This window comes from Crocodylus siamensis, chromosome 2 (genome assembly GCF_052110815.1).
Source record: "Crocodylus siamensis isolate JL-2025a chromosome 2, ASM5211081v1, whole genome shotgun sequence".
In the NCBI taxonomy this organism is placed as follows: Eukaryota; Metazoa; Chordata; order Crocodylia; family Crocodylidae; genus Crocodylus; species Crocodylus siamensis.
This window is the reverse complement of record NC_143396.1, coordinates 116,291,392-116,363,480: the sequence shown is the minus strand read 5'-3', so window position 1 is coordinate 116,363,480 and position 72,089 is coordinate 116,291,392. Positions and strand designations below refer to the sequence as shown.

Genomic DNA, 72,089 nt, shown 5'->3' with positions numbered 1-72,089 from the left:
AGGAATTCGGAAACACATCTTAACATGTTATGAAGAAATGGCTTATGGAATTAAGTCCATACATGCTGAGGTGAATGAAAGTATGCTTCTCTGTATTCAGAGCATAATGAACTCATACTTTTTAATGTCTAAAATTATAACAATAAAGCCAGCAGATGTTATGGAATTATGTTTATAATGTACTTGAATAGAACAGATGAAATTCTGCTCACGGTTACGATGAGTAAATGAAGTCAGTAGACAGTTATTCCAGATTTGCATCTGAATAACCGAAGGCTGAATTTGGCCCAATGTATCTGAAGTGTGAAAGCAATAAATATAGGGCTAGATTCAATACAACATCCATCTGGGTTTAGCACAAAGCTGCAGAACCCCTCCATCATTCTAGTCTTTGAGACATATGCAGCCACATCAATTAGAAAGCCTGATATATTTTTTAGCTCAGTTTAATAACACAGCATGGTTCCCTTAATACAAGGCCCACGTGAAGTGGGCTCTTGAGGACTTATCGGACTTTGGCAGAAGAGGAGGGTTAAAATTCCATCTTCTTTGAAAGGAGGATTATGAATTAATTTCCATATTACATCAGATTTGTCACGAGAGGGAATGTTATGTTGAAGTTTCTTATTAAACTATTAGCAATCCTTCACTGAGGGCAAGGTATCTGGATGTGAGAACAGTATATTTTATAGTGTTTCTTTAAAACTAGGCATGTCTGACCACCAGCTAGATGAGTTAATTTGAATGAAACAACAGACAAACTTCCCCAGTGATGAAAATAAATTCAGATAATATTGTGATATTTGATATACCTTTGCTCTGGGAACAGCCCCAATGACTTCGGTTGAGCTTCATGCAGCGCAATCTATGAGTAAGGGGTTTCTAATCCTGCCACTTGTTTCCTAAAAACATTAAAATGTCTAGACTATCTGGAATTATATAGTGCTATAACTACTCTCATAACTGCTTCTGTTTTTATCACACCTGCATATAGCTAAGTACTATGTATATAGGACTTGGGAAAGTACTATATACTTATATATACTTATATATAGTATAAGTTTGGTTTGTTTTGTGGACCTGGCTCACTTCTCTAGAAGGTTCCAACAGAAAACATTATATATATTTTGTATTTCTTTCCAAACCGAGGGCTAATCCCAATTTCTGGGATGTAGATAAGGGAAAAGGCATAGGGACCCGGACTAGGGCTGGGTACAGATGTTCAGGAAGACTAGGGGGAGGTTAGATCATGTTAAAAATGGCCACCTGATCTAACTTAGTTCACCCAGGTACAGACCTTACACTTAGACTGACCTAAATAGGGGCACCTACAGATGTTTGGGCAGCCTGTCAGGGAGGCAGTCTAACTCATGGCTCTTTACACAAAGTGCCATGAGTTAGAGCACCACCGAAGGGTAGTAATCAATGGCTAGTTGGCAGCTGGTATTGAGTGGAGTGCCCCAGGGGTTGGTCCTGGGGCCAGTTTTGTTCAATGTCTTCATCAGTGACCTGGAAGATGGCACAGAGTATACCCTCAGCAAGTCTGCAGATGACACCATGCTGGGAGAGTGGTAGATACCCTGAATCCTAGCCTAAAGTCCAGTGCGACCTGGACAAATTAGAGGTTTGGGCCAAAATAATCTCTTGCAGTTTAACAAGGACAAGTGCAAAGTCCTGCACTTAGGATGGAACGATCCCACTCACTGGTAAGGGCTGCAGGCTGACTGGCTGGGCAGCAGCTCTACTGCGGAGGACCTGGGGGTTATGGTGGACAATAAGCTGAATACGAGCTAGCAGTGTGCCCTTGTTGCCAAGAGGGCTAACAACATACTGGGCTGCATTGGTATGAGTGTTGCCAGCAGGTCAAGGGAAATGATTATTCCCCTCTATTCTGCCCTGGTGAGGCCACATCTGGAGTACAGTGTCCAGTTTTGGGGCTCCCACTACAGAAAGTATGTGGACAAATTGGAGAGAGTCCAGCAGAGGGCAACAGAAGGCTGGGGCACATGATTTATGATGAGAGGAGGAGGGAAATGGACTTATTTAATTTAGAAAGGAGAAGACTGAGGTAGAGATTTAATAGCAGCCTTCAACTCCCTGATGGGTGATTCCAAAGAGGATGTAGCTAGACTGTTCTCAGTGATGGCAGATGATAGAACAAAGAGCAATGGTCTCAAAAGTTGCAGCAAAGGAAGTAGAGGTTAGTATTAGGAAAATTTTTCTTACTAGGAGGATAGTAAAACACTGAAATGGGTTACCTACAGAGGTTGTGGTATCTCCATCCCTGGAGGTTTTTAAGACCTAGCTACACAAAGCCTTAGCTGGGATGATATAGTTGGGGATGTTCCTGCTTTGAGTAGGGGGTCGGTCCCTGCCAACCCTCATTTTCTATGATTCTATGAACCCAACAGATGTTCCCCTGTTGGGTTCTGGGCCCTCAAGCATATCTGCATTGGTCCTAGTCAGCAGATGGGGGCATGGGGGCATTCCAGCAGCCTCGCAGGAGGCTGCCAAGCCACTCCTCTCCTCAGCTCAGCACCCCCTCCTGTAATACACACAGAGCATATACAATGTTAAAAAACAAGCAAGAGCTCTGTCAGGAGAGACAAGGTATTTTGCCATGTTTATTGAGAGTACAACGACATTAAAAACAACACACATATACACATTCGTTCACTGTGTAGATGTTATAGTCACTAAAGTCAGTTGCTCAATATTTGTTCTAGGTGGCTAGCCTAGGCATATTGAGATCCCATTGGAAGCGAGGTGTACAGATGCGCCTGTGCTTCCATGAAGCTTGCAGAGTGAGTTCTCCCCTTTATGCTGTTAAGTAGGGACCAGAACAGCCACCTCCCTGCTGGGCCCCCCTCAGGCCCCGGGGGAGGCACACCTGGGCCACGGGTTAGCGAGGATTTAGTTAGGGAGCTTCTGGAGGGGTTGGACGTATTCAAGTCAGCCGGTCCGGATGGTCTCCACCCTAGAGTTCTAAAGGAACTGGCCGAGGTCATTGCAAATCCCCTGGCACGACTTTACAAGCACTCGTGGTGCTCTGGTGAGGTACCGGAGGACTGGAAGAGGGCCAACGTGGTCCCCATCTTCAAAAAAGGCAGGAAGGAGGACCCGGGAAACTATAGACCGGTTAGTCTTACCTGGATCCTAGGCAAGCTGTTCGAGAAAATTATGCTGACACACATCTAGGAGGGGCCAGCAGGGGACTGCATGCTTAGGGGCAACCAACATGGGTTCATCAGTGGCAGGTCCTGTCAGACCAACCTGGTGGCCTTTTATGATCACATCACCAGATCGTTAGACGCAGCGGTAGCAGTGGATATAGTCTTCCTGGACTTCCGGAAGGCTTTTGACACTGTCTCTCACCCTGTTCTCATTAAGAAACTGGGGGACTGTGATGTAGACACCCACACAGTCAAAGGGGTCGCCAGATGGCTGGAGGGCCGCACCCAGAGGGTGGTAGTGGATGGGTCCTTCTCAACCTGGAAGGACGTGGGCAGTGGGGTTCCGCAGGGCTCGGTCCTTGGGCCCGCACTGTTCAACATCTTTATCAGTGATTTGGACGAGGGGGTAAAAAGCACCCTGTTCAATTTGCTGATGACACTAAGATGTGGGGGGACATGGGCACACTGGAAGGATGCAACAGGGTACAATCAGAACTAGACAGGTTACAAGGGTGGGCGGATGAGAATAGGATGGGTTTCAACACAGACAAGTACAAGGTGATGCACCTCGGGAGGAACAACCGGCACCATACCTACAGGTTAGGGAACTCCCCTCTTGTCAGCACGGAGGCGGAAAAGGATCTAGGGGTCATCATTGACTCCAAGATGAACATGGGCCGGCAGTGTGGAGAGGCAGTTAGGAAGGCCAACCGCACCTTGTCATGCATCCACAGATGCATCTCGAGCAGGTCCAAAGAGGTGATCCTCCCCCTCTATGTGGCACTGGTCAGGCCGCAGCTGGAGTACTGCGTCCAGTTCTGGGCGCCACACTTCAAGAGGGAAGTGGACAGCATGGAGAGGGTCCAGAGGAGGGCCACTCGCATGATCAGGGGACAACAGAGCAGGCCCTATGAGGAGAGGCTATGGGACCTGAACCTGTTCAGCCTCCAAAAGAGAAGGCTGAGGGGGGATCTTGTGGCCTGTTATAAACTAGTCAGGGGGGGATCAGCTGGCATTGGGGGAGTCACTGTTCCCCTGAGCACTGCCAGGAGTCACCAGGAATAACGGTCACAAGCTGGCAGAGGGTAGATATAGGTTAGATATCAGGAGGCGCTACTTCACAGTCAGGGCGGCTAGGGTCTGGAACCAGCTTCCAAGAGAAGTGGTGCAGGCTTCTACCCTGGGGGTGTTTAAGAGGAGGTTAGATGCTCATCTTGCTGGGGTCGTTTGACCCCAGTATTCCTTCCTGCCATGGCAGGGGGTCGGACTAGATGATCTGCTCAGGTCCCTTCTGACCCTAGAAACTATGAAACTAAGTCTCTTCTCATATAGGGATTCAAAGTCTTTGTCTAAGACTGGGGTACTTTTCCATTCTGGCATGAGGTCAAGCCTATGTATCATTGCCCCAGGTGCTGGTATTACTCAATGTTCCTCTGTTACATGGTGTAGGCCATGTCCATCGCACAGGGAGTCCTTTAGCCTTGGGATATTGTGCAGGCCTCGTTTTGATCTAGTCTCCATTGCTTATCTCTTCTTTACCTGGCACCAACTGGTTCTTCAGCCATCTTCAGTGTGACCCACCATTTGGTAACTTGCTTACTGACACGTATTCATAGCTTGCTCTGCTTTTACCACTTATTTTACATTCAGTCATCCATGCATAAAAGAATACAAAAGAAATACTTACATGAAAATATAATAATCAGAGTATAGAAAAATAATAGTAACTTAATTTGTCAATTTGACATACTATAAAATGACTATTCTATTTATCCTAAGCAATACAAAATGGAGTCTAAGCCTTGTGTTGCATAACTATAAAGCCTAAATTAAACTAAATAATAATAAAACAAATACACCTAGTTGAAAGATTAATATGCTAGTGTCCATTCAACACCACTTCCTCCACTCCTGCTCTATCTCCTCTCTGTGACAAGCCCAGGGGTGGGCACATGTGAAAAATTAACCCTCACAGGGCACCTGACCAGAATTCCCTAAGATGCTGTGCTCTAGAGTGCGTTCAGCTAATAGCTGATTTATTGAGGGTTAATTTTATGCGGTGACCAGCAGTTAAAAAGTGCTCTGCAGCTGTGCATATGTGTTATGTCATGGCTGTAGAGTGCTTTCAGGGGCCTGATCACCTGAAAAATGTAACTTGTGTCAGGCCCCTAAGGCCATGTGTACACAACATGGGAGTTAATGTAGACCACCGCAGAATTTAAACGTGCCCCTTTTTTGGTGCGGTGCAGTTTGTTTGCACAACACAGCGTTCATGTTTGCGCAAATGGCGCTTTTGAACAAATTAAGCCCCTGTGTGTCATTCCCTGCAGATGTCAGTAGACAGAGTCAAATACCAATTTACCCCCTAGAATATGTTTCCTAATACATTACAGCAGGAGGTGCACATGAGCCAACTGGGCTCCCCAGACTCTCATTGGACTCTGACTGGTCACAGTCACCCCAAAATCTTTGTCACTCACACCCGCCTATGCTCGTTCGGTCTGGTCTCTCTCTCCATTAGTACACAATCACAAGGAGCCCTCTCCCAGTCCCAAAAGACAAACCACGTGGGTGAATCCTTCCCTCCTGTTCCTTTTCCCTTTCCATTCCACCATGGAACTGTTCATTAATATAGTGACTTAATAACTACCTATCATAAGAGTATCGGGTGGGTGTTTTGTTGCCACCTGGTTGATAGGTGATTGCTGCCTATATATATGTTGGTGGTCTTCTGACTTTTTTTTCCCTTCAGTTTTTTTTTTTTTGGACTACATTTCCCAGCATTCCTGACCTCTGATCTTCTTTACAGTTTCCAATGGGAAAACCTCCAGTTCCCGGGGCCAGGTGCATCATCTGTTTCTGTAGTGCACATACAGCTTTTTGTAGGTGTGTTATGAATTGTTGTGAATATTTTTATAAATGTTTTTGGAATGTTTTTTTCAAAACGTGGCTCGCTGTTCGGCTTGTTTCCCCCCTCCTCCTCCACCAGCCTAGCCCGCAAAGAGGAATGGGGTCATTCAGATGTGCGTGATGGTGCGTAATGCGCCCCTCCCACAAAATACTATAGACAGACACAGATTTTTTAAAGTGTAAAAGACAGAAATAATTTATTTTGGAACAAAGCACTCCCTAACTGTTGTTCTCAGCAATGTGCCGTGCAAGACAATCTCGCACAAGGGCCACCCAACCAGCCACTCCTTGAGGACATCTCCTCAGTCCCTGTGCTGCTACCCCACATGTCTGTTTTCTTTCAACCATCTGTCATGCTTCTTGTTCCCATGAGTCCTAGAAAACCTCTCCTCAGCTTTTGCAAATATTGTGCAGCACACAGGCTGCCACAATAAAGGGCATTAGATTTTATTCATCCACGTTAAGCCAGCACATAAGCCCTCCATCATTCTTTCAGTTTCCGTTTAGTCTACACATGCCCTAAGGGTCTAAGTGTGAACTGTACAGAAGTTCAGGAAGTTTAGATCAATATAAAAATGGCCAACCCAATCTAAGTTAATTTTACGTCTGAGGTAGTCTAACTTAAATCAGGTCCAGTAAAACTGATCTAAATAAACTTGTGTACAGTTCCCAGTGCAGTCCTGGGGCTGGGAAAGCCCAGCTGCTAGTCCCAACCCTGGGGCTGTGCTTTTCCTATCTCCAACCCCTGCTAGCAATGCGCTGTTTTTAGCTCCCTGGTCCTTCATCCCACCCCAGATGGACAACCTCCTGCCCATGGACCAGCCAGCTCTGCCCCCTGCCTTGAGCTCACCAAACCTCTGTCCTGGAAGTTGCTCCAGTAGCAGATCAAAGTAAGTTGGGGTGGAGGGAGGGGTTTGCCTGGAGAAATTGTTCTTCTGGAGACGGAGGGTGTTGGTGGGCTAAAAATAGCCCATGGTTTGGAGAGGAGAGCCCCCCATCACCCCAAATCCTCCTGCAGACACTACTAGCCCTCGCAATCCTCCTGTTTTCCACACAGACCCCACTGCCCCCCTGCACTCCCTCTATTGGCCGTTTTCTCCCCCAATCCTCCCACTAGCCCCCCCACTAGATCACGTGGCCATTTTAAACTCTATTTACCCTCCCCCTAACCTCCCCAAATGTCTGTATGTGTCCTAGATGAAGTGCAGATGGCTAACCTAACATCATCTACAAGAGAGCATGATATACAGTTTAAGGACCACGTCTATAGCTGACTTAGCCTCAAATAGCAATCATCATCAGTGAAAGTCCCTGCACTCTTACTCGCAGAATGAACAAAGTCCACTCCACAGTTAAACTCTGTGAATAAACACTTTTCCAGTTTGCTTTCAGTACTGACAAATTAAAAATAAATCATTTTGAGCTGACTCAAAACAGGTTGTTTAAATTTCTTAGAAAACCAAAAATGGGGGGGAAATAATTTTATTGTCAACATTTTTTAATATTCTAAAAGTGAAGTACCTTTTGACATTAAATATTGCTTTGAATTGAAAAATGTAAACGTTTCATTTGGAAAATTTAAATTAACATGTTTTGGTTTGGAGGGATGATTTTTTTTCTTTTTTTTTACCATGACAAACTGGCAAATTCAGCATAACTTCTCGAACTGTTTTAGTTGACCTGACTCTGAGTTTTTCTTTGGAAAAATGTTTCAGTCAAAAACTGTTTGCTATTCCCTCTACTACCACAGCAGCATATCACCATGCCTTCTCCTGTCATGGGCAAGAACAATATGGCCTCAGAATACTTTCTTTTGTTAAAACTTGGGCCTCTAGCTATACATACATTGAAACACAGAACACATGGAAATGTTGTTATACTTTTTTTTATTTTTTTACTATTTTTGTTATTTTGCATAAATAATTTACTTTTGCTGACAAAATAGAAAGATGCAACCACATAAAAGAATAAAAAGTCAAATGTTCTTTCTTCAAAATTCAGACTAAACACCTTAAAAACATGTTGTCTTCCATTTGGTAAGGTGCTTAGACAATAATTATGGTCACTTTGTTCTTAGCAGCTTGTACCTCCCTGGTCTCGTATAGGCACTCTCTAGAGATCTTAAAGCACACACCCGGTTCTGGCCGTGGGGTGTGTCTCCGGGACCTGTGCATTGGGTCGCGTTCACCCCCGAGGAAGGCCCCGACACTCATCTGCCACAACTTGATCTTATTTTCTTAAGTGGTGGGGCTCCTCTTCATGGATTCTTGCATACCAGGTGCTGCCCTTTGCGAGCATTCTTGGGGCTCCACCTCCTTTATACCCCAGCCATATGCCAGCCCTCAGGACAGCCGGATTCTGGTTGCCGGCTTGTCTCTTTGATGTTCTTGCCTGCTGTCTTCTCTCTTTGCCTGTCCCTCAATGCCCCTTTATCATGGATGACTGCAGGGTGTGGGACCATCCTTGTCTCTGCGTCTGCTCTCCCTCTGAGGTGTCATGGTCTGCTGCATTGCCTCAGCTCTCCCTCTTGATCCGGGATCACTTGAAGATTCCTTCCCCACTCCAGGCTTAGCGCACCCTCCAAAATAACAAATAAAAGGAAAGAGAAGAAAGGAGTAGGTTGGGAACAGGCCTCAGCCCACCCCACTCATGGATCTGGTGTCTGTGGTCCTTGGGATCTCTCGACACCATCCTCCTTGACCTGGCTGTCCTGCTGAGCTGGGTAGGTACTTCGTTTAATGGATCCGGGACCCCTCCTGTGGGTCCCTGCCCAGCCCCCTGCTGAGCTGCCAACACTGCTGATGTGTAGCCCAGGGAGCAGCTTAGCCTTCTGGCTCCAGCGTTGCTGCCCCCACTTCCATTTCCCTACTGCCAGCTTTTAAATCAGCTGAATGGTGGTTTTTGATGGCGTCGTCTGCCGGTGTCGTTCCCAGCCAGCAATAAAAGCATGGCTCCGCTTCTCCTAGAAATGGTAAGTGTACCCTCTTTTCAGGGCTTTTCATTTCTTTCTTTGAGTGGGTCAGCCCTGCCTTGTGTCCTGCTGCGGGAGGGTGCTCCGGGGCCTCCACTTGTATCCCCCTGGGACACAGCTGGAATGACTATTTGCACTCTCTTTTCTTAGGGAAAGTATTCTCATCTTTAGAAAACAGAACCTGACTGGATTAAGGTCTAACTATTCACAGCTGTTCAATCAGTTCAGGGTGCTTCATTCTTGGGTGACATAGGTGACCTAATTTTGAGAAGTGGAGATCACACACGAATGGATGTTACACTTATTCAAAAGGTGAAAAAGTGTGCCAAAAACTGATCTACTTAAATCAGTGTGTGCATCTACATGTGTGCTTAACTGCATAGTAAACTAATTTGCTGCAGTGTAAAGTGTCACCATCTATATATGTGATGCTATTAGACCACAGTAAACTGATTTTCACCACCCTAAGATAGGGGACAATCCTATCTTATGGCAGTGAAAATAACTGTGCCTAAATGCATGTGTAAATGCTGGCCCAGGGGTACATTGCACCTGGTCAGGCCAGGCAGCAGGGGGCCCAGACCCTGGCCTGCCACCTAGCTACATGTCTTCTCTTGCTGGGGCACTCTTGTGCCCCAGCCAGCCCCTCCACCACCCAGTGCTGCTTCCCAGAGCCCTGTAGTGAACCCCTGGTTCCCCTGCCAGCCCAGGGTGGCTCGCCATGGCTCAAACTGCTGCAGTCCTGGGCACAGCATCTTCATGTGAGCCCTAGATTGCAGCAATTTGTGCATCTACACATGCCATTAAGGTGCCATGATAAACTCTGGCAGAGAGTCTGCACCAGAGTTTCTCACATCATCTTAATGGCACGTGTAGATGCACCCAGTAAGTACTTTTGAATATGTAGGCCTAAGTACTTACCTAAATTCACAAGGTAAAGTTGTATAGGGCAGAGCACAGTCTGTAAAGCAATATCTAAGATAGCTACTCACATGTGGTAGCTCACATACTGGAATTTTAATGTGGCACTCCACCTAAATGACTATACTCTTCTTCAAAGAATTGCTAATGAGTTGAAGTGGTGTCATGCTAACAGAGCTAAACTGATTCTAGTACCCAATTTTTCCAACCCAGCTTTTCCAGAGCTAGTTCTCTACATGGCACTACATTGTGAGGCTCAGGTACTCCTCCTATATTTGACTGTATTGAATTCATTTTCCTATTGTTCAATTTGAGTTGAAAGATGGATTTGCACTCTGCCTTGTAGTTGATCCATTCATTGGTCTTAATGTATTTGAGCATCTGATTGGGCATATAGGTCAAACTTGCCAAAAGGAAGAAGGGCTGAGAAGAGCTAGCTGTGGTTTATTAATCTGAGAGACTGGTCTTATCATAGAATCATACAATCAATGAGTCGGAAGGGACCTAGACAGATCATCTAGTCTGACCTCCTGCCATGGGCAGGAAGGAGCACTGGGGGTGGCAGAGGTCATAAGATCCCAGCCAGGTGCCTATCCAGTCTTCTCTTGAAGATTTCCAGGGAAGGTGAGAGCACCACCTCTCTGGGAAGCCTATTCCAGGCTCTGGCCACACTTACAGTGAAGCAGTTCTTCCTAATATCTAACCTAAACTTATCCTCCCTCAGCTTGTGGCCACTGTTCCCGGTGACTCCAAGGGGGGCCCTGGTGAACAGACTTTCCCCAAGTCCCTGCTGCTGGCCCCTGATAAGGTTGTAGGCAGCCACAAGATCCCCCCTCAGTCTCCTCTTGTGGAGACTGAAGAGATTCAGGTCCCTTAGCTTCTCCTCATAGGGCTGGCCACGGAGGCCCGCAGCCATACAAGTGGCCCTCCTCTGGACCCTCTCCATGTTCTCCACGTCCCTCTTGAAGTGTGGTGCCCACAACTGGACACAGTACTCCAGCTGCGGCCTGACCAGCGCTGCATAGAGAGGGAGCAAGACCTCTCGGGACCAGTTAGTGATGCCCCTGTTGATGTATGCCAGGGTGAGGTTGGCTCTGCCCATTGCTTCGTCACATTGGCAACTCATATTCATCCTGGAGTCAATCCTGACTCCAAGATCCCTCTCTGCCTCTGTGCTGCCGAAAGGGTCAGCCCCTAACCTATAACCATAATGCTGGTTTCCTCTCCCCAGGTGCAACACCCTGCACTTGTCCTTGTTGAACCACATCCTGTTCAGATCCGCCCACTTCTCCAACCTATCCAGGTCTGCCTGGATGCGGTCCCTGCCTGCCGGTGTATTCACTTTACCCCACAGCTTGGTGTCATCAGCGAACTTGAACAGGGTGTTCTCCACACCCTTGTCCAGGTCACTAATGAAGATGTTGAACAGCACTGGCCCAAGGACTGAGCCCTGGGGGACTCTGCTGCCCACGCTCTCCCAGGTCGACATCGACCCATCCACCACCACCCTCTGGGTATGCCCTTGGAGCCAGTTTGCCACCCATGTGACCGTGCATTCGTCAATGCCGCAGTTCCTCAGCTTGCCCACCAGAATTGGGTGAGACACTGTGTCGAAGGCCTTCTGGAAGTCCAAGAAGATAACATTGACTTCCTCCTTCGCATCTAAGCTTTTTGTTACCTGGTCATAGAGGGAGTCTTGATCTTCTGTAACTTCCATAGTCATTTCTACCAGTGCACAATGAGAGCATGGTGGATTTTATTAATCCAATAGGCTGGTTCTCTTGCCCTGAACTGTTTATGTATCAATGCAAAGTGAATTGTATGTGGGTGTCAAATGCTAACTTTCCTATGCAATAATGTTTTACATCTACTTTGCATCATTTTAAATGCCCGTGTAAAATCCAGCACAGAAGGTCATCATGCTTCAGTTCTGCATTTGGCATGGCAAACAATATACGTTGAGAGAGGCACAGGCTTGGGAGGGACATTAAGGTGGAGGGAAGTCCTCTGGGTGAATAGCAGGGGAGCTGGAATGGATAGGGATGGGAAGGAATATAAAAGAAACAATTTATCTTTGTAGAGTGAATGAATACGAGTTGGGAAACCAGGTTATTATTGTTATTGTTACTATTTAAATTATTTCTAGCTCTATCCAGAAACGCTCAGAGCAGCTTACAAGACTGGGTTCAGCAGATGGGATGAGGTGAAAGGCAGCATAGTGGGAGTAGGTGGGGTGTATTGTCTTTGAACCCCAAGGTATTTTTTGAGGAGTCTGTTTTGCCATGCTGTTTTAATTTAATATTTTGAGGCGTGTGCTTTTATAAGTTATTCTGTTTTTATTGTAAGCCGCTTTGAGCTCTTTTGGAGGGGAGGAGCAAGGGTGGCATATAAATAGATAAATAATTGCAGCTGTCAAAACCAAATCTATGGACTGAATTATGCTGCCTATATGTATCTCCCCTTGGCTGAAGATTGGCAGAATTTAGCCCAGTATTTATTCTGCCAGAAAATAATGGATTACAGACTGCATATCTGCAAATGCCTCAGAAAGCCAAATGTCATTAACACAAACATAAATGAAAGAGGAAGGGCAACGGCATTTTGCAACAATATTGACTTTTAGGTTGAAACAGAACAGGCCCATAACATGACCTTCTGTTTCCCATACCCTTTAGGACAGCAGTAGAACTAGCTTGTCTTACCAACTTGCTCTAAAAATAAAGTGCCCGCTCACACAAACTTCCTCTTCATCATATCTGTATACATTTGTAGAGGTCCACATATCCAGGAGGAAGTGATTTTGTTACCGTACTGGGACTTCTACTGTATTCATTACAGCCTACAGTACTAGAGAAGCATACAGTAGTTTGAGATAGCATTTCTTTTTCTACGGAGTTGCTATAGATAGTATTAGTAGTAACCTGGTCATTAAAGAGATACCAAATCATCTCATAGTATTCTGAGGTGTGAAAGTTTGGAAGTCCCATCACGTTGCCGGTGTTATGGCATGAAATCTGTCTTTGAGAAACATAAATAAGTAAAGTTAACATCTTTGTGAATTTATCGGTATTGCTTTTATTTTCTTGCCTTGATATTTTTCTGACAATTTTAGATTTAGTTTGCATTCATTTCTTGACATATCTAAAATATAATACACCGTATAACAGCTAACACCATATAATCACAGGGTATCATCTAGAAACCAATTACAGTGCTGGCTGGTGGCAAAACACCATCTTCTGTTGTGACAGGAAATTAAATACTGCTGTTCAGCCAGCCCTTTCTGTTCATATTTTCCAGTATGATAAGTAGTCTAGAAAAAGTTGGCCTATTTTGAGAAAAACAATGTTAAAATTAGTTAAAGCTGCTGAGACAATTTATGCTCTTTTCTCATTGTTTCATCAATTTCCCTCAGAAAGTCACCAAGAATGGAAGCTTATTCAGAAGTTTTTGAATCAGAGCTTTTTATACTCTTAATTCTTTTCCCATTTTTCATTCTTGTTCTGGTACAAATTGTAAATGGAAGGAAAATCAGCATTTGATATAAGAATTTCATATCAAATCATAGAGTGAATAAAAGGGTAAAATCAGAGGCCAAACACTGGACAAGAAGCAGAATATAATGCCAAATCTTTAAAAACAAAAAAAGCAAAGAAAAAAGAAGAAAACATAAGTAGTTAAGGAACAACTCAAAACTAAAGGGGTGGAGAAGAAAAAAAGTAACATTCTAATACTAGAACAGAGACTGCTACAATTCAAAATATGGTTAAGAAATCCTAAAGAAATGCCTCATTACTGTGGTTCAGAAAGAGTACCGCTCCGCTATATCTGTGACTTATCTGGAAGAAAAGATCTTACTGAGCAGTGAGATGAAGAGGTTTTGTGGGGAAATTGATATTATAATGAATTGATATTATGATGAACTGAGGGGTTGAAATTGATATTATAATGAGTCGATTAAGCAGCCACATCTGAGAAGCAACTGTTCTATGGTAAAGGGTCCCATGATTCCCACAGAAGTGAGGCACCAGATTTCCATATGCTGGGGCCTGAGATTCTGTACTTTAGAACAGAGGTGGCAAAATCACCGTGCCCTCCCAGGATGGATCTGGCTTCTTGTAGGCTGGATCTGGACCTGGCAAGGTGACCAATAGCAGGGAAAGCAATGCTGTGTTGTTCAACAGGATGCTGTAGTCCCAAATTTTGCAACTGGCCTCATCTCTCTGCTCACCCTGCCCTCTTAATTCCCAGGCCTTCCAGAACCTCCACAGTCAAAGGAAATTGTTCCATGGGCCAAATGAGGCCGGCAGGCCATATGTTTGGTGCCCCTCCTTTCAAGTCAATTAATCTGTACTTTAGATCCATCTATCATCTGAGCTATAGTTTTAAATCTCTCTTATTTCCCCATAGATGTTTAACCTTGAAGTCCAGCCAGATTCATGCAACAAACACCAACTAGTACATCCATCCAAACAAAATAGACACAAAGTATAGGTACCCAATATATAACATAACTAAACAAAACTGAATCTCACATTCACAATAATCATGTAGGCCCAGATTGTGTAAGACCCCTGTGTGTGCCCCCCTGCCCTCCACTCCGGACAGCTGTATTTAACTGCCTTTTTGCTAAGGCAAAAATGGAGAGCTGGGGTTTCACATCTTATGCTCCATCAGTGCAAGTGGGCGAGAAGAGCAGTGTGGAATTAAAGTAACTTTTCTCCATGCCTCAGTCACACATGCCACATTGTTACAATATAATATAAACATTTTAAAGAAAACAAAGGCTTTTAAAAATTTCCTTATTTTCTTCCTACAAAAAGATTTTATTTCTGGGTGCATTTGCAACCTCCATGCGGTAAAATGGCAGGATAATGTTTTTTAGCTGCTGACATCCCAGAGAGAGAACTGATATTGCATTGTTAATGATGACACACTGTCCTAGATACCTAAGATGTCACTGGAAAAAAAATATTTTGTCTCATTTTTCACACAGCAGTAAAAAAGAAGTTCTTGAAAAACTGGCAGCCCTGAAGCAGTTAAGGTCTAAGGGGACCCATAAGAGTTTCACAGTGGGAACTTCCCAAGCAAACATTTACAAGGATCAAGTAGATCATGGGAAGATCACTCAGCTAAATCTGAGTGGTCGGAAAGCTTTCTCTTGTGTGTGGATGACCTCTACCTGACTCAAGAAGTCTATGGGCCGACGAGAGGCAAAGCGCTGCTCGACCTGGTACTGGCTATGGGGGACGACCTAATCGGCGACCTAGTGATCGATGGGAAGCTGGGTGACAGCGACCATGAGCTAATCACTTTCACCATCCGCCGTAAAGCTGGCAAGTCAGTCAGCAACACAGAAGTCCTTGACTTCAGAAAAGCCAACTTTGACAAGCTCAAGAGGCTTGTCGGTCAGGCCCTTAGGGACCATGACCCCAGGGAGATGGGAGTTCAAGAAGAGTGGTTGCTTCTCAAGGAAGCGATCCTCAGTGCACAAGCTAAATCTATTCCAACACGAAGGAAAGGCAGCAAGAAGGCACAGCAGCCCTCCTGGCTCTCCAGGGACCTAGCGGACCTCCTGCGGCTAAAAAGGAAAGCCTACAAAGGATGGAGGATGGGATTCACCTCCAAGGAGGATTATTCTGCCCTGGTCCAGTCCTGTAGGGAGCAAACCAGGAAAGCCAAGGCTGCAACTGAACTCCAACTAGCTTAAAGCATCAAGGACAACAAAAAGTCCTTTTTCAGATATGTGGGGAGCCGTAGGAAAAGCAAGGGCAATGTTGGACCCCTGCTAAACCAGATGGGGCAACTGACAACTGATGCCCAGGAAAAAGCCAACCTATTAAATAGGTACTTTGTGTCAGTCTTTCATCAGTCCCATGGGATGCCCATGCCTGCTATGGGACAGGGAGATCCAGGTGATGGGGATCCCCTACCCTCCATAAATGCTGACCTCGTGAAGGAACACCTTGAGAAGCTGGATACCCTCAAGTCAGCCGGCCCAGACAATCTGCACCCCAGGGTACTCAAGGAGCTGGCGAGCGTCATAGCCCAGCCCCTGGCACGGATCTTTGAAAACTCCTGGCACTCTGGTGTAGTGCCTGAAGACTGGAAGAAGGCCAATGTGGTGCCGATCTTCAAGAAAGGGAGGAGAGTGGATCCGCCTAACTACAGGCCCATTAGCCTGACTTCTATCCTGGGGAAGATCTTAGAAAAGTTTATTAAGGAGGCCATCCTTGATAGACTGGCCCAGGCTAACATCCTAAGGGATAGCCAGCACGGGTTTGTTGTGGGTAGGTCTTGTTTGACCAATCGCATTTCCTTCTGTGACCGGGTGACCTATCACCTGGACGAGGGAGAAGAGATTGATGTCATATAACTTGACTTCAAAAAAGCTTTTGATCTGGTATCCCATGATCACCTCTTGGCCAAACTGGCCAGTTGTGGCCTTGGCTCCACCACGATCCGCTGGCTGGGAAATTGGCTCTGTGGTCGGACCCGGAGGGTTGTAATTGATGGCAGTCACTCATTGTGGTGCCCTGTGACCAGTGGGGTCCCTCGAGGCTCTGTCCTGGGACCCATCCTGTTCAACACCTTCATTAATGATGTGGACACTGGAGTCAGGAGTGGACTGGCCAAGTTCACCGATGACACCAAACTTTGGGGCAAAGCATCCATGCCAGAAGATAGGTGGGTGATCCAGGCCGACCTGGACAAGCTCAGCAAATGGGCAGACAAGAACCTGATGGTGTTTAACACCGAAAAATGCAAGGTTCTCCACCTTGGGAGGAAAAACCTGCAGCATCCTTATAGGCTCGGCAGTGCTACGTTGGATAGCACTACAGAAGAAAGAGACTTGGGGGTCATCATTGACCACAAGATGAACAAGAGCCTGCAATGCGATGCTGCGGCTAATAAAGTGACCAAAACGCTGGCTTGCATCCATAGATGCTCCTCGACCAAATCCCAGGACGTCATTCTCCCCTTGTACTTGGCCTTGGTGAGGCCGCAGCTGGAGTACTGCATCCAGTTTTGGGCTCCACAATTCAAAAAGGATGTGGAGAAGCTTGAGAGAGTCCAGAGGAGAGCCACGCACATGATCAGAGGTCAGGAAAACAGATCTTACGATGATAGGCTGAGAGACATGGGACTCTTTAGCCTGGAAAAGTGCAGGCTCAGGGGTGATCTGATGCCACCTATAAGTTTATCGGGGGTGACCACCAGGATCTGGGGAAACGTTTGTTCACCGGAGCGCCCCAAGAGATGACTAGGTCGAACGATCACAAACTCCTGCAAGACCGCTTCAGGCTGGACATAAGGAAGAATTTCTTTACTGTCCGAGCCCCCAAGGTCTGGAACAGTCTGCCAGCGAAGGTGGTTCAAGCACCTACATTGAACACCTTCAAGAGTAAACTGGATGCTTATCTTGCTGGAATCCTATGACCCCAGCTGACTTCCTGCCCTTTGGGCAGGGGGCTGGACTCGATGATCTCCCGAGGTCCCTTCCAGCCCTAATGTCTATGAAATCTATGAACACTTCAGAATCCTCCCAAAGAAGAGCAAGCAGAAACATGCAGTAATGTTTTATTACTCCATGATATGATTATGCATATCAAATTTTAAATTTGGTTTATGATACCACATTTCCCCAATGTTGTCTTGATCTGTTTAGTCTGATCATCATGTCTTCCCTTCCATTAAGTTCCAAATACTGCAAACTGCTTTAATTCACAGAGGAGGTTCTTGGTCCACATATACTCACAGTCTCATGTAATTTTATTATTTCTTGCTTAGAGAATATCCACAGATATGCTGGCCCTGCACTGTCAGGGCCCAGTCACTCCTGGGGTCTCAATGGAAGCTGGCTGCAGTGATACGGACAGGGGCTGCTGGGAAATGGATTTTGTCAGTGGTCATCCAGCCTGTCGGCTGGACTTTGGTGTAGACATATTTTTTTGCCCAGAGTGCCAAAAAACCCACAATGTCTACCTTGGAAGGTGCCTGAGTGCTGGCATGCCAGTGTAGAAATTTTCTACCAAGATCATAGATAATACTGTAGAAATCAACTACAAAGCAACACTCAGCATTTCACGAACACAGCCTGATAAGACTCTGGAATGACTAAACCTTAGTCGTCTTAAATTCTGACGCAATCAAGGATTAGTTAGCATTTCAAAAACAAACACGTAGCCAAAAACCAGTTTGAACCAGTTAAGGGTCTCTCAAACTGACCTGATATCTTGTTTTCTTTCACAGTGGAAAATTCCCACCTGCGGGCGCATCTTGTCTGTTAAATATAAAGTGCCTCTAACAGTTTTATTCGGGGCCTCTGAGTTCGCTCAGGGTGCCCAGCACGCTGAATAAATTTTGAGACAGACAGCAACTCTGTGTCTTTGGGAATAGCTCCGCAAGGGGTCACAAACTCCTCAACACCAGAAAGACAAAACAAGGACATGGCAGGATGCACTGCATATTAGTAATATTAGTAATAATCATAAATGTTGCCCTTTAATGGTAAATACCAGATTTTCTAAAAATTGTAAGCCTGCTGACAATAAATAAGACTTCTAATACTATCTTTGATCTTGTGTATTTGTTTTGTACAGGGCCCCCTACAACAGCCCCCTAGTCCTACTGTGCCCCTTGCCTCCCACCCAAAATCCCATCCCCCCAGCCCTGCTCATGTCCCTTGCCTCCCACCCAAAGCCCACCCCACTCCAGCCCTGCCAGAGGGGGCCCCCAGCTGCCAGGGCTATGGGGCAAGGGACCCAGGTCTGCAGCTCCCTGCCTGCCCCCAACAGAAGGCAGTGGCTGCTGCAGCAGGAGCCAGTTCCCACACTGCTACTGCCTGCTGTCTGCTGCGGGTTCAGGCAGTGAGTGGGGCTGGCTCCCAGCAGTAGTGTGTACTCCCAGGGGGCAGGGAGGACCTGCGCCGCCCCAGATCTGTGTGAGGGGCAGGGGCAGGCCAGGTGTGCACTGCATGCTGCCCTCCCCTGGGCCCTCTGGAGCACAGTGTCTGTTACCCAGTGTGACAGCACAGAGGGGCCTCACACAGGAAAGCTGCCTGCTCCTGCAAGCTCAGCACTGCCCTGGTCACACTTCCCCTGTGTGCATGGGGGCAGCACAGGCAGCAGCGCAGGGTTGTGCCCCTTGCTGCTGCCCCTACCTGCAGGGGAAGTGTGGCCAAGGCAGCAGGGAGTTTGAAGCGGTAGGCAGCTTTCATGCACCTCCCCACTGTGCCCTGCTGCTCCGGGTTCCACCCGCTGCTCTGCAGAAGCAGTGGGGAGGGCAGCACCGTGGGGAGCATCGCCAGCACCTGCTGCCTCCCTAGAGCCAGGGCCTGGGCCTGGGGCAGGGAGGCAGCTGGGGCTGGGGCCGGGAGGCTGCAGATGATGCAGGCTCTGGGTAGCTGCTGCCAGCCATGTGTCCTGGGCTGCTTTCAGCAGGGCTTGCATCCTCCCAGCCGCCTGCTGGGAGCAGCCGTGGCTATCAGCAGCTACCTAAAACCTGGGCAGGCTGCTGCCTGGAGGCTGCAAACAGCTGCTGCCTCCCCGCTCTGGCCCCAGCTGTCTCTTGGACAGGCAGGGGCCAGCACTGTGCTCATCAGGGCCGGGGCCAGGGCAGTAGCTGTTTGCAGCCTCCCCGCTGCAGCAGGCCCAGGCTCTGGGATAGCTGCTGTGAGTCATTGTTAGAAATATTATTAAAAATGCATTATCAATAAGTCTTGTTAAAACAGTGCAGCTGTCAGCCCTCCCTGGAGTCTTGTTAAAACAGTGCAGCTGTCAGCCCTCCCTGGTGAAAGAACTGGGAGAGCTACTGAGAGCTCTTTGTATTAAGGTATCACTCCCTCTTTGTTTTGCAAAGTTACTATCTCTTTGTTACAGTAAAGCATATACTCCTCAGCTTTTCTCATGCAGATAAGAGTAGATTGCAGTTCTAGCCTTCAAGCAAGGAAAAATTTCAAACTCTTGTAACCTTAAATATTGTCTACCCATGCGCAATGAATTAATACATATAAGCCTATCCGCCCCGCATACTTAAGTAGTTAATTATAATACACATGCAACGCATGATTTGACGTATTCACATACATGTTTGTATGAATCGGAAATGAGTTGTAAAAGTTCCTCCTTCTGCACACGTGGTCAGGAGAGAGGGGATAAAGCCAGCTGGGCAGTTTCCCTCGGGGGCAGCAGAGTGTTTGATCTTTTGTCTCTCTCTCTGACCCTATTTGCAAATATATACCTTTTGTGTTGCTAATAGAGTGTGTCTGTGGCTGAAGGTTTTTTTCCTCCCGAGAAACGAACCGCGATTTTTACATCAATAATTGGCGCCCAACGTGGGGCTTCTCGAGGACTACCCCGGAATTCAGTGACGGAGCGCCTCTGGTACCAGGGGAAGTGCGCACCGAGCCGACTTTGGACTCGCCCCTGGAATTTGAGGTTTAAGTCCGAATATCCGGGAAGTTAAAGGAAGTATCCCATGTAAATTCTGAGTTTCTGGAGAGGCAGACACACTTTGGAATTTGGATCGAGATCTCTGGGGTATCTGAGTGAGTATATGAATTCCCTTTGCCCAATCTGGTGTACGGATCTAAACAAAGGATGTGTAAGTTTGCTGAGAAATTCTAGGCTCAGCTCTCATTGTAAATCATCTGTTGTTGAGATCTTTTTGGTATTTGGTGTGCCTTGGGCGCATTTTTGTGGGCAAATGGGTACGAGTAGCTCTCGTGTAGAAAACAATATTGATACCCCTCTAAAAGTCTTATTACGTCATTTTAATAAATTTGCAAAGCCGGCCGATTATGGAATAAAAATGAAAAAAGGTGATTTAACTAAGTTTTGTCAACTCGAGTGGCCAACATTTGGGGTCCACTGGACCCCGAAAGGATCCTTTGTGCTAAAAGAAGTGATAGCTATCCATGAAATTGTTATGCAGAATGGGTATTGGAATCAGTTTCCTTATATTGATTGTTGGTTGTGGGTGGTTCAAAATCAGCCACCTTGGATTAAGAATTACTTAGTAAAGTCTCATGTGATGCTTGTTAAGAAAAAGACTCGGGGGGGGGGCGCCTGTACTTCCTGAGTCTAATGAGGGGGGGGATTCTGAATTGGCTGAGTACCGGACCCGAGCTCCGGTTGCCCTGTCGGGTAGCGAAGATGAGTCAGATGCCTCCTCGGGGTCCAGTCCTTCTGCACCACTGCCCCCTCCCTTAGAGAGACCACCACCGACGTACCAATGCATACCTAATGAGTTAGAGCATGAGCCTCAGCCAAGTGCCTCATCTGAATCAGGAAATAAGGGTTATTATTTGCGCAAGCCTGTAGAGTCACAGCCGGTGTTGAACTGTCCGATGCGAGAGGTTATTGGGGAAGGAGGCACTGCAACTTTTGTCTACACCCCATTTAGCACTTCAGATTTATTTAACTGGAAGAATCAGAGCCCCTCTTTTCGTGAAGACCCTGAAAAGATGAGGGACCTGTTCCGATCTATTGGGCAGACTCATCGACCCACTTGGGCTGATGTCCAGATGATGCTCCAGACCCTCCTAACCCCGGAGGAGAGGAGATTAGTGTTGGGGACAGCGGAACGTATTGCGGTGGCTAGAGTTGAGTCAGAAGGTGCTGCTAGTCGTACTCTGCGTGATACCTGCCCTGTAGAGGAGCCAAGATGGGATAATCATACTGCAGAGGGCAGAGAGCTAAGTGCATGGTATCTGGGAATTATAGTGGAAGCAATGGGAAAGGCAGTGCCTCGGGTTACCAATCTGTCTAAATTGTATGAGGTGAGACAAGGAAGAGAGGAGGATCCCTCAGCTTTCCTTGGGAGGCTGTATGAGGCGTTTCGCAGGTTTTCGGATCTGGATCCAGAAGCCCCAGATAACCAGCGTATGGTAAATCTTATGTTTATTGGTCAATCTGCTGCTGATATCCGTAAGAAGTTACAGAAAACTGAGGGAGGTGCTGGGAAACCGATTTCAGAGCTGGTGGAAATTGCATATAAGGTGTATGGGAATCGTGAGCAAGTGCAGGAGCGCAAGGAGGATAAAAAGGCTCAGCGACAGATGGCAGCACTAGCAGCTGCTATAACTGGAGGCAACCCTGGAAAGGCTGGGATACAGAAGAGGAAGGGAGAAAGAGTGGGAGCAGATGTTTGTGCTTATTGCAAGGAGAAAGGACACTGGAAGAGGGAATGCCCGAAGTTGAAGGAGAAGAGAGAGGGGGAACCGAGAGGTCACCTCATGCGGGCAGAAGACAAGGGTGAGGATTCAGAATGAAGGGGACAGGGATCTAAGACCACTACCCTTCGGGTTGGAGCCCGAGAAGATCCCATGGTAGCCATTAGGGTTGGTGGCAAAAACTTTGAAGCCTTGGTGGATACTGGGGCTACATTTTCAATGATTCCAGAAAAACCCCCCTGTGCAGGAACTAGTGAACAGCATGTACTTGTGGAAGGGATTGAGGGAATGCAAACCCGACTCCCTGTTTGTAAACCACTCCTCACCAAGGTGGGGGACCATTTGCTCGAGCACTCCTTTGTGTATTCTCCAAGTTGCCCGGTTGCACTCCTTGGGCGGGACTTACTCACAAAATTGCAAGCTGAGATCTTTTTCAGAGACGATCAGATGGTGGTCCAGCTACCTGTCAAGCAGAGCTCGAACTATCAGATGGCTCTCCTGGAGGACCGATGCCCTGCAGTAAGTCCAGAAGATCACATGATTGGAGTAGACCCCTCGGTATGGGCTGATGGAACCCCTGCGCGAGCTAAGTTCGTCTCCCCGGTAAGGATCGTACTCAAGGATGGGGAGGGGCCCGTTCGGGTAAAGCAGTACCCACTTAGCCGAGCGGCCAGAGCTGGACTCAAGCCGTTAATAGAGAAATACAAGAGGTACGGATGGCTAGTGGAAGGGTCCTCACCCTATAACACCCCCATCCTTGGAGTGCCGAAGGCAGATGGGGTCTCATACAGGCTGGTCCAAGACCTACGAGCTGTAAATAAGAAGGTCCTTTCAGATCATCCTGTAGTCCCGAACCCTCACACGATTTTGACACAAGTACCGGGAGAAGCTAAGATATTTTCAGTGCTAGATTTGAAAGATGCTTTCTTCTCTATTCCCCTTCACCGAGAGAGTCAAAAATTGTTTGCTTTTGAATGGGAGGATCCAGATACTTTCCATAAAGCCCAACTCATGTGGACAGTTCTTCTACAAGGATTTATAGCAGCCCCCCATATTTTCGGACTTGCCCTTCAGAAGGACTTGGGGGAATGGAAGGGATCACACCCCGCAGTGACTCTCCTCCAGTATGTGGATGACCTGCTAGTTGCAAGCCCAAACTTGCAGCTCTGCGAGGAAGCCACCAGGTCACTCCTAAACACTCTGGGGAAAAAAGGATATAAAGTCTCTAGAGAGAAAGCCCAAATATGTCAGCCTGAAGTCACATTTTTGGGATATAAGCTCTCAAAAGGAGTCAGAGCCCTGAGTGCAGATCGCATACAGGCGATTCAAGGTCTAACCCCACCTAAGTCACCCAAGGAGCTGCGGGCATTCCTAGGGCTAACTGGGTTCTGTCGACTATGGATACCAGATTACGGTGGGAAGGCTAGACCACTGTATGAATCCCTGACTAAGGAGAGTCTCACTAAATGGAAATGGAATAAAGAAATGCAGCATGCTTTTGATCTGCTGAAGGCAGCATTAACCCAGCCCCCTGCCTTAGCCATCCCAAACAGTAAAAAGCCATATCGACTGTATGTTCATGAGAATCGAGGGGTTGCATCAGGGGTGCTGACACAGCCATCGGGCCCGACCTGGAGACCCGTGGGATATTATTCAAAGGTTCTAGATCCAGTTGCACTCGGGTGGCCAGCCTGTCTTCGGGCTGTGGCAGCCACAGCAGTGGTTGTTGAAGAGGCCCAGAAGATAGTCATGGGTGCGGATATGGAAATACTCACTCCTCATGGAGTTCCCCAGATCCTAGGGACTGAGGGAGGGAAATTTCTTAACCCCTCCAGACAATCACGGTATGAGATATTTTTGCTCTCTAATCCAGGACTTACTTTCAAACATACTACAGCCTTAAACCCTGCAACCTTGCTGCCGGAGCCAGGGCAACCGACGCATGACTGCCTTGAGGTCCTGAATCAGACCACGCAGGTGCGACCTGATCTTGCTGAGGAACCAATTGAAGACCCAGATGTTGAATACTTTGTGGACGGCTCCAGCTCTGTCATCGATGGGAAAAGACGAACAGGATGTGCAGTGGTAACCTTGGATAAGGTAGTATGGAGGGAGTCATTGCCGAGCTCATGGTCGGCACAGGCCGCGGAACTCACTGCGCTCACCCGAGCATTACAGCTGGGGACAGACCAACGGGTTAATATATACACTGACTCTCGCTATGCTTTTTCTACAGTCCATGCGCACGGACTATTGTGGAAAGAAAGGGGTTTCATTACTGCCTCTGGGAATAAGATTGCTAATGGCCCCCAGATTATCAAACTACTAGAGGCACTCCACCAGCCTAAAGAGGTAGCAGTCATTCATGTGCGGGCCCATGGGAAGGCTGCTGAGAAAAAGCATAAGCTTGGAAATGCAAAGGCTGATGCAGCAGCAAAGGAAGCTGCATTTATTGGGGGAGAAGCAGAAGAGGTATCCAAGCAGGCCATGTCCCATGCCATATGGCCATACGTTCAGGATTTAGTCCCACAGTATTCCCCTGAAGAAGATAAATTTGCACAGAAAGCTTGTGCAGAAAAGAACTCCCAGGGGTGGTGGATAGTACCAGGAGGAAAAGTCATGATACCCAGGCCATTACTTCGGGAGGTGCTGCAACAGCTCCATGCAAGAACCCATATGGGAGGTTTGGCCATGGGTGATCTAGTGATCCGCCAAGCAGTAGCCCCAGGGCTATATGTAGAAGCTCAGCGCATTGCTACCAAGTACATCACATGCCAGAAAGTAAACCCTCGAAGGAAACCCCCTGTGCCAATGGGAGGTAGACCCTGGGCAGCGTACCCTGGACAGGCATGGCAGATTGATTTTGCCAAGCTCCCACGGTCCGGACATCACGGGTTTTTACTTGTCATGATAGACCAGCTCTCTGGTTGGGTCGAGGCTTGGCCCACCAGGACTGCCACTGCAGCTACAGTAGTGAAGTATTTATTACAGGAGATCATTCCCCGGTATTTCCTGCCTGAGTCCATCGAGTCGGATCAAGGACAACACTTTGTGGGAAAAGTGGTTCAAGAAGTCGCACAAGCTCTCAAGGTTACTTGGAAACTACACACACCATGGAGACCACAGAGTTCAGGACAAGTGGAACGCATGAATAGAACTTTAAAGACTTTGCTCACCAAAATCTGTATTGAAACACGCCTTAAGTGGCCTCAAGCATTGCCGCTAGCTCTTACTTGCATTCGAAACACTCCCCGACGGGGCCTCAAATTGACCCCATATGAAATTATGTTTGGCAAGCCGCCTCGAGTCTTACCTCCTGGGATGCGAGAGAATGTAACTTTTGAATTAGGTAATAGTGAGCTTCATATGTATGTTATTGCCTTGCAGTCTGTCTTGTCTTCTCTTCACAGGTATGCAGCCTCCTTTCAGCGTCTGCCTTTAGATGTACCGGTACATGACTTCTCCCCGGGAGACTGGGTCTTGGTGCAGCGGTGGAAAAAGGAGCCTTTGACTGAGAGGTGGAGTGGCCCTTTCCAGGTACTTCTAACAACCCACACCGCTGTAAAGATTACTGGCCATGATCGTTGGATACACCATACCCGTGTGAAGCGACATCCACGAGCATTAGAGGACATCAACTCCCGAGACGAACTCACTCCGGAAGCTGAGTCGTCTTCGGAACAAGAAGCCAGCAAGTGGAGCTGTGAACCTACTGGTGATCTCCAAGTGCGCCTGAGACGGCTTAATCAAAGCTCAGAAAATTAGACAAGAAAGTAAAAGGGAAAATATGGTGGGAATCTTAATGTGCCTTGTTGTTATCTGCATAATGAAAGGAGCAGAATTGAGCAGCCTTAACCGCTGGCTCACACCCTCGCTTTCTCAAATTGCTCCCCCAGGGACAAATTTGTATGTTGATATGATGGAAAGAATTGCAGGTACTTTTAATCTTACCAACTGCTGGGCCGGTGGGGGGCTCCAAGAGGCCAGAGAACAGTGGCCTTGGAGGGCTTTTCCTTTGGCCCCAAAATGGTTGGTCAGTGACAAGGCAGATGTTAAGAGTACTGGTCAAGAATGGGATGAAAACCGCAGCTGGGATCTTTCCCAAGTGGCATTAGGAGAGTACTGTATTAGCAGTAATGGTACGGGGAGAAGTTTGGGACATAGTCAGTGTACATGGACATTGAAATGGGCCCAAATATGCACCAAGTATGCTGATCAATGGAATTCTGCTGTTAGCATCCCAATCTCCCCGCAGATGCAACAGACCAAAAAGACAAGAATAGTACCTTTCGATTCTAACCCTACCAGATGTCAGGCATATGAAAAGGCCCGAGGTGAACGATTTACCTATGTCTATAGTTGGAAATGGGTACACCCGAATGGCACGGTGGCAAAGTTTAATACATATTGGAGTGCCTTAAATGACACAAATGAAATAACCAAGTGCGAGTATAGGGATAAAGATGGCGTATGGAAATGTCAGTTTAAACGGAGTAACTATTACACTGACCCTTTAGGGCAGACGGGCAACAAATACTATCCCCTTCTTTTCCACAGCCGTAACCCCCTAGCCTTGGGAGGGGAAAACAGGGCCCTGAAAGGACATTATTGGATTTGTGGAAGAAAAGCCTATACAGTACTACCACGAGGGTGGACAGGAACCTGCTATGTTGGAGTAATTGTACCATCTTTCTTTTTGTTACCATCTGAGGTTGGAAATAAGCTGGGAGTCTCTTTGTATGATGATTGGAAAAGAGCCAAGAGAAGTATTGATGTAAGTTTGACACAGGGTGGCTCCCAAAAGTGGAAGGAGGATGAGTGGCCTCCTCAGAGGATTATTGAGTATTATGGACCAGCTACATGGGCTAATGATGGAAGTTGGGGTTACCGGACACCAATTTATATGCTAAATAGAATCATCCGGTTGCAGGCCGTCTTGGAAGTAATTACTAACCAGACTGCCACTGCTCTCGAGTTGCTGGCTCGACAAAGTTCCCAGATGAGGGAAGCCATATACCAAAATCGAATGGCTCTAGACTATTTACTCGCAGAGGATGGCGGAGTCTGTGGAAAGTTCAACCTTTCTAATTGTTGCCTCCAAATAGACAACAACGGAAAAGCAGTCTTAGAGATTGCCAAAGAGATTAGGAAAATAGCCCATGTACCAATACAAACGTGGGAACCCACATGGAGTAAAGACTGGTGGTTTCAATTATTTGGAGGACCCTGGGGGAAAAAAGTAGGATTTGTGCTTTTGTGTGCTCTGACTGGTTTGATTTTTATCCCTTGCCTTATTCCTTGTCTCACTAGATTGATAACCACTACAGTAGAAGGAATGCAGGTCGCAGCAGTTCCTTTGAAAGCACAGACTGTAGCAAAACTCATGGTCCTCAGAAAAATTCCTCGTAATTATCTTGATATGCCCAAATGAAGTAAAGATCAGAAAGCATCTTGAGGGGGGATATTGTTAGAAATATTATTAAAAATGCATTATCAATAAGTCTTGTTAAAACAGTGCAGCTGTCAGCCCTCCCTGGAGTCTTGTTAAAACAGTGCAGCTGTCAGCCCTCCCTGGTGAAAGAACTGGGAGAGCTACTGAGAGCTCTTTGTATTAAGGTATCACTCCCTCTTTGTTTTGCAAAGTTACTATCTCTTTGTTACAGTAAAGCATATACTCCTCAGCTTTTCTCATGCAGATAAGAGTAGATTGCAGTTCTAGCCTTCAAGCAAGGAAAAATTTCAAACTCTTGTAACCTTAAATATTGTCTACCCGTGCGCAATGAATTAATACATATAAGCCTATCCGCCCCGCATACTTAAGTAGTTAATTATAATACACATGCGACGCATGATTTGACGTATTCACATACATGTTTGTATGAATCGGAAATGAGTTGTAAAAGTTCCTCCTTCTGCACACGTGGTCAGGAGAGAGGGGATAAAGCCAGCCGGGCAGTTTCCCTCGGGGGCAGCAGAGTGTTTGATCTTTTGTCTCTCTCTCTGACCCTATTTGCAAATATATACCTTTTGTGTTGCTAATAGAGTGTGTCTGTGGCTGAAGGTTTTTTTCCTCCCAAGAAACGAACCGCGATTTTTACATCATCATGGTGCCCAGGCTGCTTGTAGTTGGGCTTGCAGCCTCCCAGTCAACTGCTGGGAGCAGCCCGGGCTCCGTGGCTGGCAGCAGCAGCCTAGAGCCCAGGCTGGCGGTGGCATGCTGAGCAAAATGGCCTCGCATGCCATGCTTGGCATATGTGCCAGGGGTCACTGGCCCCTGGTGTAGATGGTGGCTGGGGCACAAGGTTGCTACATGCAGGGGCTGCCTGCTGGCTAGCTCCACACTGTAGCACCCTTGTGCCCCAGCCAGACCCTCCACCACCTGACATTGGCACCCAGAGCCTGGGGCTGACCCCCGGGTACCCTGCTAACCTGGGGGTGCTCTGCCCTGGCTCAAACTGCTGCAGTCCTGGGCACATGTATATACACTGCACCAGGGAACAAACTGTGCCAGAGTTGATTTCTGTGCGCTGTGTTTCAAAAAAGTATTTCAATGAATCTTAGTGTGATCCAGTGTGCTCCATTCAAATGCAGGGCCTTGGGCTATGCACTTACCAGAGTTCATTCGTATCCAAACTTGATGTAAACAACCAATCCTCCTGAAATGTCCAGCTAGTTAGTGTTGTGGTAACAGCAGCACTGAAGCTGATTAGCATCCCACATTTTCAAGGCTTCTATTAGAAGACACCTCCCACCCAAAAATGGCCTTGAAGCCTTGAGAATTGTAGAACGGGAAGGACCTTAAGGGTCATCTGATCTCTGCACAAATGCAGACATCCACTCTTAAATCTTCCATGTCCAGTGCTCATCCAGCCTTCTCTTGAAAACCTCCCATGAAAGAGAGTCCACAGCACAGTTCGTTCCAATGTCTCACTGTTCTAGCAGTAAGGAAGTTTCCCCAGATATCCAATCTAAATCTACTTTCCCACAATTTACACTTGTTGCTTTGTGTCCAACCCTCTGTGACAGCTTTTCTCCCTTTCCTTTATGACAGCTTTTCAAATATTTAAAGCCTGCTATCATGTACCTTATAATGGTCTTTCCTTCAAGCTGAACATGCTTAGTTTCCTCAACCCAGAGGCATAACAGGGTATGCGCCCTTGGGCCACATGGTGCAGGGCTGTTCATTTTGGTGGCACAGCTGAAGCGCTGCTATTCTTGCTCCTTTCCCTCCACCCTGGGCTGCTGTCCCAGTCACTTGCCTCTTAGTTACACCACTGTCTCAACTTTTCTCTGTACAACTTGCCTTCCAACCCTTTAGCAGTTTTGTTGCCTGCTTCAGGGCCATCTGACTTTTCCACATCCTTCTTAAGATGTGGAGCTCAGAACTGCACACAGTACTCTATATAAGGCCTAACCAGTGCCAAGTAGAATAGCATTGTCACCTCCTGTGTCTTGCATCTAATACTCTCATTAATGCAGTGCAACATCTTGCTTTTTTGTGACTGCATCACATAGCTGGCTCATGTTGAGTCTGTGAGTCTGTGATCCACTAAAACCCCAAGATCCTTTTCAGTCATGCTGCCACCCAGTTATCCCCCATTCTGTATTTAAACTTCTAATTATTCTTCCCTGCCCTGTGCGCTGGATCTGGCATGCAGGGAGGGTTCGTGGACCCAATCTAGCCCATAGGGCAGGCCCCGTGCCCTTCATCCGGCCTGCTGGGCTAGATCATTTTGACACCCCTGAGATAAAGGGAGGACATGACTTCCAAACTAGGTAGCTCCTGTGCAGTGCACAGTAAATGGGAGAACAATTAAGTTACAAACTAGACCATGAGGTTAAGAGATGCTGCATGCTTCATGGTTTGTGCATTCAGCTGCTATGCCTGTAAAGGGGTTGGTCACCTCTGGTGAAGTAAACCTGAGTTCATGAAAGCTCATGCTCTCTTTCTCCATATTACTTAGTCTATAAAGATGCACATCTACTCTGCCTTTACACTACAAAATGCAGGCAGCAGCTTGGGACCTCACGGTATTTGCTTGCACAGTCAACAAGTGAGGAACATACATCATGTGGACTCTACACCATGGGCTCACCACACAGGGATTCAGGCATGGTGCTGTGGGCCTGTGCCTACTCCCATGCTGCGATGTAGGGAGACTGCATCACTGAGGGACAGTACTGAAGAAGTGTGGGAGCGGGGCTCAGCTGCAAGGCCCAGCTGGGACATGTGATGTGTTCAGGCTGGGTCAAGGGACCCGTTGGACACCGCAGGGTGCTCATTATAATAACTCATAGCACATCTCATTCCTACTCAGCTCTCTCTGCTCCACAGGTGCTAAGGACCCTCTCTCCATTGCAATGCTCTCTCCATACCACTCTCTCAACCACCCTTTCTCCTGCTGGTTAGTCCTCTGTCAGCCCTTCCTGGCACCCACCTCTCTTCTATGTCCCAGCCAGCTGCAGCTAGAAAACCATAACTGAGGTATAGCTGCAACTTGAGTTCGAATTACAATTTGACTCTTTGGGGGGTTCTGGAAAAGAAAAAAAAATTTAATCCTGTTCATTGATTAGCAAGTCCACCTAAGTGAAGGAGCATTCTGGAAGCTCCCCCCAGGTTATGATTTTCAAATCTTACAGGTGGGCTCTCATCTCTTATGGGGGGGCTCAGCCCCCCCGAGCTCCCCGGTAATTCACACCCGGGCCGAGACCAACAGCAAAGCATTGGAGGCCAAGGGGCCAGAGAAGGCCAGGTCGTGTTTTATGGTGCTCGGTAAGAGACGGATGTTGAACACTGTGGACAAGGTGCTGGCGTTTGACTATGTCTTGCCTACTTTGTCATGTTATTTTTTTTGGGGGTGGGGGGGCCTCTGGTTTTTTTAAACTTCATCTGAAGAGCACACAAAGACTTCCTCAGCCTGACAAGGGGGTTTTAAAGCTGAAGGCTTGCTAAAACATTTTTTTCCAACTATTTAAGCTGGTCTAATAAAAGATATCCGATTCACCCAAAGAACCTTGTATATCTATCACCTAGCACAACCCAGGCCAAGGGCTCGGTATGGTTTGGCATGATCCTCAGGTAAATAACAGAGCGCTGCAGCCCCTGACCTATCCTAAGCTTCTCTTTCACTACCAGCGCGTCAGAGTCAGGGTCAAGGTCAAACCGCAGCCCCACGCCCCAGTCTCTGCACCCCCTCGTCCTGCCTCAGGCTGAGTTTCGGCCGCCTCCGCGCATGCGCAACCGCCTCTTTTGCCCTCGGTAAAAATGGCCACTGTGGCAACGAGCTAGGATCACCTGACCGGCGTAGACAGGCAGCCGCTTCAAGCCTGGAAACGGCAGCGGAAGTGACGTCTGAAGCAGGCGTCGATGGTGGGGCGGCGCCGGCTTGGGTGGCATGGCGATGAATAGCCGCTTGCAGGAGATCCGGGAGCGGCAGAAGTTGCGGCGGCAGCTCCTGGCCCAGCAGGTATCTCCCAGCCGGGCCGGGCCGGGCCGAGGATGGGACAAGACCCTTATCCCCCGCCGGCGACCGCCCAACGTTCCAGCCTCTCCGGAGAAAGGGAGCGAAGCTGCGGGCCGCGCTGGGATTGTTCCCATGCTCCGCGTGAGGGGAGGGGGCGGGCCCCGGCCCCCCTGGCCGACGTTACAGCTATGGCGCGTTTCCACCTGCCTGTCCCTGCACCAAGTGTGCGCTGACAGACATGACGGGGAGCTCGTTCCTAAACCACCACTGAACCCAGGTGCATGCACTGTTTAAGGCATGATGGGCTGGGCCCCAGCGACTTTTCAGATTCAGCCATGAAGTTGTTGTGCAATAGATGCACAACATCTATGGTGGTTGGTACGCAGCACGCCTTAAATAGCACGTGGGGTCTCCAGTGCTGTGTTGGTTCAGCGGCATTTTAGGAATGAGTTCCTGGTTTTGTATGTCAGCGTAGCGATGAATGTGGTGTAGTCAAGTGTAACCAAGGTATGTCGTGTCCAGAGTTTGAGTGGCAGATGCTTTATTCAGATTTTCACCTTTATCTTTCAGTGATGTATTCTGTAGGTCTGTCTCTGTCTACATCTATATATGTAGATATCTATATATTTCTATATGTAGATACCTATGTATGGATACATATATAGATATATGGACATACAGATCTACATACGTTGTATAGATACATGTAGATAGATCGACAGACAGCCAGCCATAACTCTGTATATCTTGATAGTTATATCTACCTGCACAAATCTATATCTACGTATGTCTATATCTATATAGATATATAGACGACAGCTATTGATGGCTAAGACGTGTGTATCTATATCTCCTATCAAAACAGATTAGGTATATATAAGGTTTTATGATCTCTGTACCTATATTAGTTTGTATCTATCTTTTCCTGAGTATGTTTTGCCCTTCCTTCAGTTAGGAGCTGAAAATGCTGACAGCATCGGCGCAGTATTGAACAGTAAAGATGACCAGAGGGAAATTGCAGAAACAAGGGAAACCTGCAGGTCTGTACTGAAGCATTTCTAGTGTAGCCCTTACACTAATGAACTAAAGACTTCCTTTGAAAGAGGAAAGGGAAGTAGATTGGACGAATTTCAGCCAACAGGCAGTTTTTTGTCTTTTCTCTCAGTGGTTCTCAACTTTGTTACCCTCAAAGCAGCCCTTGGAAAATGCTAATAGCACCCCAGGATGCTGCAGCACCCTGGTTGAGAATCATTGATGTATTTAAAAAAAACCCAAACAAACGCAACCATATATGAAAAGTAGAATGCAAATGATTGATACCATGTAATCATAGTTCTTGGGTAAAAAATCTATTATTTTACTGAAGTTCCTTGTGTTATGTTATTGGAGGTCTTTTACTTTTTGTTATGATTACAAGCAAAAAAACCTCTAAAAACTCTGTTTTGTAGGAATAAGGGTTTAAAATGTTTCTCTGGCCAGCAGAAAGGCATCAGGAATTTTTCTTTAGCAGTTTAGTAGCTGAATTTCAACCTGAGTGTCTTTTGAGGCAGATCATAGAACCTTAAAAATAATACAAACCTTTACAACGAGTGGACAAAATACGACCTACAGGCTGTATCCATCCCCCCACCTGACTGGATCTGGCCTGTGACTGCTCCTGCTGTACTCCACATTGGGCGAAGCCCCACTCATTTCTGCTGGGGCAGCTTGTGCTGCGCTCCTGTCCAGGCCCAGGCTCAGACCAATGGGCGCAGTTTCCCATGGTGCTGTTCCCAGTGCCGCTGTACTCCTTTTGTCTCCAGCTGGAGCCACCAGGCTGGAGTTTCCTGCCCACCTGAAGTGGCACAGTAGGGGTGGCAGCAGGAGGAGGAGCTACCGCTGGAGGTGAGGGGAGCAGAGCAGCACCCGGCTGGCTGCAGGTGTACTGGAAACAGCCCTGCCAGAAGCTGCCTGCTGGCCGAGGCCAGCTTGGTGGGCGTGGGTGAGGGTGCTGCATGTGCTGCCCTGGGCAGGACTTGGCCCCATGCGGAGCACTTCAGGGGCAGCCACCGACTGCACCACCTGGGTGAGCTCTGCCACATGTGTCCCCCCCCGCCGCCGCCTCCCACCCCTCACTGCCGTCTGGCTCCTGGAACCTTGTGTCCAGGCAGCCCCTCCCACATGCATACACAGCCCCACCCAGGCAAGGAGTGCAGGGAGTTGATCATGGCTCGGCTTTGCCCTGAGCTGTCACTGCCCCATGACCCAGCCACATGATCCCAGCCTCACCTGCCTGTCCTGCTCTTGAACACTGCTTCCCACCTCTCCAAAGCCCTGTAGGGAGTTTTGGTAAGTTGTTGTCTGGGGGAAGTGGGGTGGCACTGCTGACCCGGCCTGTGACATCTCATCCAAATGCCCTATGTGGTCTTCAAGCCCAAATAATTGCCCACCCATTAAAACAAGACCTCTTGATCAGCTAAGTCTTAATGGGGCCAAATCATGAACATTATGATCTGTGAAGAAATTCTGTAAAGTGAGGTGCTGCTTATAAGGCAAGAAGGTCTTAGCCATCTAGCTTCTAACTTAAAATACACTTGTTATCTGCAGTAACTCCCTATGTAGGCACTTTTAGCATGTAGTGTGTGCAAAGTAGCTTGTTTTTGATGTTTATACAAGGGCAAAAGGTTATAACAGGGCAGAATGCTGTAAATTCATTCACTATGCAACTGTACAGGCAGGCAAGCCTGAATTTCAGTAGATAGTGAATAACTCAGATTTTACATTGCTTTGACTGTATCCTTGTGATCCAATCAGTTTAAAACAGCACAGAGTAATGTGATGTTTGATGGCATGTTGATAGATATGGCTTCTTAAGCTGAAAAATGCAAAGTGATTTTAGAAATGTATAAGTGAAAACCATCTGTTTAAATTCAGGCCACAAACCTGTACACAGTTGATGCAGATCGTTAGATTTTGAAATATGTCATAACCAATTTGAAATAATGCAGCTCATTAGATATTGAAATATGTCCTAACCAATTACTTTGTTTGGATCTTTCTTATATTTTTTAGGGCTTCTTATGATACCTCAGCACCAGGTCTAAAACGCAAATATCCAGATGAGGGGGAGGCTGATGAAGAAGAAATTGAAGATTATAAGGTAAAAAGACAGTAAATAATATAGTCAGGAAAGCAGACTTTTAGACTAAGTGCAGACATTCAAGGGTGGATAGAGGGAGGTTAGATCACTTTTTAAAATGACTACCCAATTTAATTTAGTTCTTCCAGGTGTGGACCCTTAAACTTAGACCTGGTCTCAGTGATCGGAAATCAGTCTAAACCCATAAGAATACAGAAGTTCTGTGCACGTAGACCAGTCCAAAAATGGCAGAACCTGGTCTAAGGATCAATGTATGCTCAAACTTAATCAATCTAGGTTAGATCGGTAAATCAAACTTCAGTACAGTTACTCATGCAGTGCCGGGGCTAGGATAAACACCCCTGACCCCACCCCCTATAGACTAACCAGCTCCCTTTCTCTCTCCCTCCCTTCCCTTAGATTGAGTGGCCATTTTTAATGTGATCCAACCTTCCCCTGATTTCCCCCCCCCCCCGCCCCCAACCTCCATCCCAAAACATCTGCACTTAGCCTTAAAGTGCTGAACTTTCATGTTAATATGGCAAAGGATCACTCAGTGGGAAGTCCTACTTCCTAAAAATTTTAGGATTATATTTCATGCTTTTGTGAGGTCTCATGTTGTGGCTGTTTAAAAATGTTGTTCTGCATTAAGTATTTTCCTTGGCTCTTCTTTACAACTTTCACACAAACGGAAGAGAAGACTTTAGGCAATGATGGAACTTCTTTGGTTACAGCTAGAGCACTTTGTTTTGGAAAATGTACAGTATATAGCAGTGGGAAAGGTTCATGTATTCCAGAGAGCAGGGCATGATAAAAGCAGTTAGGAGAAGGAAGAGGGAAAGGACAGAGATAAAACAGACTAGTTTGCATGTGTTTTGTAAGGGTAGAGTTAAGATGAACTTCATGGGTTGGAGGGCAAGCAAAAGAAGATTCAGGGTGTGGGTAGGAGGGGCCTTTGGTCAGATAAATTATTCAGGAAGCTATTCCTGGCATTTGTTTTGTATGAAATTATTACATTTGCTGCCTGACCCTTCCAATGCATGAGTTTTCAGTAATCATAGAATCACAGAAAATTAGGGTCAGAAAGGACCTTAAGAGGGCATCCCCAAATAGCTCTTCCCCAACCAAGGCTTTGTGTAGCCAGGTCTTAAAAACCTCCAAGGATGGAGAGTCCACAACCTGTCTGTGTAACCTATTTCAGTGTTTTACTATGCTCTAGTAAGAGTTTTTCCTAATATCTAACTTAAACTTCCTTTGCTGCAAACTGAAACCATTGCTCCTTGTTCTTGTTTGCTGCCACTGAGAACAGTCTAGCTCCATCCTCTCTGGAACTCCCTTCAGGTAGTTGAAGGCTGCAGTTAAATCACCCCCCAGTCTTCTCTTTTCCAGACTAAATAAGCCCAGTTCCCTCAGCTCCCCTCAGAAGTAATGTGCCTGAGTCCCCTCACTATTTCTTTTGCCTTCTGCTGGACTCTCTCCAATTTGTTCACATCCTTTCTGTAGTGCGGGGGGGGGGCTGAAACTGGATGCAGTACTCCTCACCAGTGCTGAATAGAGGAAATAATCACTTCGTTTGATCTGCTGGCAACACTCCTACCAAAGTAGCTCAGTGTGTCTTTAGCCTCCTACCAAAGTAGCTCAGTGTGTCTTTAGCCTTCTTGACAGCAAGGACTCTTTTTGGCAACACTGTTGACTCGTATTTGGCTTATTGTCCACTGTAACTCCTCTTTTCTGCAGAGCTGCTGCTTAGCCTTTTGGTCCCCAGCCTGTACTGGTGCATGGGACTGTTCTGCCCCAAGCGCAGGACTTTGTACTTGTCCTTGCTGAACTGCAAGAGATTTCTTTTGGTCTAGTCCTCCAATATGTGGAGGTCTCTGATCCTAACTGTATCCTTCAGCATATCTACTACTCTCCCCATTTTGGTGTCATTTGCAAACTTGCTGAGGGTGCATTCTATGCTATCGTCCAAGTCATTGATGAAGATATTGAACAAAATCAGCCTCAGGACCAACACTGGATTTCCTGAATATGAGAAATCAGTCCCTGGCCAAGAATTTGCAGTGCTGATTTTTTAAAAAAAAAATTATATTTATTTTTTTTATTTTAAAGTTTGATTTGAAAAGTGGCAGGTTAAGGGAGAAGGTAAAGGAATTGAAGGTGAACCCTAGATTTTATGATCAGGAGGATATTTGCATGTGTAACAGTGGCGAAACTGGAGGACATATTTTTAAAGAAAGAAGTGAGGCGTATGCCTTTAGTCAAAATTTAAATTGACAGCAAAGGCTCCCGGTATAGTTGGAGGTGATAGTGCTACTCCTACAGAGGAAATGGGCTTCAAAACTCAACTTGTACACCATGAGATACAATAATTGTATTTTTTCTTCACAATGTTAAAAAATTGTGCAGTGGAGGTGAGATGGTCCTTTCTTAATGAAATCACTGGGTATTACCTGTTTTATAACACTGTTGTACTCCTCTCCATCTAAATATTGTAGTGCACTTTACAGATAACTCACTTTCTGATGGAGAAATAGATATAATCTTCATTGAAAAATAAGGAAAACGAAGCATGGGAGACTGCTGCTTAAGATCCATAGAAAATCCTGTGATAAAACATGAAAGAGAACTTTGTGCTCATGAATACCAGTCTTTTGTTTCAAGCAGAAGACTTAAGTTTCTTCCCCTATGGTATCTTCAAAGACTGGAGCCATAGAATAAATAATATTTTAATACCTAGATTAATTCTAATAAGTGTAAACATATTAAAGATTGGTGATGAAATTGGAACCAAAATAAAACTGCCTCTTCCATAATCTGAGTCCCTGTAGCCCACTATTATGTCTATTATAGTGGAACCTGATAATGGGTGCACCTTCATTTTCTTCAGTAAATTGTAAGTTGAAAAAAAATGGCCCTTGCTTAGAGAGGTGCTTGCAGTCTAAGGTCTGGACTGCATGACTAGATATATATGGGGCAATCAACTAGTGACTTGGAGCCTATCTATTGGACGCCACAGATGAGAGGAGGAGGAAGAACTTTTTGAAGGAGAAAAAATATTCAGGATCAAATATTTAACCATGATTAACTGTTATTATGATGGTCCTTTGCCTTCCCTGAAATAAACTCTTTTTTGTATTGTATGTCTTAAATATATTTATATGTTATAAGATAAACTAATATTGATTTAACTGCCATCTATTTTTTTTCCATTATATTTTATTTTTCCATTGAATTTTTATTTGGTTTATATATTTATTGCTGGTGACATGAACTTTATCGTGTGTTAACAAATGATACATTAAAGGAAATGCAGTACAGGCAGTCCTCGGACTTATGGCACAATTGGTTCCTGAAAACTGTGTCTTAAGTCAAAGCGTTGTAACTCGGAACCAATTTTCTCATAAGAAACAGTATTATAAATGGGAGACTGGTTCCTGAACCAAGGCCCGATACCCTATTTTCACCAAAAATACCCCAAAATTTTGTACTCGATCAATTATAGATAAGTAATATAGCTACATAAATGTGTTCATATTGTAAATAGCAATCATATTGATTTGGAAGGACTTCTTTGATGTGGCTTTGCTGGATTTTTTGAAGGGCTCTTGGCTGGGATCTTGTCAGGAGTTTTGGCTGCAGGTTTTTCTGGAGTCTTGTCTGCTTTCTTAAAGAAAATGTCCAAGGAAGTTTGGACAGATGTTCTCCAGGGAGATGGGTGACACAGAAAACTTGTTTGCTGGCGTGGCGTGGCGTGGCGTCACATTGAATCAAGTGTTGTAAAGTTGAAACTGACATCAGAAAGTTGAAACGGGCTGTCAATTTATAAATGTTGTAACTTGAAACGTTGTAAGTCGAGGACTGCCTGTATTGTAAAATAGATTACACGTTTAAGTATATTATACATACTATATTGATAGCTACATTAACACAAGATGAATTATTTTTATATTATTTTAAAATCAAACAGGTTTGAGTAACACTTTAGTTTAAAATCACCTTTCTCTCTGAAGATGAATACCTTTTGCTATACCTAAGATAACTGGATCTGAACTATTAAATACTAAAGCTATATGTTTTCCAACTTTTCTTCCAAGTATGCATTTATCCAAGGAGTCATTTTTATTTTTAGAATCTTTGCTTAAAAATGAAATGCAAAATCACATCTCATTTATAATAACAAGCATTCTTGCTATTAAGAATATAAACATAGTATTCTATCATCATGTGTATGTTAGCTCAGTGCATAACCTAGAACTGGAAGGAACCTGGTCTACTGCGTCTAGTCCCCTGCATTTGCAAGCAGCCATTTACACAAGGACTCCCTATAATTCCCACTTCAAAACCTCTCACGAGTGCAAGACACAGTATATGAAACACCAAGAGCACATGATAATATGTCATAGTTGAGCTGCGTCAAACTTAAATGACTTGGTGAGCAGGCTCCAGACAGAAGGGCTTCTAGTGGGCCAGTTCCAGACCATGCTGCTTGCTGAACAGCAATTGAAAACTAGAAATTTGACAGAAGGTGAGGGGCAGGCCAGCACTAATTCCCTCGATACTGGCTATCCTGGCATGACAGTTCTGGGAACCACAACAATCTGTGCTGCAGGCTGATGACCTATTTCCATGGGCTGGGTCTAGCCCACAAACTATGGCTGACACTTGTGCCATAGGTAAAGCGGATGAAGGCATGGCCAGTGCCTTGCCACTGTGATGACAAGGATGTAGGCGGTTAATATATGCTCAGATAATCTCAAGAAAGCACCATGGCCCATGTCTCTGAGGAAAGCAGAAGTCTCCCAGAGTCTGTACACATTTGATCTCATCCAGAAATTGCTTCCTGACTGAATTTGGTTGTTGAACTGGTCCTACGCAGAAGAGAGAATCACAAACCTATCTGGCTTCTCTAAGTACTGGTAGGAGCATCAATTCACCCAGGCAAAAAAAAACCTCTTCATCTCTGTTTTGTTAAGCTAATGAACTAAGATCCTTTAATATGCTTTCAAAAGAAGAGTTGTCAGTTCCATTAACTGTTTTAATGGCCCATCTTTGAATTTTCTCCATTATAAGGTAATCTTTTTCTGAACATTGGTAACTGCAACTCTGAAAGGCACACACAGTGGTAGTAGTACCACCTGGTCTTTACTAAGTACATCTTCCCTAATATACATTAGGATTGCATTGCCCTGCTTCAGCTGTCGCATTCGTGTTTCATAGGACCATAAGGTCAACCAATACATTTATGTTTGTCCCTCCTGCCCTCAGGTTTCTCCAGTCTCTGTACCCTTATCTTATAGTTGAAGTTCTTATCGGTCTGTAAATACACTTCACTTTACACTGTTAAACTTCTTTCCATTTCTGATGTTCCGTTCCACAAGATTTTCTAAATCTTCTTGCATTAAGACTCCCATTTTCTTTCATATAAAGCAATAACTCTCAGTTAGTGTCAGCTGCTAATTTTACTAGGACAAACCTAGTTCCAGGAACATAAACATTTGTAATGGGGATTCGTCCTAAGGTTGATCCCTGAGGAACGTTGGTGGTAACCATATTCCAGTGAAATATCTTGCTTTTCAGCATAACCCATGCTAATAGCACTTTAAGCAAACTCCTTAACCACTTCACAGTTGCAGTGCTTGTTCCCATCCTCTCCAGGGTGGCCAGAATTTCATATGAGGCATGTTATTAAAAGCTTTGCTAAAAAATCTAGATAAATTAAGTTTACCACATTAGTCTTATCCAAGAAGTCTGTTATCTTGTCATAGAATGATAATTAAATCAGTATGACATGTTTAAATCCCATTTTCTATTTGCTTCCATATCTTTGCCTATATTTTCCTATAGTATAAATAATGTGTTACTAGTCTCGTTTTTTTGCCGGTTCCCTACAGTATAAGAAATACTAGCTATGTATGCGTTAAGTGAATAATATGTTTAAGTCCACAGTATATTTTGACCCTCCTCACTCCATTGAAATATAATTATACTCCATTTAGCTGCATTGTGCCCATCTTCAAGGGGGTGAGAGAGAACCTGGGTAACTATAGGCCAATTAGCCTAACTTCTATCCCAGGGAAAATCCTGGAAAAATTCATCAAAGAGTCTAAAGTACGATACACTTGCAGAAGGTTGGATTCTGAATGACAGCCAGCATGGCTTCATTGTGGGTAGGTCTTGTTTTACCAATCTCATCTCCTTCTACAACCAGGTAACTTGCCACCTGGATAAGAGAGAGGAGATTGACATTGTGTACCTAGACTTCCAAAAGGCCTTTGATCTGGTATCCCATGATGTTCTCAGGAAAACTGGAGGATTGCGGGCTTACTGCTCGACAGTCAGGTGGGTAGGAAGCTGGCTGCAGGTTAGGAACCAGAGCGTTCTAATGAATGGATCTGTGTCATTCTGGTGAGAAGTGGCCAGTGGTGTCCCTTAGGGGTGCTTTTCAACATCTTTATCAATGATTTGCATGTGGAGGTAAAGAACTCAGTGGCCAAGTTTGCAGGTGACACCAAGTTATGTGGGGAGCGTGGTCACACTGGAAGGTAGGTTGGAGATACAGGTAGACATAGACAGTCTAGCAAGTTAGGTGGATCGGAACCAGATGATTTCATAAATTTCATGGACATCAAGGCTGGAAGGGACGTTGGGAGATCATCGAGTCCAGCCCCCTGCCCAAAGGGCAGGAAGTCAGCTGGGGTCACAGGATCCCAGCAAGATAAGCATCCAGTTTACTCTTGAAGGTGTTCAATGTAGGTGCTTGAACCACCTCCGCTGGCAGACTGTTCCAGACCTTGGGGGCTCGGACAGTAAAGAAATTCTTCCTTATGTCCAGCCTGAAACGGTCTTGCAGGAGTTTATGACCGTTCGACCTAGTCATCCCTTGGGGCGCTCTGGTGAACAAACGTTCCCCCAGATCCTGGTGGTCACCCTTGATAAACTTATAGGTGGCCATCAGATCACCCCTGAGCCTGCGCTTTTCCAGGCTAAAGAGTCTCATGTCTCTCAGCCTATCATCATAAGATCTGTTTTCCTGACCTCTGATCATGCGCGTGGCTCTCCTCTGAACTCTCTCAAGCTTCTCCACATCCTTTTTGAATTGTGGAGCCCAAAACTGGACGCAGTACTCCAGCTGCGGCCTCACCAAGGCCAAGTACAAGGGGAGAATGACGTCCCGGGATTTGGTCGAGGAGCATCTATGGATGCAAGCCAGCGTTTTGGTCGCTTTTTTAGCCGCAGCATCGCATTGCAGGCTCTTGTTCATCTTGTGGTCAATGATGACCCCCAAGTCTCTTACTTCTGTAGTGCTATCCAACGTAGCACTGCCGAGCCTATAAGGATGCTGCAGGTTTTTCCTCCCAAGGTGGAGAACCTTGCATTTTTCGGTGTTAAACACCATCAGGTTCTCGTCCGCCCATTTGCTGAGCTTGTCCAGGTCAGCCTGGATCACCCACCTGTCTTCTGGTGTGGATGCTTTGCCCCAAAGTTTGGTGTCATCGGCGAACTTGGCCAGTCCACTCCTGACTCCAATGTCCACATCATTAATGAAGATGTTAATTTTTTTTGAATAACGGCGCTGGATCGCTAGTCCGCATTGTTTATGGTCAGAACTACGACGGTATCTGATCGTCTTCGAACCTCTGACTTTCGTTCTTGATTAATGAAAACATTCTTGGCAAATGCTTTCGCTTTGGTTTGTCTTGCGCCGGTCCAAGAATTTCACCTCTAGTGGCACAATACGAATGCCCCCGGCCATCCCTCTTAATCATGGCCCCAGTTCCGAAAACCAACAAAATAGAACCGGAGTCCTATTCCATTATTCCTTGCTGGAGTCTTCCAGCGACCAACCTGCTTTGAACACTCTCTAATTTTTTCAAAGTAAACGCTTCGGACCCCCAGGACACTCAGTTAAGAGCATCAAGGGGGTGCCAAGAGAAGTGTAAGTTCAACTCTGAACTTGTAAGTTCAACTCTGAGAAGTGTAAGGTGCTCCATATGGCGTTAAACAATCCCCAACATACAGACTCGGTGACGCCATGATGACTAGAACCACGACTGAAAGGGATGTAGGGGTAATAATAGACCATAGTAGGAACATGAGCTGTCAGTGCAATGCTGTAGCCAGCAGGGCAAACAATACTCTGGCATGCATCAACCGAGGCATCTCAAACAAAACCAAGGAAGTGATTCTTCCACTTTACTCAGCATTGGTGAGACTGCTGCTGGAGTACAGTGTCCAGTTCTGGGTGCTGTGCTTCAACAAGGACATGGGAAAGCTTGAGAGAGTCCAGAGAAGAGCCACCTATATGATCAGAGATTTGCAAGGCAAGCCATACAAGGAAAGGTTGAAGGACTTGAGCCTCTTCAGCCTAAAAAAGAGAAGGCTTGGCGGACAGCTGTTCATCAGGGCACCCTTGGGGAAAACCAGGATTAATGACCACAAACTCCTGGAAGACCATTTCAAGCTTAACACAAAGAAAAACTTCTTCACAGTTAGTGTCCAGACTATGAAATAAGCTCCCTCCAGAGGTGGTGCAATCACCTCCCCTGGAGATCTTCAAGAGGAGACTGGATGGTCACCACGCTGGGGTCACCTGACCCCAGTTGTCTTTCTTGCCTAGTGCAGGGGGCTCGACCTGATGATCTTGCGAGGTCCCTTCCAGCCCCTTACAATCTACGAATAACTAGTAGCAGAAATGTTTTTGAAGAATCAAGGCATAGACTAATTTACTCATATATAAAACCATCTGCCTTCCTTAAGTCAAAAAGATTTGACCTTATTTTTTCCTGCTTGATAACTCCTCAGTTATGGAGCTAGCATCTTGACATTTTAAATTTAATGGTTTTTTTACAGTGGTCTGTTAAAGTAAGTTTAAAGTAAGTAAGTTATTCTATAAATAAGTACACATACATGCCCTTCTATCACATTATCCTTACATTTTTTCAGCATAAGATATGGTAAGTTAATCATTTGAATTCAGTTTTAGGGGTTGTTAAATCAGTAGTGCATTCTCTAAATAACATATACTGAGTTTTTTATATGACATATTTCAAAATTAAGTGTTCTGCTTATTTTTAGAGCTAGGAAGATCTTTTGAGGGAACCTGACAGCAGCAGTGCTACTAAATGTATTGTGATGTAAAAATGTATTTGTCCTTTTTGGTGTCTGATGCTTCCATTTAAACTTAGCTGGTGAATGAAATATAGTATTTTTCTTTGTATATTATTCTGGTAGGTACTACTTCAACTAGTCTGACAATACTTTGCGGCAGTTTTGTGGTGAAAATACATGTTTGCTCATTTTACTGATGGAAAAAATAAAAGATTAGATGAAGAAAGAATAATTGGTTTTTCTCTGATTTCAGCCTTGAACAGTGTAGCGGGTTAGGTTTCAGAATGCTTCATGGGCACCTTTTGTCATTTAAAAAAAAAAATACGTGTAGGAAATTTTTAGATGATGTTTACTTATATGGGCAAAGTAGTTTACTTGTACTTTTCTGAAGATAGCATCCTCTTTCGATTTATAGTTGGCCACTCACAATTTTTGCAAAGTTGATAGCCAATCAGATATTTTCAGGCATTTGAGAGAGAGGGGAAATAAATATGATGTGCCCTAGTGACTCATTACAGCCTCAACTGTAATTGAATCATGGAGGGAATCTGTTTAATTACTAAAAGTCTTGCCAGTTTTCCTTGATCAGGAGATGTTTTAACTGGGGATAGCTGTGCAAGGGTTTCTTCCAGCAGATAGTTTTAGCAAAATATGTTGCTTCCTTAGTCTATTAGAGTTCATGCTTTTCAGGACAGAGCACTTCTCTGCCTTGCTTTGTATCAATTGCCACACCACAGGGTGTTAAAAATGAATAGCCTTTACCTGGCTCATTATTTCTAAGGTCACCTTGGTAACTAACCCAGCCTGCTCAGTAATGAGGAGGAAAAGAGGCCTTTCTGCAACATGTCAGTTATTTATTCTTTTCCGAAACTGGCATTGGAACCATTCATGATCTACTGTTGCAGGAACCTAATGTTCATAAACAACCCACTTCTTCCTTCATTAAGAAGCGGAATCATAATGAGGAGAGAAACCACATGAGCCTACATGCCTATAAAATGTGCTTTATTCCAAAGGATGAAGTAGAGCTGCAGCAAGATGAAGAGAACCTGCCCTATGAAGAAGAGATTTACAAAGATTCCAGTACATTCCTTAAGGTAAGCTATTCCTGCAGTTAGATCTACCTTGATATGGTTGCCTTAAGCTGTTTCCATAGCTGATGCAGTTTAAAATATGATTGAGGGGAGAATTGGCACCCCCTGATTATCAAATTAATAAATAGGCCATGTTTCAGGCCAAGCTGAGCCACAGTGAACCTGCATCAACAGCTAAAAATTGTAGTAATTGAGATATTTTTAGTTTAAGAACACAGGTTGAGGAAAGGGGTAGAATAGTCTTACAACAGTTAGGATTTCCTAGTTTATATGTTGCTAATGTGTGTGAACTGTGTGTCATTTTCTTCCTTCCTTTTTTATAGGGAACCCAGAGCTTAAATCCTCACAATGATTATTGCCAACACTTCGTGGATACCGGGCACAGGCCTCAGAACTTTATCAGAGATGTGGGTATGTCAGAGTAGTCCTAACAACTGACTTTCTTATTTTTCTGCACCTTTTGCATCTATGCTTGATTTTATTTTTACTTTTATTTTGATTTCTATAAAAATAAGGGAATGAGAGAGACTTGGATAAAACTTGACTGTATTTCCTGCTGTACAAGTTAAATATGAAGATGAAGTACCCCTTAGGTGGTTTCCCACTTCACAGTAAATCAGTTAGTTCTGACTATGGAGCTCTTGTTCAGAGAAGCAGTGTGGTCTAGTGGACTGATAAATTGTCCTTCAATCCTATGGATGACTGTTTTCTAATCCTGATCCAGCTTATTGCCACAGAAGTACCTTCGACATCAGTCTTTCTCTTGATGTATAAAATACAGAAAATAACGCCTCTGCAAGATAGGTTAGTACCAAAGATCATGTCAGGAAGGCATAACAGTTTAAGTCAGTATAGTTGTACATATGCTGGACAGTACTAAATTCATCCAGCTGTCTTTTTATAAAGCATAGGTTCAGTGCAAGGTAAAATGAGATTTCAGGGTGCAAAACACGTCTTTGTGCTAATGCAAAACCTATGCTGATATGACATCTGGATGCTGCTGCAATATAAACTTACTTCCTCCCGCCATCTACTGAGTGATTAACACCAAATGTTCTCAATATCCATTTTTACAGGTTGTGACATGAATTTGGCATTTGTAATAAATTCTTCATATTCTGGACCATGCATGTCTTCTAGCAGGAAACAAGTTCCTTTCAGTTCTTTTATTAAAAAAGGAGCTTTAGCTCCGAAGTCGGTAGAGTACTTCCAAAAAAGCAGGTTGTAACACATCTCAGGTCCTAAACTGAGTCTTATTCCTCTGTGAAAATTATTTTCAGACCACTATGCTGTTAGCATTTGGTTTACATTACTACTAATATGCGGTTTTGGCTTTTCTTCCCCTCACATTGCTGTTCAGGGAGGCAGCAAGGTAGCAGCCATAACCAAGCCAGCATGACTGTTTTCATTCATGTTCATTCATAGATTTCTAGGGTTGGAAGGGACCTGGCAGATCATTGGGTCTGACCCCCTGCTCCAGGCAGGAAAGAGCACTGGGGTTAAGTAACCCCAGCCAGATGCCTATCCAATCTCTTCTTGAACACCTCCAAGGTAGGGGAATGCACCACCTCCCTTGGAAGCCCATTCCATATTTTGGCAACCCTCACCATGAAGAATTTCTTCCTTATGTCCAATCTAAATCTATTCTTTACTTTGTGGCCATTATTTCTGGTAACCCTGAGGGTTTCATGTAGATGAAATACTTGTGAGAGAGAGGAGGAAATGCTGTTTATATTTGCTCAGATACCTGCAGTGTTAGCAAGTGTGAGAATTAACTTTTCAGTCCGTTTTTTCCATTAAATTGGGAGGCATGTTAGAACTACTGGTTAAATACAATAAACCAGGAATTTTGACAAAAAGTAAAGGAGAATGTTTCCTTGTAGATCATGAGCTTTAAACTGAATGGATGAACAAACATAAAAGAACTTTGTAAGTTGCAAATTGCAGTAAAGTTGAGTTAATATTTGGGGTTGTCTGCTTTATAGCTTTTACTGCCACAGAAAATGTTTAAATTTAACAGCATGTTTTCTTCAACTCAGGCTTAGCAGACAGGTTTGAAGAATATCCGAAACTTCGAGAACTCATTAGACTGAAGGATGAGCTAATTGCTAAATCTAACACTCCCCCCATGTAAGTGTTTTTGTTAGAAACTGGTTTCCCCTCTCCAGACTGGTTTAATATTAGCTGTCTGCTCCACAAATCTTTCAGCACCTGTTAAAGATTTACACTTTCTATTTCTGTTTTGTATATGTAAATTAAATCACCAAAACTTCAAAACAATATAACTTTTATTTTGGGTAATTTAATCTAGGGGTTTAATTGGTGTTTATATATAGATTAGATTTTTTTTTTCACTGGAGAATGATTGTTTATAAAAACTAAAGCTCTGTTTTTTAAACTGTACTTTCAGCCTCACTGAGATGCAAACATACCTGGCAGCCAGAAAGGAGAAATAATCAAAGTTTAACATGTTATAGTTTCAAACCACAAGGAAGCCTTTTAAAAAAAAAAAAAAAAAAGACAATCGCCTCTTTAAGACTTTGACCCGAATATTATGAAAAGGTTGTTCTTACAATAGGAATACCTTATGTGTGAATAAGATATAAGATATATTGGTTTCCATTCTGTTCTGATCTATGTTAAAATAAGAAAATCTGAAGCTATGTATTAAACCTAATTAACCTTCAAGTTTCTGCAGATTTTCAGCTCTAATTTGAAATATGCAATGTGTTTATCCTGCTTGGTTAAAACCTTATGAAAGTAAATTAGTGTGTTAATTTTAATCTGCATTCAGGAAGAAGAATCTTTTAGCACTTCTATGTGCACAGTCCTTTGAAATTTCAGAATAACTGAGAAATGCTAATTATATGCTAATTTCAATGAAAGAATTCTGAAACCTGATGAGAGCTTCAAAAATGTTAAATTTAATTATTTATACTCTCACTATTATTCGCTTATGGTAGCATTTTGAATACTACCTTTTTTTATTGCATTAATGCAAAACTCGTCAGTTCAAATGGTATCCCCTAATTAGACAAAATAAAATCAATAGAAAAATCCCCTTCTGGCTGTATGGTTAGAAGATACCTTTGTCTGAGTCAGGAGATTCAGGATACTGAGAATTTACGTTTTCATGGAGCTATAACAATAATTTGCACTGTTTAAGAAGGGAAAATATAGGTGGATTGGGCAGGTATCATTTTTGTGTGTTTAAATCTCAGAAATATGTTGCTTTTACCCTATATCATGCTTTATTATACCATTTAAAAACAGAATTCCCAGTACATTGTATATGATCACACTCCTTATATGCAAAACATATATAGAGCTTAAAGATGTATTATATTTTTGGGCCTGTGGCAGATGTTACAGCTATTGTAAGAAAATAACTCTTTAATTGCATCATAAATTGTTACATGCCACACATTCAGGGAACATATCGTGATAGAATGACAGACAAACCATGAAGATGTTACTTGTTAAATGTGGAGTATCTTTATAACTGGTTTCTGTTGTGATTTAATTTGAGCGTGAAGCGAGTTAAACATCCAGTGACTGGACTTTGTCAGGTCCTTCAGCATCCCACAGTGCATTGCTCCTCTCCCCCACCTTCTCCACCAGTCCCAGAGCAGCAGCCTGGGCTATCTAATGCAGCACAGAGCCTCATGTAGGGGTGACAGGCATGCTGTCTGCTCCTTCATACCTGCAGGGAAGCAAGGGCTGTCGTCACAGTCCTAGCTGCTGCCCTGGGACCCTCATCCAGTCACCCTCACAACACTTGTGTACAAGCTGGAATAAGGCTGCTGAAGCAGGAGGTACATGATCCCCCATGACCCAGACTAGGGGTCCTGGGCCAGGATGAGTTGTGCTGGATCTTAAGCCTGCTAGAGGCATAAAAGGACAGTCAGACTTGTCCTCCTGCTGTGCAGGGAGTGGGAAAAGACCTAACATGGCTGGTCCTGGCCTGGGGTTCCCTGGCCAAGGTCGAGCAGCAAGGAAATGTCCCCTGCACAGTTGGGGTTCTCTAGTTTGCCCCGCTCCACCAGCACAAGCTTGCAAGGCTCTTTCCCCTGTCCCATTCCCCCTACCCCCTCCGTCTCCCCCTACCAACAGCCTATTGTTTGCCTGTGAAGTCACCCACATTACTCAGTGTTTCCATCATACAGCAACATTTTTAGTTGCCCTTGGACAATTAAAATAACGTCTGTGAAATGTCTTAGGGTTGCCACCCGTCTGTCTCCCTAACTCAAAGTAAAAATAGATTTTTGTCTGAGCTGTGAAATCTATAAATTTCTCTCTGACGAGGAGCTGAGATGAGAAGCAACTGGTTTGTTTTCTAATTGTAGACATTCTTTAAATGCATTCTGTGCCCATAACCAATTTCTGTGGAAAAGGTCAGTGTTGTACCAGATCTGGACATACAAATGGATGCCCTGTTTTTTCTCCTCCAATCCTAATAGCACCTTCAAGGAAGAGGGCTCCTTTTTTGCAAACAATAGTTTTAATAAGGTCTGAGGGATCTACAACCTCCTAACCCCCCTGTTCATTGTTTCATATCATCACTATGACTGCTTGCTTGGCAAATAAGTAAAATAAAATATTTAATGCACTGTTAGCTGTACTTAATGTGTTATATCTGTGTAGTCTAAGAGAAAACATAGCTCTTGATTGACATTAAGGAAGTGGAACTTAATGGGGGGAACCACTATTCTACCCTGTCCAAGTACTTTGTCATAATTCATTATTTGTTCAAATAGGTATTTACAAGCAGACTTGGAGGCTTTTGACATTAGGGAACTAAAATCCAAGTTTGATGTGATTCTGTTGGAACCTCCATTGGAAGAATATTACAGAGAGACTGGCATCACAGCCAATGAAAAATGCTGGACTTGGGATGATGTAAGCTTTTTTTGTGTTCCATGCTGTTCCAAAAGTCTTTGTAAACATCTATGTAAAATAGAAGTTCACCCAGATCAGTTTAGGTTTGTTAACGTAGGGTTTTTGCATAGGATTTGTTCAAATAGTTACACCTCTTAAAACTAAGGTCTTAATCCACATGTATTTAAGTGACTCTCAGAACACTTTTTAAATTGGGCATATGCTATTTTATTCCTTTCTGATGCACTGAGAAGGCCTTAAAGATGTTTTAAAAAATGAGTAAATAAAACCACTCTGTTTTCTCTGATTGTTTTTAATATTTTGAAAAATCAGGAGCATTATGTTTGATGTCTGGTTTTGCTGAAGGACTGACTGAGCAGGCTCTGAAAGTGTATTATGATAACTAGTTCCTGAACTGGAAGGGTAAGGGAGTGTTCAGTTCTCCTTTCTCTGAAGTGTTTGTCAGGTATTGGAGTTGAACAAGAGTTAGCAAAAAGCAACCACAATTCCATCTTAATCCTCAGATATCTGACAGTCAAGTTCCCTTAGTTCTGGAGTTGCTGTTTCTTGAATTATGGGGGATCACTTTATACACCATAGGCATTTTTGAAAGAGTCAAAATCAGAGTTCCCAATATCTTAAAAGATGTGGGGTGGAGATACCAGGATAGAGTTGTATTCTAGAAAATAAGCATACAGCCCCTCCCCCCGCCTTTCCTCTTTTCACTACTTTTTTAGTATTAAAATGTGTATACTCTGATTCAGTTAGCACCGGGAGAAATATTTTTAAGTTAAACATATAACGCACTTCTAAGAAGTCTTTCCATAAGCAGAAAAAAACCACATTGTTGCAGTCTTAAACAGTTCTATACCCATAATTTTGCATGATTATCTCATCTGTCATTCATCCTCCCCAAGAAGAAAAAGCTTGGAAAGCCAGGATCGGGCATAGCAACTCAGTTCTTTGAGGTGCTGAGTGTTGAGTGCTGTTCAAAATAGTGAGAGTTGACAATGCCAGCCATGTTGCTTGGAGTGTTTTTTAGAACTGAATCCAAAGAGCAAGATCTTTCTTCATTAGCTAAGCATTTTTGTCTTTAGTCCATGGGAAACAGAATTAGAAAGATAAGAGTTTCTGTCTATTAAAAAAAAAACACAGTTATTCCAGGAACCATCAGATTTAGAAGTCAGGAAAATACAGAGTTTGCAGATACCTGTTTTTTAAAATAAAAAGAAATGGATTTGTTAATGAATGGAAATGGAAATGGATTTGTTAGTCAATGGAATCTTTCTAAATTGGAGACAAAGCTAGGAAAAATATCCTGATTCTTTGTCATGATTTAAGAACAAGCCTATGGCTTCTATTCATAAAACTTTCGAGTGTAGAAGTTTGGTTGAGACGCATACACATGATGAAAAAATATGGATGCCACTGGTAACCCAAACTCTCATTTCTCTCTAGCATATGGGTTTGGAAACAGTGACACCATACCTGTTGTAAGCTTATGGAAAACTTTCACATTACAATTCCAGCAAGACATGTTGAAGCATTGAGGAAGTGTACAAGGAAAGAGATTTAAGTGTCACTATTGTATCTTCCAGCCATTTCTGTTGCATCATTATTTTTTCACAATGGCAGTGAATGAGTCTTGATTTGATGTGTTAGCAAGTTATAGATGAATCTTTTCAACGTTTAATGAGTAACAGATGCATGCATCTGAAGTTATTGTACCCTAAATGTTGTTCATCACTTTTTGAGCCTCCATTGTGACACTTATTTTCTCTAGAGCTGCAAATGGAAGTATTTTAAAGTAATAGGTATCAGGCTAGTTTTAGATGAGCATTTAAAGAAAAACAGATGCCCTGCACTTACACTGCTAAGGAGATATGACGCAAAGATGATACATGTATTCAGGAAAACTGTATTGATTATAAATGCATTTGGATTCAATGTTAGAGTTGGTTTCACTCGCTTCAAATTGAATAATTATCACTGTGGCCAATAACTGTATATATTTCCAAAATGGCTGTGCATTATTTTTAATTGAAACCAGTTTTCTGCTTCTATTTTTTAAATATTCTGAATGCCCTATAATTTACAGCAAGAGAGAAGAGTGCTAGAACACTTAGGATGGTACCATGTGGGTACTGGTGAATTCGTTTTTATTTAATAAACTTATTGGACAATGGTGTCAGCAGTAAAGGAAATGAGACTAGATGAATATGTTTAATTAATGAGTATTCTTAAAGTTTCCATAGCAATGCAAAACATGAGAAATGTTCTTCCCACTAGAATCTGCGACCATGTGAAATATATTAAACAAATACTTCATTTGGAAAACATTAAATGTTTCATTGTAGATTATGAAACTGGAAATTGAAGAGATTGCAGCCCCGAGATCATTTGTCTTTCTATGGTGTGGCTCAGGAGAGGGCCTCGATCTTGGCAGAGTGGTAAGAATATATTTTAATTTACAATTTCTTCTCAGCTTAGATTAACACCAGATTCTACAATAGCACTTTTTGCTGCATAGAGTCCTCAACTTGAAATGTTGAGGGGCACTTAATTTTGCATTGAGAGGTACAATGAATGCTCAGATTAATTCATCATTAACTCTTTAGACTCTGCTATTTTCTGGATGAGCAGCTGGAACTGCCTGAGGATCTGTAGTCTCTAAAGAGATACATTACAGTTTTGTTTCTAACTCTTACAGTTCCAGTGGGAGCAGGGAGCCTTATTTGTGATGATTGCATTACTCTTTTAACTAAACAAATCATGGCTGAATATGTGCTTTTTGTGCAGGCTTTCAAGATGGTGCTAGTCTTATATAAGTTATGAGAAACTCTGGTTGGTACATGTAACACTTTTATTTTTGTAAATTAATTCAATATAAATAAGCTGTCACTTGGTTTGTTTGGCTGCAACAAGTTATAGAACATAACTTTTATATGCAGTATCTTGTCTATTATTGGTAGGTACTTACAGAGGAGAACCCCCCTCAGTGCTTTACTTGCAGCTTGATGCATCCCCGCACCAAGGGCAGCACGTGCCCAGAAGAGTAATTGTGTCAGTTTGACCCGACTTGCTCAGCATTTGTATAGCTTGTGCATTCCCACCACATTTTGTAATAAATGCTCAATTACAATTTGCGGGTGCTTTTATCGAATAGCTGATTCAATCAGCTATTCGATAAAAGTGCCAAAAAAGCCCTGCAGAAGTGTGCAAGCTATATAGATGCTGGGGAGCCAGGTCAAACTTAACGTGATTCCTCTTCTAGTACAGCGTGGGATTTGGGGGGGTGGTTTCCATGTCTTGTCAGTACCCAGTATGCCTAAGTCTAGGCACACTGTGATTTACCAAATCAAAACTATTAGTATTTTTTATAGAACTTTTATTATTGTTCTCTTGCCAGAGTTTTAAAATCTTTTTCCTATGTTCTGATGATTTGTGCTTGTTGCTTAGATTTGGGTTTCAATAAGAGTGTCCAGTTATTTCTGCTTATGTGGTAGCACCTTTTCCTCAGTTTTGTGCGGGCTGTCTTGTTAAGGACATTTTGCATTTGAGTAAAGGGTGGCTAAAGCCAATAATGTTTATGTTATATAGTATTTTTTTTCTAACACAGTCTGCCTGAAAAAATGTGTGATGTTTTTGGAGCAGAATTGCTGTAGTCAAACAGTTTTCCACAAAGGTGATAATCAGAGTCCTGTGATTTCCCCTCTACCTTCTCAGATTTTATTCCATCAAAAACTAGGGATTAAATTCATACACTTCCTTTCCCCCAAATTTTTACTTAGCTTTCTTAACAGCTGTAATTATTGTAATTGTTCAGGACTCGTTCACTTTTTTTTTTGTAAAAATCCCATTTGTAAATCGACTTTACCTGTAGTAGGAACAATGGGGACTTTAATGTAGGTGATCATACAGTAACTTCTGGTATTTTTACCCTCTTGTAAAAATACACTCTTTTTTTTTACCCTCTTAAATTTTACCCTTTTGAAAAATACTGCCTGGTCTGAATAACTTTGGATTTTATGATAAAAACTCTGGTGTCCAGCTGCACCAGTGAGGGTGATGATTCCAGAAAAGACCGGTTTCCAGAAATCGGATGTATGCAGAGATGGATAATATGAACTCAAATTGTGTTTTGGGGATTTGTTACAAAATGTGGCTATAACGTGAGCATAGAGAAAACCCTGATGGTTCATGTGTTCGTAACTGATTCTGCTTCAGACAAATCTGTTGCATGTTATAGTTTTAAACCTAAACTGCTATTTCAGTGTTTGATGTAATATAACTATCTTTTATTTTTGTGTTTATTTGAAACATTATAGTGTCTACGCAAGTGGGGTTATAGACGATGTGAAGATATCTGCTGGATAAAAACTAATAAAAACAACCCTGGGAAGACTAAAACGCTGGACCCTAAAGCTGTGTTCCAAAGAACAAAGGTATGGCTTGACCTCAGCTGATCTAAACAAACACCAGAGGCTCCACTGTAATCGATAGTGTGAGTAACATCAACCCAGGGTTTTTATATTTTTTCTAATTTCTCTGTGTAGATGGAATTATGTGGAAAGGTATTTTGCAGAATAGTTGATGAATTTCTCACCAATTCTAGACTCTACTCAAGTTGATTAAATATAGAAGCATCATCTGTATCCATTGCATCATGAAGTTCTTTTCTAACCTTCTCAATGGTCTTATTCAGTCAAGTCTCATTGAAATGCAGATAGCTGGGGAAGAGGGTTCATGGAAATTTTCCCACTCGATCAGCCTGAGGGGTAATGATGGAAGCTGGCTAGAATGCCTTATTGTTTTCATTGTGCCTACCTGTTACTAGAGCTGAAGTTGATTGTTTTAGACTTCTAGGTTGTCAAATATTACAAACCCACTATTGATATGTAAATCAAAGATGTTTGAGCAAAAGCTCTGCTAACCAAAAGCTGGGGAAAAACAGGCTGGGATTTAGTTCCCGTACTGGATTATATTTATTTCATATTTGAAGAACACTAGTTGCTTTAAATCAGAACTGAAATATTTGTTTTTGTTAGAAGAGCAGCTTTTGACTTTTTAAATTCTTTAAAGTTAGGTTCTGTCAAAATAAGTTTTGCTTTTAACAGTTTAATGTTGTGAAATATATATTTTCTGTGAAGGAAAAATATTCTGGTGAACAAATGGACCACCAGGATCTGGGGGAATATTTGTTCACCAGAGCGCCCCAAGGGATGACTAGGTCGAACGGTCATAAACTCCTGCAAGACCGTTTCAGGCTGGACATAAGGAAGAATTTCTTTACTGTCCGAGGCCCCAAGGTCTGGAACAGCCTGCCATCGGAGGTGGTTCAAGCACCTACATTGAACACCTTCAAGAGAAAATTGGATGCTTATCTTGCTGGGATCCTGTGACCCCAGCTGACTTCCTGCCCTTTGGGCAGGGGTCTGGACTCAATGATCTTCCAAGGTCCCTTCCAGCCCTAATGTCTATGAAATCTATGAAATTCTGAATATACTTTTCTCAGTAAAGTTGCTGTTGCTAAACACATTTATAAATTCTTTTATTTATTTTTTAAAATAATTTTTAAGACAAAGATTTTATTTTTAAGAGATTGCTTTCTTAAATCATTTTGATGGTCTTTTTTTTTAAAGTTAAAGGCTACTGTTGTAGATTTTTTTTGTCTCCCCTCCTACATTGGGGTCAAACCGTATTGCATTGCAGTCGCTGTTGCCCAGTGGCTCAGTAACACTTCCCCTTGGCACCAAATCCTTGTAAGTTGCAGGATTAACTGCTCCAGGAAGCAGTCTTTTATAACATCAGGACATTCAGTGTCTGCATCCTGGTCTGATGTTAGATTGATCCCGTTGATTTGTGCATAGTTCAAGTACCCAGTGCCTGTCAGGAGCAGGTCAGGAGCAGCTCTGGGGCACCCTCTGCACCCAGTTTAGCTGGGGTTAGCAAATGGAGGGGCAGGGAGAGAACAGCAGGTGGTAGGAAGGCATGCAACGGGGGGCAAGGCTAGGGTTCTGGCCAACTATTCCAAATGCCACTTGCCTCCCCACCACCTGTCTGTCTCTGCTGCTTGCTCAAGTGCCTCTGCTTTCCCCACAGCAGCGGCAAGGGGGACATATTTAAGGCAACCCTCCAATAATTAGATTCTGTATGTGGAAAATAATAACAAACGTATAGTTTTCCATATATGAAATCTAATTATTAGGGGGTTGTCTTGAATTTGAGAGTTGTCTTTGTTTTGGGTAAATATGGTATATGTACATGTGTATTTCTTGTTTAATTCTTATTTTACAAGTTGTTCATAAGAATAGGCAATTAAAGCATTAATGTCATAAGATTTATTTAGGCTTTATAGATCTGTTTTAGGAAGAGTGGTAGGTTGTTTGGGTGCTAATATTTAAAGCTTTTCCTATTTGCTGATGCCTAATGCCCCCAACATGTTACATTTAAGATGTGATATGCAGATTAATTGCAGCTTGAATAGTAACCAGCCACACATGCACCCCTAATCAAGGCACAATAATGCAGCAAATGAACCACAAAGTTATTCCACGTTCCATATAATGGGGAATAACTTTATGGCTTATTTGTATCATGCTGTAAACTAAATCTGTGGCTGGGACCTGTCAAAACTCCACTTGCTGCCCAGCTGGGCTGCACGTGTTGTTTATACAGCTTCTGGTGCACAGGGAGCTATAAAACCATGTGTACCACTCAGCTGATTTTGATGTATGCTGGTGCATGGGGAGGCCAGCATCAGGCTGCTGCAGCCTGGCATTGGGCTCCCCATGCACTGGGAGCTGCAAAAAACCCATGTGCCACCCACCATGGTGGTATACATGGTTTTATAGTGCCTACTACATTGGGAAACAGGCATTGGGTTTCTGCTGCCAGTCTCCCTGTCTATGAAGAGCCATAAAACCACATATGCCATGCTGCTGGGCAGTGCACAAGGTTTATAGAGCTTCCAGGACATAGAGCTTGACACTGAGCTGCAGCAGCCCGGTGCCTGCCTCCCCATGCATCAGGACCTGTCAAAACTAGGTGTGCTACTCAGCTGGATGGCAAATGTGGTTTTATAGTCTTGGTATAGGAGGAGCCTAGCACTGGGGGCTGTCATGGCCTGATGTCAGGCTCCCCATATGCCAAGCTGGTAGTCAGATGGGACCCATGACCAGTTTGGTTTCTGGCCCCAGTTGACAATCAGCTGATTTGTTTCATCCTGTTGGTGCAGGGGGAGCCCAGGCGTGTAACTTGGCAGAATGCATGTTCATTAGGATTGTGGGTTAGAGTCCATCACATCTGTTGTGAATGTGTCAAGGGCCCAAGTCACATAATATGCAACAAAACTATCAGAATTGATAACGTAACAAGAAAAAAATAGGATAACTGCAGCCAGCTTTATTCTGCTCATTCAGATTGCCAGGTGGATCTTCTCTCACCATTTTGAAGAAGAGCATGTTTCCTGATTATTGTGCCATATCAGATGTACAGAATTTAAAAATAAAAGGCTAAGCTTTCTGTTGACTGAACTTTTACATCTGATAACTACAAAATAGTACCCTGGGATGTTTAGAAGCCATATTCCTTCTACTTTTTGAATTTTAATTTTTGGCAGATGATAGTGTTAAAACACAGGTTTACCACTCCTGGCTTCATTGGTGATTTGCCTTGTTGGTCATCTTTGTGCTTTCATTCTACTAAACTAGGGATCAGAGAAGTGTAAAAGTAAGGTGCTTGTCAATAAGTTCAGTATAGGTCACTTTGTGTTTTTACTTTTGATATTTGTTCCCTAACTCTAAAATTTCTACCAAAAATCTAGAACTGATTATATACTCTTGTCTGCTATTTTTGAGAACCATCTGGTGATGCTTAGTAAATCAGTGGTTTATGGTCTGAGGAAAATTGCTCATTTGAGTTTAGTACTCCCAAAAACAAAACACTGAGATTAGTATGTATAGTACAGCCCTTATTTCATCTTGTATCAATTATGGCGATTCTCCATTCATATATCCTTTGTTAGTCACTTTCATCAATCTATTATGTTATGAGGAAAGAAAGACATAGTGCAAGATACAGTTAATTCAACAAGCTTTGAACTGTTTTTTTTTTTTTTTCCTTGAGCTACACTAGCCATTTAGCACTGATTTTGTTTTTAGTGCATCGTGGTAACTTCCAGCAAGGAATTGGGAGATGGAGACCAGTTTAAGAGGCATATTATAAAAATGTTCTGTAAATGACTGACTTTTCTCCCTCTTGCATAGTTATAGCAGTAGAAAAGAATATTTGGAAGCTTGCTTTCACAAGCTACACTAACATGATTTCTTAATGTTTGTGGCAAACAATAAGGAAAATAACTTGGTGCTTTCTCAGTTAGCGCCATTTAGAGTACCAGTTTGTGCTCCTTAGATCAGGGGTGGACAATTATTTTGGGCAGAGGGCCACTTGCTGAGTTTTGGCAAGCCATCGAGGGCCGCATGATAGGCAGCCAGGGGCAGATAAATATTAATTTTCTAAAATTCTTAAGAGCCCCGTGGCAGGCCACATCTGGCTCATGGGCTGCATTTTGCCCACCCCTGCCTTAGATGAATTCAAGAAGCCATCTCTGCAGATTCATAGTTTCATAGTTTCACTTTGGATCTCTTTTGTATTAGAATCATACAAAAATAAGGTTGGAAAAGACTTTACAAGCTCTAGCAAAGTGGTGCTCAACCTACAGCATGCTGGCCAGATCCGGCCTGCAAAATAGTCATTTAGCCCACAGGGCTTATCATGGGTCCATAAATTTGACAGTGGGAGAGTGGTGACAGCATTAATTGCTGTTGTGGAGTAATGAATGCAGCCACCAATCCCCCGCTGCTCCTCTTTCTATGAAGAATTCTTGTCCTGTGCCCTTGGCTTAAATTGTACTATGTCCTAGTCAGTTGATGCCCTCAGATTCTTGCACTGTAGTGGTATATCTCTGCAGTGTCTCCACTTATGTATACTAAATAAGTGCAAAATAAGTTTCACCGCATGACACACCACAGTTGCTTATATTGTAACCAATTCCCATCTTTCACCTAATTGACTCTGCAGGTCAAATCAAAACCAAAGCTAAAATTCTTATTTCATCTCAGACTGCAAGTTGAAAGCAAAATCAAAACTAAAACTGTGATTAATTTTTGTTTCACTTTCAGTTCAGCAAACACACAGAGCAGTGTCTCATTTCTTTTCTTGAGCTGGGGAAGTTGGAAGTGTTTGCATAAGATCTGTTAGTTTTTTAGTGCTTTTGGTTTCAAGTAGTCATAATAATGCCTAATCAGGAAAAAAAAAGCTAGTGTGTGGCATCATGATAGTGAAGTTCAAGCCCCTGAAGGAAGGAAGAAATAAAGTTGGTAGATGTAAATATTGTGGGCAGGAGTATGCTAACAATGCAAGAGGAATGAAGAAACATTTAATAACATATAGAAACTGTCCTGAAAGAGTACAAGCCATATACGGAAGGCTAATGCTATGAAGTATTGGGGCTAGACTCGATGATCTTCCGAGGTCCCTTCCAGCCCTAATGTCTATGAAATCTGTCAGTCCTGCTGTCTACTTGGTACTGTATTTCATAGTGTATAAGTTGATTTTTGAAGCCCAATTTTTAACTCTTAAAATTCAACCTTAACTTGTACACCATATCAGTGTCCCCTGTGAGCAGTGCTGGGTTCAGCCCTCAGCTGGCATGGCCCAGGCAGTACCACTTGCAGGGGATAGAGCCACACCAGCCAAGTGCCAAGCCTGGCCCTGTGTGCTGTGAGTCACGCTGCCAAGCACTGAGCCCAGCCCTATCCCCTGCGAGTGTTTCTGGGCTCGGTGCTTGGCAGTGCCACTTGCAGTGAATGGGGCCAGGCTCAGCATTCAGCTGGTGCAGCCCAGGCAGCACCACTCACAGGAGACATGGCTAGGCTTGGCACTTGGCTGGTATGACCCCCTCTCATGTGAACAGTACTGAGTTTGGCATTCAGCTGGCATGGCCCAGACAGCACTGCTCACAGGGGATGGGGCCATACCAGCTGAACAGTGAGCCCAGCTCTTGCCCCAGCCCCCGCAAGCAGCGCTGCATCAGATATCCACCCCCTAGGTGCCCAGCCTGGAGTGAGGGCACACAGGAGTGTATTTCTGATCAAAAAGTTAGGTTGACTTATACACCAGATCTATGAAATTCCTAACTTTTTGGATCAGAAAAATGGGGTTGACTTCTACTCTGCATCGATCTATACACCATGAAGTATGGTAGCTTAATTGTGCTGTAGTTAACTGCACTTTAACTGTAACTGAATTGGTCCACTTTGTAGTTACATTGTTAACTGCTCCAGAAAGAGTCAAGGGGAAGCAGCTGTCAGAAGGCTGCTTGCTATTAGATGCCTTAAAAATGAGGACAGCTTGAAAAATGAGTAGTCAGTTTGAGGGCTGTGAATACCACAGCACTGACACATCTATACACTTAAGGAACATAGTTTTACAGCTCTGTGTTTACAGCTCCAAAACTTTGCAGCCACTCGTAGAAGCCTTGAAAATGAGAGGAGCACAAATCAGTGTTGGGGCATCATCCCGTAGCACCATCGGGCCTCATATGTTCATAGATGCTAGGGTTGGAAGGGACCTCAACAGATCATTGAGTCTGCTATGCCTGCTCCTAAACCGATGGTGGGGATCACCTAGGGAAAGCAGGCAAGGAAGGGGGAGCTGCCTGCCCACTGCTGCTGCTGTCCCAGGCTGAGCCCAGCCGCTGCACAATCTGACTGGAGCAGCTCTGGAGCTCCCTTCATCCTCAAATCAGTGGAGAGACCAGCAGCAGGCAGGGAAATGAGGAATGGTAAAGAAGGGGATAGGGGTGTGTGAGGTCTTCTGAGCATGGTGGAGAAAGGCCAGGGGGAGGGCATTCTTACTTGTTTCAGAGCTTAAAAAATTCCCCAGCTATTCTTTCTGCTGCATGGTCAAAAAGCAGGTGTGGCTGCACCCTGCACCCTCTCTGGATCTGCCCCGGGAGGACCCTGCAGGTAGAAAGACCCTTAATACTCTTTTGTTCTATCTAGGAGCACTGCCTTATGGGAATTAAAGGAACAGTTCGCCGCAGTACCGATGGTGACTTCATTCACGCTAATGTTGATATTGACTTAATTATCACAGAAGAACCTGAAATTGGCAACATAGAAAAACCTGTAGAGATCTTTCACATCATCGAGCACTTCTGCCTCGGAAGACGACGGCTTCACCTTTTTGGAAGGGATAGTACTATCCGCCCAGGTAGGGGTCCTGTTTCTTGTCAAAATAACTAGTGTTCACTTGATCCTCTTCCCTTTGTAAGAGAGAAAATGTCATGAGTTCAGAAAGCATATGTTGAGACAAGGGTCTCATGCATGCCAATGCTACGGAATTAACATTGTGTGTACCTTGCAGGTATTTTCAGTGACTCTGATCAAATTGAAACGAGAAATTGAGGTTGGAGATTAGGAGTAACTTTGTAAGCACTGGAACAGGCTACCTAGAGTGCTTTTTATACTGCACACTGGCAAACAAACTAACATATTTAAATTTAACTTACATATTCAAATTTAATTTTTACGTGGAGGGGGTTGCAAGGATTGGATCAGGTTGAATCGCCACAGCCACAGGCACTGGGGGACCCTAGCTAGGGCTGCCCAGGAAGAAGGGGCTCTGCTGCCTTTCCTAGAAGCAAACAGCAGAGCCAACTCCCCGTACTCTGCCCCGAGCATTTCCCCGCCCACATCCCCCCGCTCCCAGCTGCAGGTGGTGTTTGGGTGTCCTGCCTGGTCCAGCCTGGCCTAGGCCCCCATACCTGCTGCGCAGGCAGCACCTCACTGGGCATGGCGGGAGCGGAACAGGGTGCACGGAGCCGGCTGCCTGCCTCCCGGGGCTGCCCTGCTGCCCAGCTTTAACCCTGCATGTGACTGCTGGCAGCAGAAGCCATGACCTGGCAGGCGACCCACCACAGCCCAGTACCAGGCCTCAGCTCGGTGGTTGGGAACCTCTGACCTAGAGAAGCTGTGGAATCTCCATTCTTGGAAGTTTTCAATATCCGGTTATATACATGTAGCCTAAATTGTGTTTCCTTGTGACTTCTTCAAGATGAAGCTCATCTAGCCAGAGAGCATAAAATTTATGTTAGGCAGAAGGTGTTTCAACAGTTCTCAAACAAAGTTCTCAGACATAGGGAGAATCATCATCCATTGGATCTCTTAAGCATATTTAGCAAACTGCTTCATGTCTGCAGTGGCAAAATATTGACAGTGCCCTCATCCCCCTGTTTTTCCTGTGGCATGTTAGGGTATTACGTTTTGGGCATTGTTCTTGGCATTTGAAAAAAGGGTTTTCACAAAGTTTTTAAGAATAGGTTACACTATTCACTACTGATGAGGCCTCATCTGAGTACTTTATCTAGTTTGGGCCCTATATTTCAAGAAGGACGTGGACAGTTTGGAAAAGTCCAGCGTAGAACAGCAAAAATGATTAGGGGCCCATAGGCAAAATTTATGAGGAAACAGTTGAAAAAATTAGGGCTATTTAGTCTAGAAAAGACAGAGAGGATTTGATAACAATCTTCAAATACTTAAAGAGCAATTCTAGAGAGAATGGAGATGTGCTGTTCTGCGGCTGTAGGGGACAGGACTAGAAGAAATGGCCTCAAGCTTCTGCAGAGGTCATTTCAGTTGGAGATTAGGAGGAACTTTCTGACACCAAAGGTGGTTAAGCATTAGGACAGGCTACCTAGGGAAGTTCTGGGATTGACGTTTTTGAGAGCAAGTTGGACATACCGTATTTTTCGGACCATAGGACGCACCCCTCCTGGAGCCTCAGTCTCCGCAGCAGCGAGTCCCTCCTTCGGACTCCTGCCCCGTCTGTTCCGGCCGGCCATTTTTATTGCCGGCTCCCGGCCACCAGCACGGGCGCCGGCTTCCGGTCTAAACAAGCGGCGGATGTCCCGCTCGGGCTCCTCCGCCTCCGCGGGCAAGCTCCGCCCCGTCTCCCCGGGACACACACCTTCGGACCATAAGACGCACCCTCGTTTTCCCCCCACTTTTGGGGGGAAAAAAGTGCGTCTTATGGTCCGAAAAATACGGTCCATTTGGATGGGATGGTGTAGTCAGGGATGATCTTGGCTGGACCAGGGCTCTGGTCTTGTGAGGTCCCTTCCAGCTCTGCTCTTCTGTGATCCTAAACCATCCTACCTCAAGGAGAGTGCTGTGCTAAATGACTTCCCAAGGTCCTTTCCAGCCCTGCTTTTTTATCATTCCACCATTTGGCAGAGCATCTCAAGCACAACAGTAACATAACTTTTGCTACCAAGCAGAATGGGAGATTGAACCCTATATGTATAACTCAAAACCGACATGCAAAGCTCCTATTTATCTCCCACAAAGTCTCAATCATAGAAGTAGGGTCAGAAGGGACCTTGTAGATCTTCAAGTCTGACCCCCCGCCTGGGCAGGAGAAAAAACTGGGCTCAAATGATTCCAGTCCAAGGGTGCCCCCTCCCTTACCTTGCAGTAACAATGCATGGAAGGTATTCTCATTCTAGGGCTGTAACTTCTGCTGTTGTTCCCATGGTGACCACTTGGGGTCTGTGACAAAACTGCTGTAAATTTAGGCTCACAAACTTTTTTGTAGCATCTTTAACAGAGTATGTCCATGCTTAAATTGCTCAGACTCTCAGTGGAAAACTGAAACACAAGTTATTTCCTTCAAAAGCAGATTCTCTAGGTTTTCTGTTGTCAGATTTCATTTTAAAACATAAAAATAGGAAACCCCACAGTGAAATCTCTTTCCCATGTGCCAGATGGAAAATAACAGCACTTGCTGCTAGTTGTAAAATCTAATCCATGAGAATAGCCTGAAGAGCTTTCTGGACATTTCTGGTATTCCCAAGTCAGGTGATATATTTCAAATCCAATAGAACAGTTTTCCTCTCACATCACTAACCATGCAATCCCCTGCAAGGGCCTTGAATCTGGAAAGTCTGTGACAGGTGTTGATTTTAGAGGGAAAAAGAAAAAGATCAACCTTTTACCACAGCTTGTAGCCAGCTTCAACTTTTGTTTTCTCATTGCTGAGCTAGAATACATCTCATTGCTTAGATAAAATACATTAACTATGAAGCCCATTTATATCTTGTCAGAAACAGGAATTCTTGTTCTAAACTGATTGTATTTATTTAAACCCATCAAATTTGAGTAGTTGGATGAACTTGCTGTAGCTGGCACCTTAAGACATGTCCTTGTGCTGACTCCAAGTCAAAAACTATTTACTGCATGCTTGTGTTAGAAGACACCAGCAAGTAGGAGAGATTTGCACGTTTCTACTGTTATGGAAATGTCCGTATGTCATTTTCTAGGCAAACATCAACTCCATAAAAGAACACATCCCTGAGCATAACTTGTACTAATTTCTACATCAGTTGTAGGTGCCATTTTAGCTGAAGAGGGCCCAGTATCAAGTGGATTTTGATGAAGCAAACTTACTGGTTCAACAAAAAGATTGTACTTGTATTAGGTTGTAATCTGGCATGGTTCCTAAGATGGTTAAAATAGGCTGTATCTGGTAGTTATCTTGCTTTTAATGCCATCACCTTGACTGTGATGCGTGGTCTCAGGGTGGTAAGTTTTAACGAGGTGAAGAACCTATTCAGGGTAATAACATGCTGTTTTAAAAAAGGAAATTTCTGTATAAAGTAGAGGTGCACTGATCAAGATTTTGGGGGCCGATACCAATAGCTGATTTTAAAGGAGGCATATTGGCCGATATCAATCTGATTTCCGATACGGTTGCGTGCAGCTGATAAGTCCGTTGTGGTGGAAGGGGAGGGGAAAGGGAAGGTACAGTGGGGAGTGCAGATCAACGTCCCCCATGGTGAGGGAGGGGATAGAGGCAGGCTCTTGCTAGCCGGGGCAGAGTGGGGCATGGGGTGGAGCCACGGCTCGTGGAGCGGGGAGCAGCTCCTACCGCTGCTTGCATCCCGGAGAGAACCTGGATCTGCGCGGGGTGGGCAGGTTGCAGCTGCGGGCTGGAGCCGCAGCTGTGCTGGACTCTCTTTGGGAGTGGTCTGGGCTCAGCGGGGAGGGGCTCTGGATGGGGCTGCAGTCACCCCACATTTTGCTGTAGCCCCACTCCCAGCACCAATGCCAACACATGCCCGGCGCAGCCCTAGCTCTTCCCGGCACATGGGTGGACGCGGATGTTAAGCTGGGGCTGCGCTGGTCAGGTGTCAGCATCACTGCTGGGAGCGGGGCTATGGCGAAATTTACAGCCCCCTCTGTAGCCCCTGCCCAGAGCCCAGCCTCTGCCTAGAAGATCCCGGCACATCCCTGGCTCCAGCCAGCAGCCCTGCCCCGTGCAGATCTGGGGCACACCCCTCCCTGTGCCCTCCTGCGGTGCATGTAGCTCCATCCTGTGCCCCACCCTGCCCCAGCTGGGCAGTGCCTACCCCCTCCCTCACCACGGGGGACCCCCATGCCTCTGCAGCCCCATGCCTCTTCCTTCCCCCCTCCCCTTTTGCCCCAACAGAGTTACCAGCTGCATGCAGCTCTCCATGCTGCCAGGCTCTGCTACTCACTTTCTGAGTACTGCACTGCGTTTGTGCACAAGCACGAGCATTTAGCAGCTGCATCAGGCTGATTTTCCAGTACAGTCAATTTTCTTTATGTTGGTACCGAATTGATATCAAGCCTGTGTATCGTTGCACCTCTAATATGAAGAGAGACCTTTCAAAGCTGCTATCTTAGTTAACATTAAATTCTTTAAGCAACTTTTGTTACAAAATAATTCCTATTAGTGTAACATATCTTGTTTAGTCAAAACTATGGAATATCTAAGCACACCACTTGGATAAATGATGCATTACCATTTTTGAGAGCTAATGTTGGCTGCTAATATAAAAATTAAAACAACTCTTCTCTTACTCCAGTTGGAGTGGGAAGGATAACAGTGCAAAAGGGACAAATAATGTGTTTTCTAAACTGGTACCCAAAATAGTAATTTATAAGTTAAAAGACTATGGCTCCTTTTATACTTAATTATCCTTGACTATTATATTAGTGTTGATATCAGTCCTGATCCCATTAGTTATATTTTCTTTCTTGAAAATATATTGTACTGCTGAGGCTCCTTTACATGGTTTATGCTGCAAAGATTCATATGCTTTAATACCATGTAAGATTGATCTGCTGGGCTCTTCATGATAAAAATACATGTTATTTAGAACTGTATTATATGTTTTAGATACATTATGATTGTCTCACTAGAACACCAGTGGCATCTTTCCTTTTTTTGTTAGTTCGGACACTGGAAACAATTGGTACACACAATGATTTTACTGGCCAATAATAATTAGCACTCAGGCAGAAGTTTTCATCTTCAGAGTGCTTCGCAGGCTACTACTAACGATTTCTCAGAGAGCATCGTGATGTACATAACTAATAGTTTAAGTTTTGTCCCTTTCCAAATACATGGAAAATCAAGGCAGAGGTTTAGTGAACTTTCCAAAGATCAGGAGATTAGTGTTATAGCTTGGATTTTAATTTGGGACCCTGGTTGCTAGCACACGTTTCTTATTAATGTGTGATATATAGCTGGAAGTTGAGTTTCAAGGAATTCTTTTTAATGGGAAAGGTACCAAATGATTTAGCTCATCTGTTTTAAATAAAGTATGTACTGAGCCTCCCAGCTGGCCTTCTGGTGACTCCTCTCCTAGAATGATATTTACAGCCTTACATAAATTATTTGAGATTCACATATATGACTGCTCATATATTCTTTGATAAACTGCAAATTGAAATGTTAATATTTCTACATATTGGTGACTTGTCTACAGACATTCTAGGCATCATATTACAGACCTAATAAAAACGGTTTTGCAGAAAGTATTGTTATTAGGCCTGTGCGAAGCAGCTAGTATTTGCTTTGGATTTGGCAGATTCAGGGGACAGTGATTCAATACAGTGATTTGAATCACTGTCCTGAATCGATTTGGCCAAGTCTGATTTGGAGATTTGGCTGCTGCTGAATCTCTGAATCAGTCAGGCCTATCCCCCACCCGCTCTCCCAGCCTGGCAGTGGCTGCCCCGCCTGGCCCAGCTACCAGCACTTGCACTAATAGGAATTATCTTGTTTAGTCAAAACTATTGAATATCTAAGCAAACCACCCCAACTCAGCGGATGCTGCTGGGGTGGGTGGTGATTCACCCTTCCCCTCGCTGCCCAGCCCTGTGTGTGGGGAGGCTCTGCATGAGCCTCCCGCTCCCCCAGACCCCACCATGGCTGCTCCGCCTGCCCCAGCTCTGGCCCTTGGGGGTTTTCTCAGGTTCTTTTTCTTAAAGGTTTGGAGCTGGGGTGGGCAGGGCAGCTGTGGTGGGGCTGGGGGAGTGAGGAGGGGTCGGGGGGCTCGTGGCAGAGCCCCCCACACAGCATGGGGCAGTGGGGATCACCCCCTGCCTGGCAGCACCCAGTGAGTGGGGCTTTTTTTTTTTTTAAAGGGCCTGGAGCTGGGGTGGGCAGGGCAGCCATGGGGGTCGGGGGGGCTGGGGGAGCAGGCAGGGGATGGGGCCTGGCAGCGGTCCCCCCATGGTCCCCCCCCTCATCTCCAGTCCTCCCTCCCCCACCCCCCACTTACCAACTCCGAGACCAGCTGCAGCCACTGGGGACTGTTCAAGTCATCAAAGCTCTCCAACTCTTTTCCCAAGCTTCAGAAAGCTTCAAATCAATTCAGACCTTTTAATTGGTCCCCTGATTTGATTCAGATTTGGAGATTCAGCCACCGAATCGGGCCAAATCTCCTCCGAATCAGATCGGCACCCGAAGCTTCACACAGCCCTAAATGTTATCTATTAAGTGCTTCAGCTGCCATTCACCTGTGAGAGGACAGTTTGAAGCACGATGGTCCATCTTGCTGCTCTGGCTAATGTTCTGTCTGTCTTCCTTTAGGCTGGCTGACTGTGGGACCTACCCTCACAAACAGTAACTTTAATGCGGAGACATATGCATCCTACTTTACTGCTCCAAATTCCCATCTGACTGGCTGTACAGAAGAGATCGAGAGGCTTCGACCAAAATCGCCACCTCCCAAAACGAAGTCAGACCGGGGAGGTGGCGCTCCCCGGGGCGGAGGCAGAGGCGGAACGTCAGCTGGCCGGGGAGAAAGGGGCCGAGAGAGGAACAGAACTAACTTCCGGGGTGAAAGGGGTGGATTCAGAGGAGGCCGTGGAGGTACCCACAGGGGAGGTTTTCCGGCACGCTGATTACATTTGAGTCTTTAGCTCTCCCCTTCTCTGTAGTTTTTTTTTTTTTTTTTTTTTAGCCTTATTTCTACTGAGGCAAATTATTTTTGGGTCTTGGCCCACATGACGTTTTCAACTGATTGTATTCCCTTCAAGCGGTCCCAAATACTCTGCCATCCCACATCTGGGAAATCACTTCACTTGATGGCACTGACCAAAAAGCCTCCTGGCAGTTTTCATTCACCTGGAAGGTGATCAGAACAAAGAGGAAACATTAGCTGGGCTGTCTCCTCAAGCCCTGTATAGGATTGAAGAAGAGTTGTCTGCTCTGCTCTTTTTCAGACTTCAAGGTGTTTTTTTTCTTTTAATTCTTTTCCTGATAAACAGTGAATAAATTCCTCCTCCCATTCTGTCAATGCCATTTTTCTTCCCAATGTTAACATGCCACTGCGGAGGAATGCCATTCTCAATTGCATGGCAGTAACATAGACTTGAAATTGCTAGAAAGGAATGCGAAGAAATCTGCTGTGCGCCCATAATGGCATTTATTCCATCTTCTCTTATATTCTTAAACTTAAGGGAATAATATTGAATAAATAGAGCTCTATTTTTTTCTATTTGTTTTAAGATTCCCTAACCATTTTTGGGAGCAGTTCTAGTATTTTTGACTTGTTATATGTATTTAATGTTTTTTTAATCTTTGGTTAGCAAACCCTATTTATGTGGTCACTTGCAATGCTTCATGGAAAGCAAAAAGTGACTGACATCTGTAAGCAGTCCAGAACCTCTGTTTGCTTAGGCATGGATTGTTTTTCAGTAGGGATTTCACCCACTGCCTGCTAATGGTCTTATTTTTACCTAGAGAAATCAAAGTTTTATTGCAAAATATATTCCATATGTATGGTGGGGAGGAAGCCATGATGGAGGGGAAAGACAAGAGCACTGTAATGAGGAAAATATCTTTCCAGAGAAATCTGGACAAATGCTGCCTGTGTAAACAGGGTTCTGTGGTTCGACAGTTCTTAAAAAGTGATGTGGGGGTGAGTATGCATTATGGGAGGTTCGCTCCAGCATACAGCTTGTAAGGAAAAGCACAACTGTTTTTAGAAAAGCTAAACCTGTAAAGCTGTTTTACAATATTTGACACATGAACAAGACCTGCCCTTGCTGAAGTCCAGGGGACTCTCGCTGTGGACTTCGCAGCGACTAGAATACGGCTCTAAGTCTCTGGTACTTTGCAGTTGCTGAAGCCCAACTTTTAAAATACCCCTGTAAAGTGATGAAGTTACATTTGATTACTCTTTTTGATAAACTTTTCCTATTAACTACTGGTTTTCTTTTGGTTTTATTTAAATGCTTTTTTTTTTTTTTCGTTTTCTCTTCAAGTGGCATTCTGGTTTTCTGTTTTGACAATTCAGCTTTCAGGAAAGGAACAGGGAGTTCTTACTGGCTTGCTGGGTGAGATCTCGGGGAATTTTAACATCAAGTAAAGCAAGCTAGTACTTTAATTCAGGAGGTTCTGCAGACTTTGTCAGAGGTTACAGTAAATACCTGGTGAGTCAATATCTCCCCTCCTTACTTTTTATTTCTCTCTGGTCATATCTGCAAAGATGGAGTGACTTGCAGAAGAGACAGAACCCTTAAAATGTAAATGTCAGGAGCTCATTTAAATATCAGTGATGCTTGGAGCCGATTATATTTGAAACAATGTTTAATAGATGTTGTATGCTATAATCTGAAAACAGTTCTTATTTTTCCTGATTGTATCATACTCATGCTATGTTGTTTTGGAAGTAAATATTAGACAAGCTCTGCATTACAGACGACATTCCCATACCACTGGAATGGACTTCTGTAAATTGAGGAGGAAAGGCTATTAACTCAGTGCTTTCTTCCATTGATTCTTTCTCCTCATGCATTTCTCTGTAACTGAAGATCAAGTGCTATGGGACAAGTATTCAGACAGAAAAGGAGCAGTGATCCTACAGATAAGGAGCAATACATCCCTGATACTGCACTTCAGTTTAAAAACCAACTGAGATATATATCTTTTTTGGAATGGTAGAGTTCAGGAACTTGGGTAAGACTTTAAAATGATGATGTACATAAAGTTACAGTAATTCAGTAATTTTGAAAGTAAAACTCTCTTTTATATTGCTAGGAATTGCATTTAGATTTTTACAAAGCTGAAGTAGTTAGAATAGGGTAAGGCAAGCAATATATGTATATCCCAGTCACTCTTGGGGCCATATCTGCTCTTGGATGCACACTGTACTCATGAAGATTAATGGAAGACAGGCAACCTGAGCCTTACTCGTTAACTGTGTTGACAAGAAAAATAGACAATGTTGAATATCACCTGAAGAAAAGACAGTGTGCCCTGTGGTGTCACACTAGTAAATCTGGACAGATTGCCAGAACAGGTGACAAGGTTGTACATTATTCATATGTGCTCAGTCCTTGATTAGTCAAAATGTGGTAATTTGTTCACATGTGCTTACGAGTCCTATGGTGTTGTGATGCTGACTCTGTTCATAAGAAACCGAAATTAGACCATTTTTATCTGGTCTATGAAAATGCTGTTAGATCATAACTTCTGATCACTGTTGACCTAGGCTGCATTTGAATTGGCATCCTGAGATGAAAAGTTTTGTATCCCATTACTAATTGTCATCCAGCTTTCCAATCAGAGCATTTTAACAGAAGAGGCGTGATAACACTGCTTATCACAATGAGCAATCCAGTGAGCCTTTTATCTAACACAAGTGGCATAATGCAAACACTTCACATCCCTGAAGACAAAAGCCTAACAGATATTTCAAATATTTCAAATCGTGCTACATACTTAGTGCCACCATTCTGGTTTAGGATGTCTGTCTGGTTCTTATGTGTCTCATTCTGGGAGATGCTTATAAGGTGCATGATCTTCAAAGTCATATTTGTTCAGTAAGTGAAGGATTTGACAGTTACATTGGGAAGCCTGTTGGGATGGCTTAGTCTACAGCTTCAAAGGGATTTGAAAACGTCAGTTGACTGCAAATTATTGTGCATAAATCCAGACAGCCTTGAGTCTTCCACTCACAGATGCTGGCACTTGTAATAAATCCGCTGACCTGTTAGCTGTACTGTTCAAGTTGCTTGTAAACACTTTCATTTTTTTAAAGCTCTCAGTTGAATAGTTTATCATTAATACAGCCTTGCTAAGATAAAGTTATACTCCTCAGTATAACTTTAAAGAATATCACTTACATTAGTTATTCAGTATACATAATTAAATATTACTTGTAAAATAGAAGAGCTTCAATAGTAAAGGATTGAACAGCATGTAGCTGGTTGAGGCACTTTCCTGGAAGGTGGGAGATGTGGATTTGAATCCCTTCAGAAGAAGAGTCATACCTGGGGCTCCCAAATTGTGAATGAGTTCTCTGAAAGTAAGACCACCCTTTCCTCATCCTCTGATCTGTCATGTGCCTTCCAAAAATGGTTGAGCCCCTGGGACAAAACAGGTAGAGGGATACTTAGTGTTTGGATCCTGTGCTTTGCAGTGTCTCACCTGATGTCCTCTGAGCATACCCAGAAGCAGACCATAGATGTCTGGAGAACTCAAAAGAGCTGAAGAAAAGGCAAGCCTCCATGGTCAAATTTCAGGAGCTGTTCAGTTAGCAGAACCTCATGCCCTGCTGCTGACCCAAGAAATTCTCACCACCTCTACTGATGCAGATACTCCGGTGCAGTTGATAAGACAGGGGTGGGCCAAATACAGCCCACAGGCCAGATCCAGCCCACCAGGCCATTCTATCCCGCTCACAGGGCCCCTAAAAAATTTAGTAAATTAATATTTATTTGCCACAGCTCTCTGTCAAAGCTGGCAGGAGCCTGGGGCAATAGGACCTAGAGGGACCCCTCAGCAGGATTGCAGGGTTAAGCAGCCCAGCCCTACCCATCCCTAGCCAGTTTCCTGCTTTCCTACCCCTTCCCCTGGACTCCCTGCTCCAGAACCATGTGGCTATGGCTCTT

The 72,089-nt window shown here is 44.2% G+C and overlaps 1 protein-coding gene across 1 annotated transcript; it reads left to right on the top strand.

Moving 5' to 3' along the window:
- The first annotated feature begins 31,511 nt into the window (after positions 1-31,511).
- Positions 31,512-69,400, top strand: METTL14 (methyltransferase 14, N6-adenosine-methyltransferase non-catalytic subunit). The gene is made up of 11 exons (XM_090036644.1): positions 31,512-31,617; positions 32,566-32,654; positions 34,666-34,753; positions 44,857-44,937; positions 45,258-45,345; positions 46,974-47,064; positions 49,692-49,833; positions 52,170-52,262; positions 54,141-54,257; positions 60,879-61,089; positions 67,780-69,400. The coding sequence occupies exons 1-11, from the start codon at positions 31,546-31,548 to the stop codon at positions 68,091-68,093; spliced, it is 1,386 nt and encodes a 461-aa protein (XP_089892770.1). The 5' UTR covers positions 31,512-31,545; the 3' UTR covers positions 68,094-69,400.
- Positions 69,401-72,089: the final 2,689 nt, after the last annotated feature.

Bases quoted from the DNA above. Each gene is read 5' to 3' on its own strand.
- METTL14 (XM_090036644.1), top strand. From the start codon at position 31,546: ATGGCGATGAATAGCCGCTTGCAGGAGATCCGGGAGCGGCAGAAGTTG. The intron at 34,754-44,856 runs GTAAAAAGACAG...TTTATTCCAAAG, and splicing joins AAGAAATTGAAGATTATAAG to GATGAAGTAGAGCTGCAGCA. The intron at 61,090-67,779 runs GTAGGGGTCCTG...GTCTTCCTTTAG, and splicing joins GGATAGTACTATCCGCCCAG to GCTGGCTGACTGTGGGACCT.